Source organism: Bos mutus, chromosome 21 (genome assembly GCF_027580195.1).
Source record: "Bos mutus isolate GX-2022 chromosome 21, NWIPB_WYAK_1.1, whole genome shotgun sequence".
Lineage (NCBI taxonomy): Eukaryota > Metazoa > Chordata > Mammalia > Artiodactyla > Bovidae > Bos > Bos mutus.
Genome location: NC_091637.1, coordinates 33,350,193 through 33,420,069, shown reverse-complemented (window position 1 = coordinate 33,420,069; position 69,877 = coordinate 33,350,193). Strand labels below are relative to the sequence as shown.

The window sequence follows — 69,877 nt, the reverse complement described above, 5'->3', positions numbered from 1 at the left end:
AAGGGTGGCAGCCTTGTGGCAGATGCCATGCCCCCGTGAGGGAGGCACCCAGGAGCAGGACAGGCGGCAGGACAGGTGCGAGATCCCTGAGGCCGGACCTGTCACACGGCATCAGGGAAGGAGCTGCCAGGCCCGATGAAGATTAGGAGCCTCAGGGAAGCAGTGGCTTTTCAGCTGAGTGAGCAAGAAACATTGGCTAAAGTAGAGTCAGTGTCCCACTTTCCCAGCACAAGCTAGGGAGGGCTGCCCACTGCCTGCAGGGCCTAGCACCGGGAGTGCAGAGAACCAGAGTAGGCAGGGGAAGGTCAGGGTCCTGGAGAGGTGGGGGCAGCCAGTGGCAGACCCTCTTCCCCCTCTCCCCGCTGCATTTTCCCCACCACTGCAAGAAGAAATTGGGGTGTGTGGGGTAGGAAGGGAGGGGCTGGTGCTGGACAGGAGCCCTGGTGTCTGGGGCACAGGGAGGGCCAGCTCCCCGCATCTCCTCACTCCACTAGGGCTCTGTGTGTGTGTGTTAGTCACTCAATCGTGTCCAACTCTTAGCGACCCCAGGGACTGTAGCCTGCCAGGCTCCTCTGTCCATGGAATTCTCCAGGCAAGAACACTGGAGTGGGTTGCCATTCCTTTCTCCAAGGGATCTTCCTGACCCAGGGATTGAATCTGGGTCTCCTGCATTGCAGACAGATTCTTTAACAACTGAACCACTGGGACTGTAGGATGCTTCACGTCCTGGGATGTAAGCAGGGTGGAGGCATTCTCTCTGGAGCCAGGTCCTGGGAGTACCCCAGGGGCAGCATCAAACTTAGGCCTGGGCAAGAAGGGCCCCTGCCTTGGAGCCTGCATTCCAGAAGAATACACTCTGGCCCTCCTCTGGCCTCACTCCCCAAGAGAAGCGAAGAAAGTCCATGAGCCAAGGGGACTCAACCGATGGCAGGGTCTTGCTCCTCCTCCCAGTGCAGGACCCCGAGTTCCCTGCCCCACAGTCTGCGTGGACATTTCCTCAAGGACAGCTGTTGCCAGGTGTGTGGATGGACCATGGACCAATGGCCCGGGGACGTGACCTGTGAGGCCCAGGTAGGGTGTGGGGCTGGGGCTGGCTCTCCCAGGGCCGCCACATTCCAGCACTGGACTCCACAAGTCCAAGAATTCTGAATGCACCTGGCCTTCCAGGTGATGAGGAAGATGTGTTCACCAGTGTAGGAGGCTGGAGGATATTCCGTTTAGCAGTGTGTCTACTTCATGATGGCTTCTCTGCTGGCTCACTGGTAAAGAATCTGCCTGCAATGCAGAAGTCACAGGAGATGCGTGTTCGATCCCTGGGTTGAGAAGATTCCCTGGAAGAGGTCATGACAACCCACTCCAGTACTCTTGCCTGGAAAATTCCATGGACAGAGGAGCCTGGCGGGCTACATCCATGGGGTCACAGAGCATCAGACCTGACTTAGTGACTCAACAATGAACAACAAAGCTTGATTATAACTTAAATATCTAGACATCTGTTCTCTAGACCTCCATCTGTACTTCTGCCCTGAGCTTCACATATGTCAGGGGTGAGCCTGTCAGGGCGCTTCAGGCAACACATCCTCATTCTCACTCTGAAGCTTGTGGCCTCCTTTCTAAGGGAGGCCCCGAAAGGGAAATGAATTCTAAAACCCAGGGTGAACCCTCAGCTCCCACGAGCAGGGCCAAGTCCTAAAGCTCCACTCCCCATTTCCTGGCACTTAGCAGCCAACAGTGGGGGGTCATCCCAGGAAATTGGGGCCCTGGGGGAAAGGCAACAGGATTTTCTGAGCACCTCCTATGAACCAGGCTCTGGAACTATCTCCCCTAATCCTCACCAACCCTTTGGGGACAGTGTCGTCGTGAGCACCCCTCTATAGCAGGTGAGGAAACGAAGGTCCAGACCAGTCACAGTTCTGGCCCAGGGTCACATGGGTGGCCTCAAGACTTCATCCCTGAGCCCAGAGCCTGCACTCTCTACTCAAGCAGGCCAAGAGAAGTGGGGAGCATTTCTGACTGGGGCATTTGTGGGGCGCTAGGGCTAAGCAGAGAGCAGCTTGCTGTGAGTCACAACTGGGAGTCTGGTCCAGCCTCCATGTGTGGATCCCAAGCTCTGGCCATCAGGGGTCAATGCTGAGTCCCCAGTGGGGTGCCGTGGGAACTGAGGAGTGTCCACAAAGCTGGCCGTGTGCCAAGTACCCCCTCGGAGCCTTTCTCAGGCCCCGAGCACCTTTCACCAGGGTAGAAGGAACTCTCTCATGTCCGTGAGAGCCACAGGAACCCAAGGCATCCGGGAAAACAGCACCCTAGATAGGAGGGGGAGATTAAGAATGTCCGCTGTCACAAGAGAGCGTGTGGCCAGCCACATGCAGACAACGCAGGACAGATAACCCCCTGGCCAGGCCTCTCCACATCACATCAGTGACCTCACCTCTCCCTATGATGCCTGCTTAGCTTAGTCACTGTGTCTCCCCCTCAGCCTCCCCACCTGTTGAGTGGGGAGGACAGTGTCCTCTCTGTGGGGTCTTCACGAATCATCTCCGAGTCTGGCACCTATTCACACAAGGGTGGGAAGTGTGTATGTGTGTGTGTATGGGGAGCCCCGGGTAGGGACTCATTTAAAGGTGGGTTAATACCAACAGAATGCCAAATTCTTCCCTGGTGGCTCAGGTGGTAAAACGTCTGCCTGCAATGCAGGAGACACGGGTTCGATCCCTGGGTGGGGAAGATCTCCTGGAGAAGGAAATGGCAACCCACTCCAGTACTCTTGCTTGGAAAATCCCATGGACAGAGGAGCTTTGTAGGCTACAGTCCATGGGGTCGCAAAGAGTCGGACACGACTGAGTGACTTCACGTCACTTCACTAATACCAACAGTGTTAGTTAATACCAACAGGGTTAGTTCCTATTCCCTGAAGTTAAAGGTAGTTTCAATTTTCAGAAAAGAAGAAGTAGGTGGATTCCTAAGAAACCTTGGGCCAGAGGGGAAATATCCACCCCCGAGCCAATGGGTAGCTCTGAAGATTAAAAGTAGGTGAGGTCCAGGTATGCCCAGAAAGAGAAGAGATGACAAAGCAGCTCTTCCCCTCCCCTCAACCCTCGTCAGCCCCCACCACACCCCCAGACAGCCATTGCCTCCCTGCACTTTTGGCCTGGGCCCTAGAGAGGGCCCCAGTGGCTCAGTTGGTAAAGAATCCGCCTGCAATACAGGAGACCTGAGTTCAATCCCTGCGTCAGGAAGATCTGCTGGAGAAGGAAATGGCAACCCATTCCAGGCAGTATTCGTGCATGGAAAATTCCATGGACAGAGGAGCCTGGTATGGACAGAGGAGCCTGGCGGGCTATAGTCCATGGGGTCGCAAGGGTTGGACATGACTGAGTGGCTAAACCACCACTGGAGAGGGCAGTGAGCCCCTGGAGGCTGCCCCAGGCCGGGGGATACCAGGTAGACCCAGGGCCAGTGGGCATTTCTGGTTGGGTCACACTCAGCAGAGACTCCTGGGCACCACAGGGTCTCGATGCTCTCTCCTGGTCGGCTGGTCTCTGCAGTCAGGCCTCAGCCTCTCTCCCCGGCAGTGCCTCTGGCCCTGCTTCCCAGATGTCACAAGCTCCCCTGCCTCCAGCTCTTGGTTAAGGCTGCCCTCCCACCCCATCCACCCCGCTTCCATCACTGGTTCTGTAGGCTTGCTCCCATTGGAAGCTCTTCTGTTGGGGGAGCCCTCCGAGGTTCACCAGCTTTAGGTGTGAGGTCAGGACAGGCTGGGAGCAGGGCTTGAACCTGCATGTTCAGGAAATCTTCTCAAAAGGCACCCCCACGCCTGCTTCCATGAGGTTTCCTTTATGTTCTTGCTGCTGCTGCTGCTAAGTCGCTTCAGTCGTGTCCGACTCTGTGCGACCCCATAGATGGCAGCCCCTGAGATTCTCTAGGCAAGAACACTGGAGTGGGTTGCCATTTCCTTCTCCAATGCATGAAAGTGAAAAGTGAAAGTGAAGTTGCTCAGTTGTGCCCAACTCTTAGCGACCCCATGGACTGCAGCCCACCAGGCTCCTCCGTCCATGGGATTTTCCAGGCAAGAGTACTGGAGTGGGGTGCCATTGCCTTCTCCACTTTATGTTCTTACCATGGTGGAAACAGCCATCACGTTTTCTGTAAAGGATGTCAACACTTCCCTCTGCTCCTGCCTTTGTTCCTCGCTAGGCTCTGTCCATGTTCCCCTCCCATAACCCCCTCAGATCATGTTCCTCTCCTCCCTCCTCGGGATGGGAACCAGAAGGAAGCAGGAGTGTGGCACGTCAGACCTGTCCCAGACAGGCTCCGGGAACTTGTCGGCCTCCGCCCTGTCTTGCCTGCATCTCAGCCTCCCCCACCTCCTGCTGCTGCCTCTTGGCATCAAACCCACTGCTCGAGTCTTTCCCATCCTACCGGAACCCTCTCTCAATAGCTCCCTCACCCCAACCTCCAGTCTCTGCCTGGCAGCTCTTGAAAGCAAACCACCATCACCAACCACCTCCCACCTCTTAACCTGAGACCTCACTCCCACTCAACACTCCACCAAGGTCACTGGCAACGTCCCGGTTGTTATTTTGTGCCCCATCTCTGCCCACATCTCTCTGTGCTCCTCAGCATTGTTCCATGCTTCTGATCACTCCTCTCTCTCTTGAAACATGGGCCGTCTTGACTCCTGAGACACACACCCAGACCTCCTCCTGCCTCTTTGATCGCTGCCCCTACCGGCCCCTTCTTGGTACTCCCCCCGCTCCTCCCAATGCCACCTTTAAATGGGTCCCCACCCAGGGCTCTGTCCTGGGCCTTTTCCTCTCTCTGCCCCCCTGCCCACCTTGAGGAGACAGGCCTCTTTCACCCTCAGCTTTCCCTCCTGCATCCTTAACACACTGCCCCTCCAGCCCCTCTCAGGAGCTCCAGACCAGATAATGTAAGTGCTGGCGGGACCCTGCCTCCCAGATGCCCCTCAGGCACTCACAGCTGGTCTTCTTCCCCAGACCTTCCCTTTCCTCTTTCACCAGATGCTGAAACCAACAACCACCTTTTACTTTCTCCCTCCTGATCTCCTCCTAACTCAAGACATCAAATGCCAGGTATGCTGTTGACATCCAGACACCCAGAGGCACATCCCACCATCCCCCGTCCATATCTCTGCCCAGTTGCCCACTCCACGCCCCGCTGGAGTCTAACAAACCTTCCAGGTGTTCCCACTCCTGCTCCTCTGCCAGAACGCCCCTCCCCCACGTCTCTGCAAGGCTCACTCCCTCACCCTCTTTCTGTCTTCATTCAAATGTCACCTTCCTGATAAGGCTCACCCTGACCACCCCATTTAAACCTTCAGAAGTCTTCTTGACCAGGACTACCAATCACTCTTAGCATTATTTAATTTTTTCCACAGTTCTACCAGACTCTGTAATTAACATAGCTGTTATATGTACTGTGTATTGTCTGTTTCCACCTAAAGCTAAAAAGAAAGCACTTTAAGAGATCTTTATCTGTATTGGTGGAGGCAAGCCCAGTTCTTGGAACAGTGCCTGGCACCCACAGGGCACTTGATCTTGCTAAGGTGAGTGAATGAATGAATGGGTCTTGGACTCTTCCCCCTCCACAGTAGCCACACCCCACTCACCATCAGATCTTGTTTCCACCCCCTTGAAAGCTTTCAAATCTACACCTGAGTCCCCATCCTCAAAGCTACTACTTTCCCCCCAGGCCCTCTCTGCCCCTTGTCTGGGTTGTTATAACAGCCTCCTGACTCTTCAGGGTACCCCGTTCCAGGCCCCCGTTCTGAGAGTCAGGATAGCAGAGCAATTCAGGTGTGGGTTCAGGAGCCAGACTGCCTGGGTTATTTCTCTGGTTCTGCTGCTGTGCATTTGGGCTAGTTCCCTAAACTCTATGAGTTCCATCCCCTCATTTGTAAAATAAGGATGACGACAGCACTTCCTTCATGGGGCTTGGAGTTGTTGAGAGGTTGAAAGGAGACGATGTGTATAAAGCCCATTATCAGTGGGAATTACTGCTTTACAGTTGCCAGATCTTATTACCAGAAAAAGTCGATCAGCACCTGTTGAAAACTGTCCCTTGGCTCCTGGTGGTTTTCTGTTTCTTCTTTGAGCCTAGGGGCCCTCCCACGCTGGTCTCCATCTCACTCGCCAGAAACTGCCCCTTCATTCCAGGCACACTGAACTCTCATCACGAGCATGAACACATCGTACTGCTTTGGGCCCTTTGGCCTGGGCATGATTTTTCTCTGCACTCCAGTGACTTGTAATTTGCTTTCTGACTTGACAAAAATCCCAGAACTTTTTTGCACATTCATACATTGAAAGCATCCACATTCTTTTTCACGCCTGCGTAGTATTCTGTCATGGGGACATACCGTCGTCTGAGCAAGTCTCACGTTGACGGGTAGAGAGGGTGTTTCCGATCTTTAGCTCTCACAACCGTTGTGGATGATCTTGTGCATACGCTGTGTGTCTACAGGTGTCTCTGGGGGACAAAGTTCCAGAGGTGGGATGGCAGGGTTAAAGGTCACTAGCTAGGCTACCTTTATGTCACTGCTGCGTTCTCACTATCTCACCACCTGGTGTTCACAGCCTGGACATGGACCCAGGACTGGGTGATTCCAAATTCATGCCCTCCCCTCTGTTGCAACCTGCCTGCCCTCAGAAGTAGGACCTGAGCTCATGAAGGGATCGGAGGAGCCAGCCCAGAGGAGCCAGCCTTGGGCCACTCCACAGCTCAGGTGGCTCATGTGGGCAAGCAGTCTCCCACTGGCCCTCAGAGAGGCAGAGCTGAGTCAGCTGCCATCTGCCACTCCAGCTTCGTGCAGGGCCCTCCATGCACAGCTGTGCAAGGAGTCCAGGAGGGTCCCAGCTCTTCCCTGACACTGCTGGCTTCAGGGAAGTTTCCAGTTCCTCGCCTGAGCCCTTGGGGTCCTTTCTGAGCTGTTCTGCTCACCCTCTGCCCTCCAGAGTCCACACACCCGCTCCACTCCCGACAGTCATGTGGAAACGCTTGCAGTTCCCCCAATAGGTCATTCTGCTCGCTACCTCTGTGCCTTTGACCACACAGTTTCCCTGTGCTCCTTCTTTTTTTAGCTGACTCCACTTGTCCACAAAGGCAGGATTCAAGAACCACTTTGACCAGCCTAAGGTAGTACCTCACTAGTTTCCATTCTTTTTTATTAATTTTTACTGGAGTACAGCTGCCTTACGATGTTGCTTTAGTTCCTACCGCACAGCAAAATGAATCAGCTCTACACCTCATTGGTTTTAAATCCTCCACCTGGGTTCACTGCTGTCAGGGCTCTGGCCCCACTGGAGGGCTCACCCCCAAGGCACGATGCCATCCTGCTCTCTGTCCTCACAGGGCCTCAGGCCTGGCTGTGGCAGCCCCAAGGACTAATGCTTCGGCAGCTAAGCTGGCCCAGAGGGAGTTTCAGCCACACTGAGTCCCTGGCGACGCCAAAATCCCCATCCCACATTGCCACAGTAGCAGGGCAGCTCTGAGGAAAAGCCAATCCCTCAGAAGCCCTTTGCTCAAGAGCTGAAAATCGTCCCCGAAGCCCCACGAAAGCTCCGTGATAAGGAAGTGAGGCCTTGAGCAGGCAGGGCGGCAGGAGGCACTTCGAGGATAGTATCTTCTGGACTTCCCCCCACCACTCACATTTCTTCACAGCAGCCACTGGGACAGGCCTGGGGGCTGCCGGGGGACAAGGTCAAGAGATAGTGTCAGCCAGAGTGAGCTGAGCCCCCAGAGAGGAGAAATGAGGTAGGGGAGGGGAACGAGAGGGCAGGTGGGGGGCTTGAGAGACATGTGGTCCCTCCCATCCTTCAGAGCCCCGGCAGGTTGAGGAGCATGAGGGAAAGTCAAGGCAGGTCTGAGGTCTCTCTGCCAGTGCCCAGAGCCCCTGAAGGATGTACCCCAGCCCCGGAGAAACCCGAGAGAACCAAAGACATGGGAACAGATACCTCTCCCACAGAGCCACAAAGTTCCCTGACCAAGCCAAGGCCCCACATGGGGACTGTCTTTAATAAATCTGGGGCGTGAATTTCCCTCATGCTCCTCGACCTGCCGGTTCTGAGGGATGGGAGGGACCACGTGTCTCTCAAGCCCCCCACCTGCCCTCTCGTTCCCCTCCCCTCTCGCTCCCCTCCCCTCCACTCTGAGCTCAGGTCACCATGTGTGCTGTTCTTAGTTGTTCAGTCGTATCTGACTCTTTGCCATCCCAAGGACTGTAGCCCACTAGGCTCCTCTGTCTATGGGGATTCTCCAGGCAAGAATACTAGAGTCGGTTGCCATGCCCTCCTCCAGGTCAGGTCACCATGGGGAGATGCAAAATGTTGTTCCGGGCTCAGGCTGGGCCTGGGACTGCCAGCCCACCCCCTGGGCACCCCAGTCAGGCTGGTCCCAGCTGTCTGCTCCCCATCAGCACCACCGCCACTGGCTTTCCAGTGCCCTGAGTGTGCTGGTGGGGGAACCAGGGCCTCTCCTACTGTCTGAGAGGACAGGGACTGCATTCCACCCTATCCCCGCTCACCCTCAACACCTGGTCCGGCCAGGGACTTACCATGGGGACCGGTGAGTCACTGAGTTTGGAGTAAGGCAGTGAGCGCATTTTGACTTAACCCTGTAAAGTATGAGTTCATTGAGCAAACATCCCCCCAGCATTGTTTTGGGGACAGTCACTAGTTCCTGGAGGCTCCAAATGTGAAAGCGGGAGAGGCCATCAACATGGTCACATTCTCGGTCAGCCAGGCCCCGCCCTAGCTGACCGGCACCCACTGGGGTTGGGCCCAGCCAGGCCTCCTCCCTCAGGCCGTGGGATCTGGCGGGGATAGGAAGGCAGGCTGACGTTCCCTACCCCCACCCCCAAGAAGAAGATGGGCTTGACTAAGAGTTACCCCAATATCATCCAACCCCCCGCCAACCCCAGGGTCTCAGGGGGCAAGTGAAACAACCGAAACTGGGGAGAGGAGAAACTGGTCAGAGCGGGCCCCAGGGACCTCCCCTCTTCACCCCTCACTCACACAAATCTGGTCAGCGTCTTCTCCCCCTAGCCTGGGAAAAATCTTCGAAGCTTGGCTTCCTGCTCCCTGGGCCCCCCTTTCAGGCTTCTGCCAGCTCCTCTTCCCTCCCCCCAGCCTCATGCTATGCCAAGCCTCATCCCAGAAGAGCGAAGAACACGTCAGACTGCGGGTTTGGCAATCTGGGCTCTGGTCTTCCCTCTGCTACTGTCTTCTAGGTGAATCATTTCCCCCAGGCCTCAGTTTCCTCATCTGGCTCGGGCTGCTGACATGGGGCGGCTAAAGATGAGAGCTCAACACAAAGGGACAGGCTCTAGCGGGTGACGCTCGGGCAAGGAGGGGAATCTTCAGATAAGCAGCACCAAGGCACTTGGCACCCGACCATCACGCCTCCCAGGGGCAGGAGGGCTGGGAAGGGGGCCAGGGCAGGGACTGGGGGCCACGGCATAAACGTCACATCTGAAGCCTGCCCTGCTCGTCCCTCGCAGGTCGGGCCCCTGTTACTCCTTCACTCACCACCAGCTGCCACTGTTCCATGTCTGTGTCCCCCTGGCTCTGCCAGAACAGCCCTGGCAGAGGGCCCAGTCCCCCTGCACCCCTTAGCCCAAGCACAGGTCTCGCACCAGCTAGGTGCTCAACAATATATGTGCCGAAAGAATAAAGGCAAAGAAAATAACAAGTGTTGGTGAGGAGGTGGAGAAATTGGAACCACACATAGCTGGTGGGAATGTAAAATGGTATAACTTCTGTGGAAAACAGTTTGGGCAGCTTCTCAGAAGTTAAATATAGAATCACCATATGACTCCACAGTTCCACTCCCAGGTAGGTAGATCCCCAAAAGAATCAAAAACATATGTTCATACAAAAACGTGCACACCAGTATTCATACAGCATTATTCATAACAGCCAAAAAGTGGAGACAACCCAAGCGTCCATGAGCTAATGAGTGGATAAATAAAAGATGGCGTATCCACACCATGGACTCGTATTCGACAATAAAGAAATGTGAAGAGCTGATACACACTACAACATGGATTAATCTTGAAAACATTCCGCCAAGTGAGAGAAAACCAGCCACACAGCCCACACGCACGGCTCCGTTTGTGTGAAATGCTCAGAATGGGTAAATCCGTAAAGACAGAGAGGCGATTAGTGGGGGCAGGAGGAAGGGGAAGTGACTGCTCATAGATATGGAACTTCTTTTGGGGTGACAGCATGTTCTGTAATTAGATAATGATGGTGGTCACAGCGATGTAGATATAGTGGTAAAGAATCCGCCTACCAATGCAGGAGACTCTGGTTCCATCCCTGGGCCAGGAAGATCCCCGGGAGAAGGAAATGGTGACCCACTTCAGTATTCTTGCCTGGAGAATCCCACGGACAGAGGAAGCTGGCGTGTTACAGTACAAAGGGTCACAAAGAGTTGGACATGACAGAAGCAACTTAGCACACACTAGATTGTGTACTTCAAAAGGGTTATTTTATCTCAATAAACAAATAAAGGCAAACAACCTCCCTAGGGACAAGTTGAAAGGCCAAACCCATCTGGTTGGCTTGTTTGCTCATCTCTTTGTGTCTCTCTGAAAACACCATTCCACAGGAGCCATTCTTTGTCCCAGGGCAGACCACACCCTCACACCCTAGCCCTGCCCCCAGACTCAGCCTGCAAGGAGTAGTCAGGAGGAGAAGAGACCCAGAGGGCCTTGTCGGAGGATGAAGCCCTCTCCTTGCATCCCAGCTTCAGGGCAGGTGCCCTCATGACAGAGGGACTAGGGAACTGGCTGCAGTCTGGGCTCTGACACAGGTCCATCTCCTCCTTCAGTTTCCCCATGAGGAGTCTGCCTCCCAGGGTAGGATGGGGTACGACAGAGCCTGAGGCTGGGGCGCTATCCGGAAGTCTTTCCCTTGGCTTGCACTCCCACATTGTATGGACCAGCAGTTGGGAGGCTCTTCCTTTGGTCTGGCTGCAGTATCCGGCTTGGAGACATTAGTAGGCAGAGGTTTCCACTGAGTCAGCCTGATTCAACCTTACTCACCTTTGGGCCTCCATGGAGGTCCTTGCGCTCAAATGCTCTCGGTATGGTGATGAAGCAGGATGTGGGCTCCCTCCAGCCCCCAAAGCAGCTGTTCCCTGAAATGGTCCTGGTGGGAAACAGCAAAAGGAGAAGGCCAATCCCCTCCCCACCTTCCTGTGACAGCCTTCCAGCCAGAGCAGGGAAGCTGGGCCCCCACGCAGCCTGTCTCTGTCCCTCAGAGGATGCACTGGCAGCTGGCCCTCCCCATACTGAGCCTTTTAGAATGAGTGGTCACGTTAGCTTCTTCTGATGTCCAAGCATCGGGTCTGAGCAGATGGCGCGTGAGGAGCCCTGGTCCCTGGGGACTGACCCAGGCCTGACCTCTTTCATTTTGCCAGAGTGATCCCCCACCTACATATACGCTCACCTCTGCTATATATATCCTATGTCACCACAAGCCCAGCAGAGGAGCCTAATACATAACTACACAATGAGTGAATGAGATCAGATAAAACAGCCTGAAACTCTGGTTATTGTAGGGACAGGATTAATCCTTTTTTTTTTTTCCGCTTTGAAGTTTTGGTAAACCACTTACCCTCTCTGTGCTTGAGATCCTTTAACTAATAAAACGGATAATATCAACTTCATAGGGCTGGTTAGGACACTAAAATGATTCATGTAAAACTTCTAGAATAGTCCCAAGCAAATGATGTACAGTCACTCTTATCCAGTCTGTACATTGCCCTCATAATCTTGCCCTTTGAAGACCAGCCAGGGGGTTGGCTGACCAATGCCTTTTGCTGACAAAGAGTGGAGATCAGTGACACCTTTCAGGAGATCTCTGGGCCCCTGCTGGGTCAGCCCCCTGGAGGACCATTAGCTCCTGCCCCAGTGGTGACAGGTACCCCCTCCCAGGTGCCCAGCCCTGGCTCCTCCTGCCCTTCACAAGTCTACTGCATGAAGAGCCTGGACTTAGGTGCTCAGTAAGTGGGCAGCTCTGAACACACAGCCAGTCATGTGCTGAGGTAGGGTAGGCAAAAACAGCTCTGGGGACCACCCTGAGCTCGCACGCAAGGGCAGAGCAGGCCTTCAGTGTGTCCCGGGGCTTCCTGCCTACACAATCCCTCTTTTCCCATGTCATTGCTTCAACCCTGGGAGACCAGGAAGTCTGGGTATTTCAGGAAAGCCCTGGCCCGCCCAGGAAACCAAAGTACCTGGTCTTATCTGGCCCATTGTCCTGAAAGCATGGGAACAGAGGCCTTCTGCACCCATGACCCCACCATGTACTTGCCAGGGACATCCAGCCCTAGCTCTCCATGGGTAGGGTACACATTCAGTTAGCCTTCCTGCCTGCAGTCACCTCATCCTGGGCCTCCTGTGGTGCAGTTCTCCTCTGTTCCCAGTTCCCAGACGGGTCATAGAACATCTCAGCAGGCCGACAGGGAAGGAGCACCAAGAGGGGAGGGTCAGAACACCCTCTGGGCCAAGCATCAGCTCCACATGGCATCTTCCTGTTCCATCTCCTCTGCTCACCTCTCTCTCTTTCTCTCTGTAGGTCTTGTTGGCCCAGTGATCCCCACTAAATTCCCCAAATATCAGTGGGGGGTTCCCAGCCTAGATCTTCAAGCTCCCAGTTGCCAGAGCCAGAGAGGCAGGAACAGCTGAGAAATTAGATGTGGGTCTACCCTGAGGCTGTAGTCACACAAAAAGAGAGCCTCATGACCGCCCCCCCTTATCTGAGTAGGTGGACAGGACCCCAAGGGGGAGGGCTCTATGAATGGGTGTGCATGTGCACAGATGCACATGTCTGCAAGTGTGTACACGTGAGCAGGTAATGTGTGTGGCCCCATGGGCTTGTTATGTGTATACACAAGAGATAAAGAAGCCCGCAGTTCCATCTTGCCAGGTTGCCAGGGCACCTGACTCTTCTCTCATTACATGGACACTCTGCCTGTGTTTCTACCCATGACCTGGGGTAGGAGTGAGGGTGTCTCAGGGGAGGTGAGTAAGCAGCAGGTAGAGTTCAGGAAAAGATGTATCAGGGCTAAGATGTCAGCAATCCCACACCTTCTCACTCACAGAGCCAGTCTGGGTCTTCCCCCAGGTCTGTGGTTTCTTCACATGGGAAATGGGTCTAAGGTCCCCAGGATGCTATCCAGGGCACAGGAGAGTTGCAGCTCTGGATTCCTCAGGTCACTGGGGGAGGAGAGCACCTCTGACAGGCCCCAGAACCAGGAGCAAAAGTCTTAAAACAGTCTTTATACTTTTTGGTGGCCTCTGTGAACGCTGAGTGGGGCTCCCACCTGTTAGGAAATGAGGGCCGTAGGGGGTGAGAAAACCTCAAACATCTTAAATATTTTTTTCAACAACTTCGCCTTGGCCAAGAGAAGCCTCTAGATCACACCCACCTCTGCTTCCTTGGGGGAGGGTGCTGCGAGAGGTACGAGGGGCTGGGGGGACGGCAAGAATCCTGGGTTCTAGGCCAGCTTCTGATGGGCCAGGTAGCTCTGGCTCCCTTCCTCTGGCCTCATCCGTTCGTCTCACTGCTAGGGGAAGGCTATGCCCACACTGGCTAGCTGCCTCTGAGGACTAACGGAAGACGTCAGGCAAGAAAAGTCTTCAGAAATAAGACTCTGGGCACTACATGGAAAGAACTGCTCCGTGACCTGAGCATTTCCCCCAAAATCACTCCCGCAGAAACGGAAAGTGGCTGTGGCATGCGCTGCCCCCACTTCCTGCACCTGGCACCTCGCTTAGCCCAAGTGGGGAAACCGTCATGGACCAGCAGCATCACCTGCGCTCTCACTCTTGCCGCCGGAAAGGCCCTCCCCTTTGTGGGGGCCCACAAACCCCATCCTTTACATGCAGACCAGGATGTGCCCCAGCCTCAGAGTGAGGGCTAGGTCCCAGCTGGGCATCAGGACTCAGAGGTTCCGGTCCCAACTCTGCCAAGTGCTCCAGATGGCCTTGAGTCCCTCCTTCCTCTGGGCCTCAGTGGGGAGCTCCACCTGCCTACTTCCAGCCCTGAGGAGCAGGCAGGGACCCCAGAAGCTCAGATCTGGAAGGCACCAGAGCTTCCCATAGGCCATCAGTATAGAAGGCCCGTACAGGGGAGCAGGTGCCTGGCACTGAACACTCCTCCTGGCAGGGACAGAGGGCAACAGCCCACACAGATGGGCTGCCACATCTAAGAGGTGCAGCTCCCTCCCTGTGGGGCAGGACAGAGATACCTGAAGTACCATGCCTGCGAGGGAGGTAGCTGCCAGAACTGCCCTACCACCTTCCAGCCCCATCTCATTCAACCAGCCCTTCCAAACGGCTCACCCCTTCCCACATGCCATGGTCTCTCACACCACTGGGTTTTACAGGTGCTGGTTGCACTGCCTGGAACACCCTCCCCTCCTCTGTGTCTGGCCAACATCCCCTCAAGAACAGGAGAGTGAACAGAGCACAGAGTTGGGAGGTCCAAGGGTCCAGGGGTCCGGGGTCCCGTCTGCTTAGGAGGGCAGAGCAGTAAGCAAACCCTCATCAGGCCTGACAGTGGGCACGCTGAGCTCAGGGTCCCTAGGGGCCAGGATAGTCCTCGGCCAGGGAGACGGGGGCTGGCGGCTAGGGCAGACAGTCTGGGTTGTGGAGGAGCTGGCGGGCACAGGGCCCAGCTTTGCTCGATTGGCTGTGGAGGAGGCTGGAACTGCAGACTATTTTTAGGCTCCTGATGGATTGGAGAGCTGAGGATGCTACAGCCTTTGCTCGTTGGGAAAATACTAAAGTGGCCCCGGCTCAACCTGGGACTCAAGATCTCCCGAGCTTTCTCTTTTGTCCCTAGAGACCAGAAGCTGGGGCCAGGAAGTGGGCCGGAAGTATGCCCAGTACACCCAGACATGCAAACACCCAGGAAGGATTTCCATATCATTTGCACACTGCTCTGTTTCCTTATCAGAAGGAACAGGAAGTTCCCTTTCAGAGGACCCTTGGTGGAACAGGACATTCACCCAAGTTCATCTCCAGCTGCCCCTCCTGGGTATCAAGAGAGGCTGGAGAGGATGATGAAGCTCTAAAATCAGAAAACACACACAGGAGATTCTAACAGGTTAACAAATACATTCCATCTGATCACTCAGTGGTGGCTCCCTGAAGAGCAATGTTGACAAGGCTTCATTCATTCAATCCACAGATAACCATTTGCATGTCTATTATGTGCCAGACACCATTCTAGAGGATGGAGGGTTAGCTGTGAGCAAAAATGATGAAATGCCCTCACAAAGCAGGTATGCTACCGCAGTGTGGCCCAATAGAAATGTATTTGAGCCACACAGATAATTTCAAATATTCTAATAGCCAAATTAAATAGGAGTTAAAAGGAACAGGGAAGAAAGACTTTTATAATATATTTTATATAACCCAATATATCCAAAACATTTTCACTGCCGCATGTAATCAACATAATAATTTATTAACAAGATAAATTATTTTTTTCATATTACATCTTCAAAATCCAGTATGTCTTTTTATCCTTCCAGCGCATTTCAATTCAGTCGAGTTACATTTCAAGGGCTTGTTCTAGAAGGCAGTTCTAGAGAAAATTGCTCATCTGAGCTCAGGAGAAAGGAAAGCCATGACTGATAGGTGTCTGCTGTGGACCTGGGCAGGACTTCTGAGCTGGATGAAGTTGCAGGCCACGTGTTTGCCTTTGTGTTATCAACCCAACCCCGAGCACGTATGTGTTCATCTCGACCTAGTCCTTCTGAGCCCATTCATCTTCCCCAGCCTGAGAAAACTGCCAGCCTGACCCTGACTTCTGGGATTTTAATCAGGTGTGGGTCTAGCACTTCTGGCATGGGCTGCTGTTGCTGCTGCTAAGTCGCTTCAGTCGTGTCCGACTCTGTGCAACCCCATAGACGGCAGCCCACCAGGCTCCCCTGTCCCTGGGATTCTCCAGGCAAGAACACTGGAGTGGGTTGCCATTTCCTTCTCCAATGCGTGAAAGTGAAAAGTGAAAGTGAAGTGGTGTCTGACTCTTAGTGACCCCATGGCATGGGCATCATCCTACAAAAAGATATCAGAACATCAACAAGAATCTCCTGGGTGTGAGCCTGTGCTTTTTCCTCTCATGTGGGCTGGCTCATGGCCACTGGTGACCCTGAGAATGTGGGTTTTGCTTTTGTTTTATTCCCCAAGGCCTCTTCCTCCCAGAGTTAAATAATATCAACAGAAGAGTGTTTCCTGAGCCTGAATTAGCCATTTCAGGCGCACTCCACCAGCCCACACCCACAGACCTCCTGGCCAGACCCTAGCTGGGAAAACCCATCCCAGACTCTCCACTTGCTTTTCCAGATAGTGAGAAGCTAAAATTGGGCTGTGGAGGCAGCTGGAAATGCCTGAGGATTGGGTGTGTGTTGGGAGGGAGGGGGGTCAGGGGGTGTGTGTCGGGCAGTGGTGAGCTTGGAGTGAGGGAGGCAGGGATACAGTGTGTGAAAAACTGGATCTCAGATCCCCATCATCCTTATCATCATTACCGTCATCACCCACCCACCCCTGCTCAAAACCCTTCAGAGACTCCCTAGAACCGACTGGATAAAGATCTAGGGTCTTGGCCCCAGGAACTGATGGAGTAATTTAACCTCACTTCCAGAACCTTGCCCCTCTTTCATCTTATTCATTCAACTAACAAGAATGTATCACAGGAACTCTTCTAGGTGCTAGAGATGCAGCTGTGACCACAACTGACAATGTCCCTCTGTCTTCCTGGAGCTCACATTACTGCAACGAAGCCTATAACACCCCAAGTTCTTGCACTCCCCCAGGTCTTCGCAGATGCTCTTCCCTCTTCCATTCATCAGTGACCTCTCCACCATCTACTCACCATTAAAGGTGCTCTCTGCACTTTCCCTGACATCTCCCCCAAAATGGGTTGGTTCTCCTCCCACCTTCAGTTCAGTCAGTTCAGCCGCTCAGTCGTGTCCGACTCTGCGACCCCATGAATCGCAGCACGCCAGGCCTCCCTGTCCATCACCAACTCCCGGAGTTCACTCAGACTCACGTCCATCGAGTCAGTGATGCCATCCAGCCATCTCATCCTCTGTCGTCCCCTTCTCCTCCTGCCCCCAATCCCTCCCAGCATCAGAGTCTTTTCCAATGAGTCAACTCTTTGCGTGAGGTGGCCAAAGTACTGGAGTTTCAGCTTTAGCATCATTCCTTTCAGAGAAATCCCAGGGCTGATCTCCTTCAGAATGGATTGGTTGGATCTCCTTGCAGTCCAAGGGACTCTCAAGAGTCTTCTCCAGCACCGCAGTTCAAAAGCATCAATTCTTTGGCGCTCAGCCTTCTTCACAATCCAACTCCCACATCCATACATGACCACAGGAAAAACCATAGCCTTGACTAGATGGACCTTTGTTGGCAAAGTAATGTCTCTGCTTTCGAATATGCTATCTAGGTTGGACATAACTTTCCTTCCAAGGAGTAAGTGTCTTTTAATTTCATGGCTGCAGTCACCATCTGCAGTGATTTAGGAGCCCAAAAAATAAAGTCTGACACTGTTTCCACTGTTTCCCCATCTATTTCCCATGAAGTAATGGGCCCTCGCATGTACAGTCACCACCCAGCTCCGTATCTGCCTCCCCTACCAGGCTGCAAGGGCTTGAGGGCAGGGCCTGCGCCTCCCCTCGCCAGGACCCCGGGGCCTGATTCCAGGTGCCCTCCCCCTAAAGCTCCTTCTTCCCCCCAGCTCAGGACTGAGCAGTAGAGATATGGAGGCCGAGTGGGGTCTAGGACTCCTGTGAGGTCATTCTGCAACCTCTGCCTGGCCCCTCCTCCTCCTGACATTCTAGGGGAGGCACAGAGAGAAGAAAAGGCACAGACTGTCTCCAGCAGAGGAAGGTGGAGGACCAAGGGGAGATGGGGCTGGAGAAGATCAGGTCGCTTGGGGCTCTGAATGCTGAGAATCGTTAAAGGGTTTCAAGCAGCAGAGAGATGAGAAGGCAGTAGCCTTGACCCATGAGATGGCAGGATACTGGTCACCCAGGGAAAACTTTAGTGGCCCTTAGAATTATGAAGCGGAGGGAGGCATAAGGAGTCCCCCATCCCCTGCCGACTTCTCCGGGAAAGCTGAGCTTTGGTTTTTCGGTCTTGCTGTCTCTTTTGTGCCCCTGGGGCAGGATGCACAAGACAGAAGGCAGAAGGATAGGCCTGGCTCCTGTCCCTGACCTGGCCCCCAAGAGGCTGGTGCTGCTGCCGTGATACTGTGTGGATCTCCATGCTCCCAGGGCCCAACCTTACAGTCCTTCCACCCACCACCCCCAAGGCCCACCGTGTGGCTGGCCAGTCAGGGGAAAACAGGGCAGCAGCCCAGGGCCCGGCCAGCCCCTCCCCACTGTCTCATTTACATGGGATTTACATGCGCTCCTTCCATGCCTTGATGCACATGGCTTCCTGCCCACCTGGTCTCTCCTGGGGTGCCTCCATAGAGACAAAAGAATGTGTTCTGTTCTTCAGGTCCCTTGATGTAGGCCCACAGGGGAGCCAAGAGACTCACCACAGGAAAGAGGGCACTTCCTGGGGTCCAGAGAGAGGGCAGGGACCTCCTAGAGGTTGCCTGGCAATCCAGGTGTGGTCAGGGCTTGAGACCCACTTTCCCCACTAGCCACTCCCAGAACCCACTCCTTCTGCCCTCTCCACCACCATCCAGGGATTGAGGAAAGGTCAGTCTATGCTGCTGCAGCCCAGCTATGACCTGGAAGAACTGACTGACCTAGTCTTGACCCTGAGCTCCTTCCAAAGGCCAAATTAGTCTTAGATCCCCTTATGGTGTGCAAGAAGAAGCCTCTCAGAGGCCCTGTCCAGCCCCATCCTCTTCCATAGGAGGAGAATGAGGCTCGGGAAAGGCCAGGTCTGCCCAGGATCACCAAGGCTGGTGGAGATCCCAGGTCTCTGCCCCCAGCCCAGAGCTCACTGGGGTCGCCCAAACTCCTGGCCTCAGCACCCGGTGCCACCTAGGTCACCCTGGGAAGGCACGTGTGGGAGAGGGAAGAACCAGATTCAGAGAGGGGAACTGTCCCTAGTCTGCCACAGTCCCCTCTCCAGGAGTTACTGCTCAGGAAAATCTCCCAGCAAATCCCAAAAGGCCTGGATCGGACCTCCCTGGCAGTCTAGTGGCTAAGACTCTGCGCTCCCAATGCAGGGAACACGGGTGCGATCCCTGGTGGGGGAAGATCCCACATGCTGCATGGCACAGCCAAAAAGAAATCTCCAAAAGCCTGCACGAGGGGTGGGAGGCGGGAAACCAAGGAGGGGGAGGGAAGAAGGCTCCCACAGGGTCTTATCTGATCAGCTTTATCTCCCAGAATGGGCCCTTTGAAGGCAGAGAGGCCAGAGGCTGTTTCTAGCATGGCCAGGCCTCCCCAGGGAAGTGGTCAGGGGGTGGAGGCTGGGAAGGGGAAACGCTGGCTCCTGAGGTGAGGAAAGGTCAGGTGCAGGAGTGTCTGGGCTCCAGGTCTTTGCCTGACAGGCAGAGCAGTGCTGGAAAGCTGTGGATTTAGATCTCACTCCTGCCTCGCCCTAACCAGGAGCCCTTCAGCTCCAAGGCTCTTGGGAGAAGGGGTGAGGCTTACAGGGGCAGAAGGTGCTGAGTCATGAACAGGAACCCCCATCCTTACCCCCTGACCAGAATGGCGTGGAAGGCAAGGAGCAGGCACAGGTAAATAAATAGCTTGTTTATTAGTAATATGTTACATTATTAAAGTGCATTGAGAAGAGATGCAGGGGCCGAAGCTGGAAGGCCACCAGCCCCAGGCCCTGCCCCAGGCTGGCCAGACACAGCCAGAGAAGGGCCCAGCTCTCTGCTGAAATCCATGGACAGGGCTGGGGGCAGAGCCACCCACCTGGAGAGCTTGGCCCAGGCCGTCCCTACAGGAATTCACAGTTTAGCCTAAGTTATAACATGTCCTGAGCTGAAGGTGGGAGGCTAGGAGCATGGAAGCACAGCCCTTGGGGAAGGGGGCTGAGGGGAGGGGAGGGGACCCCCCCGCCCCCCAACCCCCAATGCCAAGGGCAGAGTCCTAGAAACCTCCCCCTGAGGACCTGGCTCCTCCTTTGAAATGAACACGGTGAACCTAGGGCTCAGTTTTCTCCTTCATTCTCCCCCATCTCCCTCATCCCACCCCCTCCCGCAACCACCCCGACCGGGGGCATGGACAAATGTCCCCTTCAGACTGGGCTCCCAGGGCAGAGCCAGCTCATGCTTCTCTCTTCAAACCCATGCCCATCCCTGGACTCTCATCCCATTCCCAGGAGCTGTAGACCGAGGCCCCCCCCCCCCCATGACCCATCCCTCCCCCAGCCCCTCCCTCCCCACCCTACCCCGCATGTAGTTTTGGTATTTCATACGGATGCAGTCAGAAGTAGCTATACATGAAAGAAGCCTAACATAAAAATAGAGCTTTTTCCGTCCTTCCGTCCGGAAAGCAAACATCCTTCAATAAACATGCAACGCAGCTGCCTAGAGAGACCCAGGTCTGGCGAGGAGGTCACAGAGGGCAGCCCTGGGCCTGCAGGAACACTAGCCTCCCGAGTCCTTGCAGGAGGGAGAACGAGGGGGCGATCTGGGTCTAGCGAGTCCAGAAGGACTCGGGCCTCAGCCCTAAGGTCCAGAGATGGGGTCCCCCATTCATCTTTTTAAACCCCACTCTCTGGTCCACAGGTTCTCAGGCCAAGAGCATCACTGCATTTCATCAGTTTGAGGAGGAGTTTTTGAAAAATAATCTCCAAAAGATAGTCTTGGGTCATCAAGGCCCCAGCTTTAGAGTCACAGCCTGCGTTCTGTGGCCCTCAACACCCTCGCCCCACGGGGGCCCAACAGCCGCCTGCGGCTGGCCATCTGCAGGCCCGGTGTCCCCCGTCAGGTTTACGCAGTCCCCCTGGGAAGAAGTGGTGGACAAGGAGCTCCTGGGCCCAGCCAGTTCTGGGTGTGAGACTTTTCTAGTGCCTCAGGGCTGCAGAAGCCTGCAGCACACCCGGCCCCGTGAGACTCTAATGGACCAGCAGGCCAAGAATGAGCATGGGCAGGACACCCAGCCAGAGGCTGGTGGCCAGGGTGCAGGCGTGGCCCAGCAGTTGTGAGGTCATGGCGCTGTCCTCGCGCAGCAGCTCCCAGTGCTGAGCTTCGCGGAGGTAGGAGTCCTCCTGGGCCTCGCAGTAGTAGTGGCCATAATGGAGGTCCGTGAGGTTCTCGATGAACAGGATGCAGTTGGGGCTCTGGTGGCCGGGCTCACAGCTCTGCTCCACACTGTTCTCGTGGCGCCAGGAGTAGGTGGCATGGCGAGACTCCATGGGGCAGCTCAGGTAGTAGCGGGAGTTCTGGGCCAGGGAAACCTTCTGCAGCGGGGCCTGCTCTGGGGAGCGAGGGGGAGGGAGCCGTGAGGAGCGGCTGAGGGCTCCCAGGGCAGGCTGTGTCCTCCCACACTGATAGGGCTACAAGGCCAAGGCTTCTAAATGAACACGGGGAAACTAGCCCCCCTTCTCCTCCTTACTCTCCCCTGCCTCCCTCACCCGACTCCTTGTAGAACCCCCACACCAAGGGGGCTCCTTCCACAGGACTGTCCTGCCCCATCTGTCTGGAGCCCCCAGGACCAGACTTGGCCTCCCTCGGACAGGGCAATTGGGGCATGAATGTACCACCCGCACTGGACTGCAGCCTCTGAGCTGGGCCAGATAGGTACCTGGCTTCGGGTTGGGGCACCCCTTGTGGGGGTCGACTGGGCTGATGGACTGCAGCACTGGCCTGGAGTTGGAAGGAAGAGAGAGGCTAAGAAAACAGGAGGCCACAGCTCAGCCCCTTCCCTCTTCTCACCCCCGACCAGTAACAGCAGTGTTGCCCACCCGGAGGAGGGTCTGGCCAGAAGGGACGCCGCCCATCAAGCACCACTGCTGTGTCCACTTTCTCCTAGGAGCAGGGGGCCCAGCCAACATACTCTTGGGAGCTGTAGATGGAGACACAGCGGTCCTGGTACCAGCCGCAGTAGGGGTCGCGGGCCATGAGGCAGCCATGACAGCCCCCGGTGTAGAGTTCACACAGGTCCAGGGGTACCTGGCTCACCTCCCACTGGGAGTTCACATACAGTTTCCGCTGGAAGGAAAAAAATGACCACTCAGGTCAGGGACCCCAACTGAGTTCTAAGCCCCCAGGCTGAGGTCCAGCTGCCTGGCAAGCCCAGGGGCCCAGAGACCCTGAAAAGGACATGCGAGTCACACACAGAAGGGCTCTGTCCTCAGGTCACATTGGCCCCACAGGGCGGGTTGAGGGTGGGGAGGCTCACCCGGTCAGCGTCCAGTGACATGGCCTGGATAGCAGCCGCGCGGCGGAAGGGCTGGATCTCCAGGATGTTGAAGACAAGGCCGTGCTCCCGCTCCCCCGGCTCCAGCACCTTGTGGATGGTGCCCTTGTCTGTGGGTGAAGACCAGAGGGTCAGCAGGCGGGAGCCCCACCGCAGAGCCAGGCAGCCTCCCCCTGGGCTGAGCTGACCAGGAAAGACACAGGTGGGCAGAGCTATTTAAGTCAAGGTGAGAGTCAGAGGACTGGGGTGGGGTGGGGAGAGGACAGCATGACTGGGGAGGGTCTTAAGGGCCCAAAGATATCACAGGAAGTTTCCAAGACTGGGCCAGGGAGGCCATCCCAGGAGGCTCTGGGCTCCCCAAGGCTGCAAGGGGAAGCCGGAGCACGAAGAAGGGAAACAGCAGCCCCACGTGCCCAAGCACTGCCAAGCCTCCAGCTATACGCATCAGTTACAGTACTTCACTTAACCCCCCACTCCCCTGGGAGGCAGGTATCACCATCCCCACTTCAAAGGAAGGGAAATGAGGTCACAAAGACCAAGCAACTTGCTCAAGGTCACGCAACTGGTGACTGGAACCCAGAGCAGGCAGAACCAGACCCTTCCAACCTCTTCTGTTTCCTGGACTTTTTCATACGTGCTTTCTTTAAAATAAACCTTTTATTTTGGAATAATTTCAGATGTACTGAAAAGTCACAAAGACAGTCCAGAGTTCCCATATACCCTTCGCCCAGTCTCCCCGAAGGTTAGCATCTTGTATGACTGTGGGGTTTGTCACAGCCGAGCAGTTGACACTGGTTTGTTATGATTAAGTCGACTACAGACTTTATTGGGATTTCACGGGTTTTTCCGCTAATGTCCTTTGTCTGTTTCAGGATCCATTCCAGGATTCCATACTGCATATGCAGTCTTAGGGGATTTTTTTATTTTTCTAAAATCTTAGACTTGAAAAGGACCTTAGGTTCCACATAGGGGATCCCAAGGTCATCTACTAGGCTGCCTGCCTCAGAGCCCAGAGCTCTCTCCATTCATTCCTGTCGGGGACTAACGGGCATCCTGACCCCTGAGTCCTCCCAATCCTACCTCCCCGGCTGTCCCAGTTTCTATAATAGCCTACCTCCCTTTCCCTCCCTCCCAATTTCCCAGGGCATCACTTGCCCCAAAAAAGCAGTCAGATGATCAGATGACTGCCTGCCGGGGACATTACCTCTAAGTGTCCACGATCCCCCCTCTGCGGGTTCTGGGATGTGGTCCCTGGCTCCCTTGGCCTGACAGACTTCCAGCCCACGCACTACCTTCACACCCACACTGCCCTTCACCTCCTCCACAGCCCGGTGACAACCTCCCATAGCTTCTTCCAGCTGTAAGAGCCTCCCATTCTCTGCAGAAGGCTCAGAAAGTCCTATCTCCCATCCAGCCCCAAGCCTTCATGCTGCAAACTCCAAAACGGTATCTCTCTGATGGCCCTAAGGGAGAACCGAGACAAATGCCCTCATCACTCAAGTGCATCGGCTTCCAGGTCTGCAGAAAGGGAGCCTACAGCTGCCTCAGCCCAGGACCAGCCTGCCTTGTCCTGGCTCCTGCTCCCAGTCTTACAATGTCACCCCGCCTACACCCCAGTGCTCTATCCTGCTGGCGGGTCACAATAGTTGGGCCATCCGCTGCTAGAGCAGAGCAAGGACAGGGCTCAGTGGGTGGAGCTAGGATGAATGGAGGAGTCAAGGGGTGGTGGATCTCACAACTCAGAAGCCAAGCCTGTGAACGGGAAATTACTCTCCCCAAGACTCCTAAGAGTCAAAACACCAATGAGAACACCATGACCCTGAGAAAACCCCAAGGTGAAGCAACAGCTGGAAGTCACATGGGGCGGTATGTGCAATTGAGGGGGCTGCCTGAGGCCTAGACTACATGACCCCAGAGGTGTTAGGCACTGCGGGAGACACTGCTTTTCTGATGGCACCACTACCCAGTCCCAAGGAAGGCCTATTGCTCCCAGGGCATCTTTGCCCACAGTCTGGGACCAGGAAGTTGCTCTAAAGCCACCTCAGGGCTGTTTTCTTTACGGCCAATGATCTTCTGGGATGCAGGCTCATCTTTCAGAACGTTCTATTCTGCTTCTGGGGCCAACCAGACCCCACTCCCAGAGGGAGCCCCTCTAGGGAAGAGGAGGTGGCCCAGCAGTCCTCCGCAAGACCCTGCAAAGGCGCTGCCGTCAGGAGGCCCTTCCTCACATCTCACGAAACGCTTTGCATCCCACAGCAGATGGTTCCTCTTACTTGCATAATCTCAAAGACAGCAAGAGGAGCCAATTTCCTCACTCTGCCTAGCAGAGGCCCATAGGACACCTGGGACCAGGCCCTCCCACCTGACTTTCCACATCTCTTCCTACCATCCTCAGGAGTCAGGGTGCTGGACCAAGCTACACCCAGCTTTGCTCACACTCACCACATTTCTGCCTCTGAATCCGAGTACCTTCCAGCCTTCGATGCCCTCCTCCCTCTGCCCCACCTCCTCCAGGAAGCCCTCACTGATTGACTCTTTCACAGCTACACATATTAACTCCTGACAGCTCTTAGCCACTCAGTTCTCCCTTCCAGGTATAACTATCCAACCAGATGTTAATGACATTACTCTTTATACTCATTTTAACCAAGCAGACTGGAGAGGGGGTCCCGGGTAGCCCCTTACCTGTGGTTAGGTAAAGCACGTGGAAGGTCTCCCCATTGCTGGCGTGCATGCGGTGGACAACCACTTTCTGGTAGTGGTACTTAGAGTGGAACAGTGGTGCCTTCAGAGGCCCCATGGGCTCCACCCTCTGCACCACCTCAGGGTGACTGTCGGCCACCTGGAAGGTCTCTGTGGGTATCGGCTGCCGGTCTGGGAGGCACTGGGCAAGGAGAACAGGTCCAGATCAGTGGGGTGGCTGGGAGATGGGGTCGCGGCCTGGGCCATGGCGGGTGCCACTGCTCACCTTGCCAGGCCGTGGGTTGGGGAGGCTCGAGTGGTAGCCCTTGAGTGAGGAAGTGCAGAAGACCTTGTCAATGTCACCAAGGGAGTACACGCAGACAGCCGAGTAGTTCCTGGGGGGACATAGAGACCACCTCAGTGGGAGGCCCAGGACCGCCCACCTCCACTCACTCAGGCCAGCCCCGCACCAGATGGAGTATAACTATAGCCTTGCGACCAAGCCACCTGGCCTTCGAGCTCTGTGACAGCAGGGACTTTCCTGGAGGCCAAGGCCAGTGCCTGAGTGTTAGCAAATACCACTGAAGGAAGGAGAGAGGCAGGACAGAAAGAGGGAGGGACGGAAGTTCAGCCTAATTTCTCTCTTTTGCAATATAAAACCACAACCTGTATTCTGTCACGGAATCACTGAGTTCAGAGGTCAAGCCCAGGGCAGGAGAAATCCCAACACGCGCATCCTTGGGATGCTAATGGCCACAGAGGCCAGAACCCCGTCCTCCTCCCAGCCCGCTGGGTCCATGCACACGGGAGCCCCAGAACAGGGTCTTGGTTTCCCTACCCTGCCCCCATCCTCCCAACACACACCCTGCACTTAGGCCTGTCTTGTTTTCAATCAATGAGAGTGATTAAGAGGTGTGAATTATCAGGCACAGGCAATGCCTGAGCAGGTGTGATAGCACCCAGCACCCTGAGAGGCCTCAGGAGCCTTTTCCCAGGGCCCAGCAGCCACTCTGCGTACACAGCTGGAGGACACACAAGCCCAGTAGCCATGAGCATGCATACGGCACGTGTGCACACAGCCATCTATACAGACTCACAAACGCACCAGCATACACATCCCCCTGAGCGCTGCGTCCGCCCAACCCAGGCCCAGCAACAGCCTCGTCCCTTGAGCCTGGAATCCCTGCGCTTGCCACATCAGCCATCCCCTTGGCAGGCCCCAAGTGCTGTGACCCCCACTGGACACTCACCAGCCTAGCCCCAGGACAAGGCCACTCACCAGGGGTTGGAGAAGACGCCGTAGACCCTAGTGTCCTTCCACTGGCCGTTAGGGTCGGGGAGCAGGAAGACGTCCTGGAGCCGGTTGAAGTTCTTATTGGTGGTGGCGTCACTGCACACCAGCATGGCTTTCAGGAAGGTGTTCCACTTGGAGACTGACAGTGAACTCTCACCACCCTGGTCCCCCTGGAAGGGAGGAGAGGAGGGGGAGGTCCCTCAGCACCTGCCTGGGCTACCCCATACACCCGGGGCACCTGATGCCAGGAAGACCAGCACCCAGGCTTCTGAGGAGGAAAAGAGGCCCTGCAAGGGGCCAGGACCTGCCAAGGGGCAAGGCTGGGCCGCCCCACAACTCAGGCCAGGCTCCAGGTGGCGGGCCTGGCTGACCCAGGGCACAGGGCCCACAGTGGGGACCTGCAGGGTGCGGGGGTCAGGTCCCCACCGAGCACACTAGCTCAGACACACGTCTGCCCACTCTTACACATTCACACTCACACACATGGCACAGTCCTACACAACTCAGCATCTTCACACAGGTGACACACACAACGTCAACACACTCTTGTTCCCATGCATATGCCCGTACACACTCTCCATGAATACACACCTGTGCACACCCTCACACATGCACATGATCCCAACCATCACTACCCATTCACAGATGCACCGACCCGCCTGTGCACACCCTCTTCCTCCCACAGTCCCACAGACTCCCTCGCACACTTGCACACACACAGGGACTCACACACTCACTCACTCCTGTTCAGGCACAGACACACTCGCTTGCCCACCCTGCTCTGGCTCACCCTGCACAGCTGGGCCACTCGGGACACGTTGAGCGGGCCTCGGGATTCTTGTCAGGGTTGTCCTCTCGGAAGAAGTAGTAGATCTTGTCATCATAGGCCTGGTCTTGGTGCACGATGGTGGCCTTGATGAACTGTGGGTCTGCCGGGGACAGACATGAACGGGTTTGAGGCCGGGAGCCTCTCAGAGGACCCAGCCTCCGAGTCTGCATAAACAAACCCACATCCAATCACAGCAGGAATAAACTTCAGAATGCCAGGTCCAACACCCCAAGGGGGCCGAGACTCTGCACCCCCACCCCTCACCTGTTTTGCCCTCTCCTACAAAGATGTCATTGGCCCAGGAGCAATGACTTCATGCCTAGGGACTGGGAGGAGTCCCTGAGGCCCTTTATGTCACCTCTGCCTAATTGGCAGAAGAGGGAGTGGGTGTGGCTCCACATGAGCTCAGCAGAAGGACACGCTGTGGCTCCCGGGGACCCCGCACTGGGTCTGGGGCTTCCTCTGATTTGTCTCCAGAGGGTGTCAGGCCCATTCTGCCCCCACATCTTCACCTCTGCTATCCCCTGCTCCTGGCCAGGCCCACCTCCTTGGCTCTCTTGTCTCAGGGCTGCACCCCAGCTCCCACTTTCCTGATGGCCTGTGGCCCCAGTGGCCCTCAGGGAGCCTCCCGAGAAGCATGAGGACCCCTGAGCGTTCACACACCCTCGTCGGCCCGCCCAGCCAGCCCAGTGGGATCTGACTCACTCTGCATGACGGTGTCACTGGTGTACAGCTCGATCTCACCCTTGATGCGGCGGAACCTAGGGATCTTCCCATTATACTCCTGCTTCCGGATGGTAGAGTACACCTCGTCCCCTGGGCACAGTGGAGGGCCACAGATAAGTGCACGCAGCTCTTGGAAGCCCCTCCACGGGGCCTGGACCAGGCACAGAGCTGACCACCCTCCCCCAGCCCAGCACAGCTGCCCTCAGGGCACCCGCATGCTCCAGCCTCGGCCCTACCGTCAAATGGCCCTACCATCAAACAGAACCAGGGAGTTCTCATCCGGGCTGAAGGGTGCATAACCTTTCCTCTCCCCAAGAAACTCCACAGAGTCATTCACCTGAGGGAGACCAAGAGGGTCAGAATGCCACGTGGTCCCATGGTCATTGCCTTCCATGGGTGCCAGCTGCTCAGCCAGGGTCCCCATCCTCCCAGGAACTCTGTACAAGACGAGACCAGCCTCAGAGCGCTCCCCCTCCTCCTCCCACCTTGAGGGGCAGAAGCCCACCCAGACAAGGGTGAGCTGACCAGGCACACAGGGAGGGGCCTCCTCACCAGGATCCAGCAGCTGGGGTGCCGAGCATTGGTGCCACAGGCCAGCAGCCCTTCGTTCTGCTTCTCCAGGAGTGTGATGTAGTTCCCACAGTCCTGCCAGGAAAGGCAGAAGGCAAGAAGTTGGTCGGAGGCCCTGGCAGGCCTAGCACTAGGACCCTCAGTCTTGGGAAAGAAGGCTTCAGAAATCTAAGCCCAGGAGGTATCTCTAAGGAGAGCCCGAGTGGGTGCAGTTGACTCCCACCCCTCTAAAAACAGAGGACAGGTTTAGGGAAGGAGTGTCTCCTGCTCAGGCCAGGAACCCTAGGACAGGGCTGCCTCTCTCCTCCCGGACTGCGGCTCCCAAGACAGAGCCAGGCCTCCTTCCTCAGACTCTTAGGGACTTTTCCAAGGGGCCCAGCCTGCTCTCTGCACTCCCTTTTCCACACTCACCTGCTTGTCCCGGCAGGACCCCTTGGTGGAGCCAATGTTCACCTGGGGAAACAGGGAGGGGGGATGTGAGTCCACCTGCCAGGGGCAAGATGCCCCCAACTGCTTTCCATGCATCCTCAGGATGGGCTCGTTTGACAGATGAGCAATTAAGGCTTCAAGAAGGGGAGTGATTTACCCAAGAACACACAGGCTACTCAGCCTGATACCCAGAGCCAAAGCCCAGAGCTCACGGGCCAGCCCAGAAATCTCACAAGACAGGGTCACAGGGTTTGGGAGGCCGGCTTCCTGCTAGGCCTCCCTAGTCAGCGCTCCCCACCTGGCCAGGCCTGTTAGTTCCATGCCTGTCTCTACATCACTCCAGCACCCAGGCCAGTCAGGACCACTTTCACGGAGCCTTTCCCCAGACACCACTTATGGCGGTAAGCACTTATGTGCTTATAGGGGGCTGACCAGTTCTAGAAGACATGCCAGCTCCCCCGGATTCCCTGAGGCCTCTCACCAAGGCCAGAGAGGAGATAAGATGGGGAAAGGGACTTCCTGGTGGTTCAGCGGTTAAGAATCCACAGGCCAATGCAGGGGACACAGGTTCAATCTCTGGTCTGGGAAGACCCCACATGCCACAGAGCAACTAATTTTGTGTGCCCGTGTGTCACAACTACCGAGCCCATGCCCTAGAGCCCGTGCTCCAAAACAAGGGAAGCCGCTGCAAGGAGAAGCCCGCGTTCCGCCACAAAGAGCAGCTCCCACTTGCCTCAACGAGAGAAACCCTGCACGCAGCAAGGAAAACCCAGCTCAGCCAAAACAATCAACCAGTCAGTCAATCAAAAGAAGATGGGGAAGGAAGAAAGAGAAGCGGGCAGGAGAGGGTCTAGGCTCACCGTGCGCACGGAGGCGTTCCTGCCCTTGGAGAAGTCAAAGACATAGACTCTGTTGCGTCCGCCCACCCACACGGAGGAGCTGCCTGGCTCGTGGAAAAGCACCGTGTGTGGCTCAGTTGAGCCGAAGTCCACATGGTCCTGCCCTGCATGGCCTAAGGAAAAGACAATAGGCAGAAAATGTTGAGGCTGGAAGATCCCGGCCCGCCCTCCACGCACACCGCATCCACCGAGCTGCGAGGGCTTGGAGCTGGCTATGGAGACACTGGACTCAGAGCTGTGAGCAAGAAATGAGAGGAGCCCTCTGGTAGGGGCTGGCAACCAGCTGACCTCACCCCAAAGCCAAGGCCCCTACCCTACAATATGTGTGACCTCAGAGTCAGAACAGAATTTAAGGACCCCTGGGGAGAACCACCCCCCCCACCCCCCCCCCACACACACACTCTGCTGCTCCCAAGAGGGCTGGGCTTGGAAAGGAGGTCCCCAACTCTGCTCTGAGGCTCTCTGCTGCCTAGGACAGAGCAAGCAGTCACCTCCACCTCCCTCAGGTAGTAAGGCCTCTAAGAACCCCATGGACAGTTCAGGCTCGCAGGAATCACTTTGCTCAGAACCCTCTCCCCTCCTTCAGGAGGCCCTCTCTGACCCTTTCCAACCTACCCTATCCCCTGAGTGAGCAGGTCAGTAAGGATCAAGAGCCAGAAAGGAATCTTAATGTCCAGTTCCTCCCATTTTAGAGATGGAAATACAAAGGTCCAGAGAGGGGCAGCCCAAACTCACATGGGCAGTAGCAGGCCAGGGACCAGAGCTTCTGCCCCAAAGCTGGACTCTGCCCTGGACTGCCCTGGCCTGGTTTCACAAGGATGCCAGCTCACTCCCGGGGGGATGACCAGCCCCTACTTCCCCGCAACTCTGGGATGGGGGCCCTTCACGGAGCATAGCCTGGGCCTTTAAGTAGAAGGGCTGATTGGGACAGTTTTGCCCAAAAAAGAAACCTTCTGCAGCCACTGCCTCCGGGGAGAAGATGTCTCATCTCCGGTGACATCGCTGAGGTCGTCCTGGTTGCAGGGCTAAATTACAGGAATGGGACAGCCTGTGGCGGCGCCCCCAGCAATCAGCCATAACTAGCATCATCCCACCTCCGACCAGCCCGTGCCCTCAGCCTGATCACTGTTTATTCAGCTGCAGCAAACTCAAGGGCAGCAGGCAGTGACACCCAAGCAGGACACCCTCAGCCCAGACAGAAAAGAACTGCCCTGTCCTTGACTTTGCCCCCAGTCCCTCTTGAGCCATTCCTCCTGATTCTGCATTCAGCAGGGACAGAGCGCCCTATCCACCCTGCAACGCCCACCCTCTCCATTCTCACTCCCTTTCCTTAAGATACATTCTTGCATGGCCAGGTCACAGGGGCAAGAGGGCTATTCTCAGACTCCACCTCAGCTGTGGCCCAGCTCACTGTATAGAGGCCAGAACCAAGGGCCTTCAGGGACACTCTAGCTCAAGGTCGCATTGGAGGCAGGAGATTCTGGCTCATTCAGACTGAGTGTCGGTAGACAGGAACGTTCACGAAGACGCCAGCACTGCGGGCCACAGAGAAACGCTGAGCTCACGGCCCTTGGGTTCACCTGGTGAGGGCTCACCCAGGGCTGGCAGGCTCCCCTTCCCCAGCAGCTGGGATAAAATTAGAGTGTTAGAGGGCTGGGGAGAGACACAAGGTTTTCCTGACTCAGCACCCTGGCTCCGGCTCCCCTTTCTCCCGCAGCCTGAGCAGCCACCACCAGCCCTGCAGCCTAACCCGGAATCGAGACAGTCTGTAGCCCCGGCTCCCCACCTACTCCCCGAGACGGCCAGGCGGCCAGAAAAAGCTACCTGTCTGGGCCTGAAGGCACAGGACTGGAACCTGAGATCTGAGGCCTTCCAGAGGCCAAAAGGGAGGAGCCCCAGGCTCAGGTCACACTGGCCACCTCCAAACAGTCACCTCAGCTCACGGCCTCAGAGGAGGGGTCTGCACAGCCAATGCTCAGCCCTAGTCGTGGAGGAAGGGGCACAGGAGGGGCCCCGAGGGAGCCTGTGTCTGGGGTCACAGGGCCATGCAAGTGAGGAAGAGACTAGTCTGATGGGAAACAGCCTGGGCGGTCTAGTCTGATGGGAGAGCCGTGGCCTGGCCCTGGAGAGCAAGCTCTGCAGGGAGGCCCCGCCCTACCCTGGAACCCAGGTGGAGGGGTGAAACAGCCACACCAAAGCAAGTCTCCATGGCGCTCAAGCAAAACTGGTACAGACCCCGGGCTGCTCACAAGGTATCGCTGAGAACACACAGGGAGGGTGAGGGCTGCATGGAGGCTGAGGGGCTGCTGGATGTGTATGGGGGTGCTGCTGGGTATAGCATGACAGGACAGCCCTGCACAGATCTGCAAGCGTGAGCCCCGCTGCGCTCAAATCCTGGCTGTGGCTGTCGGGGTCGGGAGTGAGAGGGAGGCAGGAACTGCTTACCTCATCTTAGGGAAGAAACAGGAGCCCAGGAGCATTGCCTCCCTTGACCCCGAGGCCCCTGCCCCTCCCAGCTCTGCGCCTGGTGATGTGTATGGGGGAGATGGCACCAGCTCGGCCCCAGGACGAGGCCTTGGCTCTTTCCCTACCCAGCCCGGCTCCCGCACTGCCTGAGGCCCTCAAAGGGCCTGATTGTGCAGGGGAAGTGTCTGAGCGGCAGCAGCTCGATGAATACATGAAAGGAAGCTTTGTTCAGGTCACAGGAGCGGGGGCTGGGGGGCTCAGGGGCAGGAGGGCTGCCTGGAAGTGAAGGCAGCACCAAGTCTTGGAGGCCAGGATCTGTGGCCCCTTGGCACCAAGAGGGGAGGGGGTGGCATTCAAGGCTCCACTCCAGCAGGGGTTGAGCAAGGCCGGGGCCTGCTCCTAAAGAGATTCAGTTTTGCATCCCTAAATATGTCTTCTTGCTTCCTTAGGAATCCAAAAGGATGGAGAAGGCAGACAGACCTATGCTAGATGGGTCAGAAACAGGCAGCAAGAGAATTCTAGGCAGTGGAAACAGCCTGAGCAAAGGTGGGGAAGCTGTGTGGTGGGTAGAGAGACTAAAGAGAGGAGAATGGGAAGGGGGGCTGAGGCCCCCAGGTGGTGATGGGGAAGGGCAAGGCAGGGGACCAAGGCTACACCAACCCGCGCCCTTCAGTCTCCGGAGCTGCCTTCTCTTTCCAATGAGCAGGGCCAGGATCCAAAGAGCCTCCTCTCCTCCAGCGTCCCCCCCACCCCAGGTCGCCCTGTCTGACCAGCACCACGCCCCCCCTCCCCACTTCCTATCCTGGAAGTCTAAAAGGAGCACCGTCTGGCACCGTGTCTCCCCCCTCACTCCCCAGCCTGACGCATTAGTGGCTGACTAAGTGGTAGCTAAAAGCTCCCAGAATAACCAGGGGTTCAGGCAGGGGAGAGGGCTAGGGACACACGGGATAGGCATGGCCCCAGAGGCAAGCCAGGCACAAGCCCCCTACCCCCATGTGATTCTTTGCCAATCCTGGCTCCTTCTGGACCAAGAAAGGGCACACTCAGGCTGCCCTGTACCCAGCTAGACTCCGTGGCCCCCTGAGCCCCCACCTTCCTCACTAGGCCCAGCACCAGATAGAAATGAGGGTCAAGAAGATGGCCGGGTGTCAGGGGGGCAGCCCTCCCCCATCAGGCCCCCAGCCAGGCCATCCCTGGGGCTCAGATCCTGTGGGAACCAATCAGACCTGACCCCTCTGGTGGCCCCCACCCTCCCAGCACAATACCAGCAACCGACTGTCTGGGACAAGTGTGACCTTCTGTGGAGGGGGTTTTCCTAAAGCGGGGCTGCCTGCTGGAGCATCATTCTTCCTCATCAGCCCTGGGTGCTGTCACCCTCTGGTCCTCACCGTCCCCGCATCCTCACTGCCCGTGAAAGAGGGCTGCTCAGGGGAGGGGGAGTGGTCGCTAGGACGGGGGGCAGTGGCATTATCTGCGAAGGGAGGAGCAACAGGGGAAGGGCCCACAGTCGGTCTGGACAAGGACAGCCTTCCAAGCTGACCTACTGACCCGACAGGCCTTGAATGCTAACCTCAAGGAGCCCTTTGAGAGAAGGCATGGGGCGGGCTCCGAGAATGGCAGGAATGCAGTATCCAGCAGGGAGTGCCTTCAGCAGGCAGCCAGGGAGGCCCGGGCACAGGGCAGGAGCCAGTCCACCCTCCGACTGGAGGCCCAACCACAGCTGTCAGGAGCCTCCTCCCATAGTCGGGCCCCACCCTGGATCACCAGACCCACCTCATACCCTCGCCAGAGGAAGAAGAGGGAAGGCCCACACAGGGCCCAGGAATTAGCCCTCAGGCTTGCCATCCTGTGGAAGCCCACAGGTCAAGGAGAAGGGAAGGGAACAGTGGCTGAGCTGAGGGGCCCGGGGGCCAGAGAGACGGTGCCACTGGCCCAGGACACAGAACAAGGGGGACAGAGCAGGGCCAGGCAGCCGCTCAGGTTTCCGGAGCTCATCGCCCTGCTCCAGCCCAGGACCACAGCCTGGACTTCGTGAGAGCATCCTGATCTTCAAAAGCCGTCCATCCCCTTCTCTCGGCTGCCCTGTGTCATCTCCTGCTCTCTACCCAACATTCCCTTGCTGGCCAAGGGAAAAGTCACTGACCTGGTAACTAGAGGGATCGCCCACCCACCATCCTTTCAGGTAGGACTCTGAATGACAGAAACCTTTCCACTGAAAGAGGTGAGGGGCAAAGGAACAAATGTCTCATCATCGTTGCCTCTCGCAGAGTGGCAGGGAAGAGGGCCCGGGAAGCCACTCCTTGTATCCAGAAGCCCAGTTTATGGGATGGCATGGGCCTGTGCTAAGGAAGGGTTGTGCTGTTGGGGTGCTGCCGACACTCAGCAAGGCAGGGCTCCAGACAGCTGCCACAGAGTTGGTGTGCTGGGGCAGGTGGCACCCCTGAGGCGGTACTCAGGGTCATGGGAGGGGTGCCTCACTTTATCAACCATGGGAACAGTGAGTTGTGTGCTGAGCCACAGGGGAGGGTCTTCCCACCCACCAAGGTCAGCCGTGGGTGGCAGGGAAGCATACCTCACGTACGGACTCAGCCCAGGTTCTCTCTGTGCTCCCTGTGGCAGCCAGGTGGCTGGGTGGCCGTGACCTGACCAGGGACTGGGCCTTCCTGAGTGTGGCTTCCTCCTCAGTGGATTGGAGGGGCTGGTACTCGCTAAGGTCTAGGCTTTATGACCCACCGTGACTTAGCAGCAGCAGCAGCAGCAGTGACTCTTGGAACAAAACACTCGGGGTTAAGCTTGGGGGCATTTAGGGGAAAGCGTGGGGTTGTGAGTACTGGATAAGTCAGAGACGGCTTTCTGAAGGCGCAGGCAGCAATGAAACCACATCCTCATCTACCTCCACCAACTAGCTCACCAAATCCCCCCAATCACCCTGCAAAGAAGGCAGGAGAGCACCTGCATGCCCATTTTACAGACAGGAAAACTAAGGGCCTTCCACGCCACCAAGGGCCGTGTGCTCTCTGCACTGCACCACTGTTCTCGAAGGACCAGAAGGCTTGGCCTGCTGGAGAGACCAGCTTGGGCAAAGACTTGAAGGTAAGGAGCAGTGTGGAGAATACACTGAGTGTGTGCTGGGGGCAGGGCTGAACCAAGATAGATTTGGGGGCTCAGGGAAGGCTAGCACAGAGGCCCAGCCAGACAGGGGAGGAGGCTCCAAGCCCAGGGAAGGCGGGAAGCCACGTCCTGTCCAGATTCTGCCTGGATTCCACCGGTTCTTCAGCTCAACAGGTTCTAAAAGCCCCAGAGTGAAGCTGAAGTCAGGTGGTGGCTCTTTCAAAGGAGAAGATAGGCAGAGGCCCTGGGCCTGCCCTTGGGCCCAGGGCCAGAGTAGGGATCAGGGAGAGGGCAAAGGATGGCTAAACCACCCCAAATGGGAGGAGGCAGGCAGGACAGGGGGCCTTGAGAAACAGAAGGTTCCTTAGCTCAGCCTAAGCCTGGGCCAGAGGGGAAGGAGGGAGGGGTCAGAGAGCAAGGGCAGCCAGCCAGCATGGGCAGTTAGGGAGAGCTGGCAGGGGCCAGGCTGCCAGGGCTGCATTCATCAGCAATCAGAAATGCCAAAGGGGGAGATGACACAGACAACAATGATACCCCCACCTAACTGTTTCACAAAATTTACTAAGTGCCGGGCAGTACTCGAGTGTCAGATGTATTAACTCATTCAATCATCACTGACCTCTTCGAAGGCAGTTTCTTTTATTATGCCCTGTACGTTCTACAGATGAGGGCAGCCAGACACAGAGAAGTTGAGTAACTTGTCCAAGATCACCCAGCTCACTGGTGGTGTGGAGGCTGACACTCAGGCAGACTGAGTCTGAAATCTGTGTTTATAACACTGGGCTCCATAGGTGAGCCCTTGGAAGCTTCTAGGTCAGCCTCTCTCATACAAATGAGGAGACTGAGGACCAGAGAGGGTGGAACCGGGTCAGAGGCTACTTGCCCGATGAATGCCTGACCTCTCTCCACGATGCCCTAAAGAGAGTGTGTGTAAGCGAGCGTGGGTGTGCAGGCCTGAGGGAGGCAGGGACTAGGGACCTGGGCGTGTGTGCCGCACTGCATGCTGACCAGTACACAAGCATCCCATGATCTCTGCCCAGAATAGCACAGTGCAGTGTGGGCAGGCTATAGCGAAGGGAGGGTGTGCTCAGAGACCCTTCTTTACCATCCAACCAGCCAGGCTCCCGCCCAAACTGCACTGGTTAAAAAAACAAAACAAAACAAAACACTGCTTCTACCTCCCAACTCAAGAACCCACCACGGGTCCCAACTGCCTGTTGCGGCAGGGCCCAACTCCTCTGCTGGGCAGTCAAGGCCCACCCGTCTCTGCTCCTCTCCGCCTCCCACTTCTATCCCTTCGCTTGTGCTCTCCCTTCCCGACCGCCTTTCCCCTTCTCCCTGTGCTCACGGTCTTACCTGGGCTTGAAGATCTAGCCTCAATCCCCGTCTCCCACCCGCTGGCTTCAGGAAGTGTCCCAGACTGCTCCAGGCCTCACAGTTCCGTCCTGCCTCTGACCTTGTGCTATACACCATCTGGCACACACCATCTTCTCTCAGATCACACTGTTTGGTGGAATTTCACCTGGACTGTGGGGTCCTGAAGGTGAAGCCCAGTCCCCGGGGCCAATCCAAGGTCAGGACGGGCAAGTGTGGGCAGCTGAGGACGTTAAAAAGCAGCAGGACTAGGGTAGGCCAAACCCCAAGGTCAGACTCGGAGACACCTTAGGACAGGCTCCTGGGCCATCGACAGGGTACCTTACTCCCTCACTAGGCTGGCAAAGAGCCCCGGGCCCAGAAGACAAGGATACAAGCAGCAATCTATGCCACATTCTGCTCCACTCCACGTCCCTGCTTCTCTGTCTAGCCTGGCTCTTCCTCCTCCACCAGGCAGTCGTCCCTGGTTGCACCACCCCACACTGACCCTTCCTGCTCTCACTTCCTGTCCCCAGTCCTTGGCTGCACCAGGCTCCTGACCTCCCCAGGTGCCCTCTCTAGTCACAGGCTGCAGGCCCACCTCTCCAGGTACCAGCAGGCCCTCCAAGGACAAACCCAGAACCTCTCCTCTGCCCTCACCGGAAAAGAGACGGAACACAGACCTAGGCACAGAGCGGGGACTAGCTGCCCCCCTTCGTGCAGGCCGCCCCCAGGGGTGCTGGGTTAGAGCCCCACCCCTGACTGACAGAAGGGGTGCGGACATGCGGCAGCCTCAGCCTAATCCCCGGCTGCCGTGACGGTTAAACCCCGATTAGTCCATACCGTGACACAGATCAACCTGCTCCCAGGACCTGAGGCCCAGCTGCCCCGAGGAAAAGACCAGAAGAGTGCGTGGAGCTGGCCCAAATCCAAGGTCCTGAAGGGAGGAGGTCAAGCTGCTAAGGCTCCCAGGAGCAGATAGCCCTGGGGCAGGGAGAGTCTGGGTCCAGCTGAACTGGAAATGGGGTTGGGGAGCCATAGCATGAAGACAGACAGACAAGTGGAAGGAGGCCAAGAGCTGAGGCCAAGGACAGTCTTGGGAGGAAGACACTGCCCTGGTCCCGGCTCTGCCCATCTCACTGGGTGATGCTGGGCCAGTCCTGGCTTCTCTGGCCTCAGTTTCCCCATCTGTGGAATGAGTGGTTAGCCCAGTTGACCTCTGACGTTTGTTTTCTGACATCAGGCTGCATGAGTTAGTCATCCAAGAAGGCTCCTTGGAGGAAGTGAGATCGAACCAACAGAAAGAAGGAGGGGGTTGAGTTGGGAGCTTGGAGGAATGACCAGCAGGGCAACAAGCAGCAGGGCAATGGCCTTGAGGCAGGAGAGCATGGGGAGTGGGGAATGCTGAGGGAAGATCTGTGGCCAAGGTGGGGTTGGGGTGCAATAAAGGGCTTGGAGGCTGACTGACCATCGGGAACAAGAAAGGGATGGATGAAACAGTCCCTCACAGCCTGGGCTGGCTAGGAAAGGGAGAAGCCCAAGTCCTCTGACATCTGGGGACCACAGTCCCTGCTCCAGGAGGACCCCCTTCCTCCCCCACCCTTGGAGAGAGGTGGCTTCCGGGGCAGCCAGGACTGGCCAAAAAAGGAAACCAAGAAAGGAGGAACCAGAGCTGTCAACTAGAGCAGAGGAAGTGCTGTCAGCCCCTTGTGACAGCTAGACTGCCCGGCAGTGGCACCGGGGGTGGAGGATAGGACGTCAGCTGGGGTCTGCTCTGAAAACTCGGGGGCCACCCACTCTACCACTGCCCCTTGAGGGCCACTGGGTCCCACCCCGGAGGCTGAGCCTCGGCTTCCCACCTGCACATCAGGGGTCCTGACCCAGCCTTCCTCAAAGAAGGGCGTCCTGCTCTCCCTGCTTCTCCCACGCGCCCAGCCTGGGTAGTGATCCACCCCCGAGAAGGAGGTGAAGGTTCCTGGAAGTGGAAGCTGGGCAGAGGAAGGCCATCTGCACCTCCCACACCAGCAGGGCCTGGCTGACGCTGGGCGAGCCCCTCAGCCCGTGAAGCATCTCTGCTGAGGACTGGGCCTCCTCACCCGGAAAGCACCTGTGGTCAGGAGCCAGCAGGAAAGCTCTGGGGTCCCTGGACCCTGCCCCAGCTTCCCATCAGGGAGCTACGACACAGGGAGGTCTTCTCTGCCCACCATGGTCCTTTCTTCCTACTGCTGGGCTAGCTGTGGAAGGCCAAATGGCCTAGCTCAGACATCCCCCTCCTACAAGAAACCCTCCTGGAGCCCCTAGGCCAGGCTGACTCAATGTTCCTCCACACAGCTCCTTGCCTCTCCTTCATCCTAGTTGCAAGTTCTGGGGTCTGAAATCCTGTCATACCTGGGTACTTCCTCCTGTCCCTCCCCTCTCAAGCTGGCTCCTATTCCACGTACCATCCTGAGCTATCACCTCTTCCAGGAAGCCTTCTCTGATTGTGCAGACTGGATTAGGTACCTCCTTGACCCCCACAGCTGTCCTCTGTGACAGGCCCTGACACGCTGCATTGTAACTGCAGCTTGACTTGCCTATTTGTCTCCTCATCTACACAGAGAAGCCTATGCACTCATCTAGTTTCTCATCCCTGGTTCCCTAGGCCCAGGACCTGCACAAGGTTGGCCCCAGCAAATGATAAATGCCAAAAATACTGAATTACTATGCTCACCCCAGGAGTTACAAACCAAATGAGCCATTTCCTCCAGCTGATCAGCCATCAACTTATGAGAGAAAATGATAGGAAAGAACAGAAAACTAAAGGAGTTCCCCTGACTTCCCAGGTTTTGGTTTCTCCTCACTGCTTGGGTTTGAAGAAACCACTACAGCCTCCACCTGCCCCAGAAAGGCAAGGGATTAGTGTTCTGACAAGGATGTGCTCAGTCGCTTCAGTCATATCCAACTCTTTGCAACTCTATGGACTGTAGCCCGCCAGGCTCTCTGCCATGGGATTTTCCAGCCAAGAGTATTGGGTGGGTTGCCATGCCCTCCCCCAGGAGATCTTCCATGACCCAGGGATTGAACCTTCATCTCCTGCATTGCAGGTGGATTCTTTTATCACTGAACCACCAGCTCCTTCCTACATCTGCTTTGGGCTTCCCTGATGGCTCAGCGGTAAAGAATCCACCTGCAATGCAGGAGATGCAGGTTCAATCCCTGAGTCATGGAAGATCCCCTGGAGGAGGGTACGGCAACCCACTCCAGTATTCTTGCTTGGGAAATCCCACGGACAGAGCAGCCTGGCGGGTTACAGATCACAGGGTCGCTAAAGAGTCAGACACGATTTAGCGACTAAACAATACCTGCTTTGGAAATTTGAGGAAACTGAAGCTCAGAAAAAGTCAAGCACTTGCCCAGAGACACACAGAAAATCATCAGAGCTGGGTCCAAAACCAGGCTTCCAACTTCCCATCTCTTTCTCCCTCATCATGGTCATCTTGGGCCAGTGCCAGATCTCTTACATCCCAGCCTACTCTTAGAATCTTCATTATTCAAGAAAGGGGGACCACAGAGCTAGCAGGAAACTCCCGGTGACATCACCAAGCATTTCTCCCAGCTTAGAAACTCCCCTTCCTCCTGGGACTTGTCCACCCTACCCCAGCCCTGTTCTGCAAGGGGAGTTCACCTTGAAGGTGATGAATACATCTGAGTCCCCAAGGGGGCAAGGATTTCCACTGGAAATGGTGATGCTTGGGGAGCCCCAGCTGTGACCTCATCCCCTAAAGGAGGTGACAAACAACCCCCCACCCTGGGGAGTGGCCCCATAATGGCTCCCCCAGCAGCTGCCAAGTCAACAATAACATCCTGTTTTTTAACTGGACAAGGGAGATGGCAGAACCAGCTGGATAAGTGGAGACTGCGCTCTGTTTCTTGCTGTGGACGAGCTGGCTCACCTCTGACCTTGGAGATCAGGGTCTTCTGGGTCTTCTCCATCTCCTTCAACCAGGGATGGAATAGGAGAGGGGTACACAAGCATGCCCACCTCCTGCCTTCACCTGCAAACCACTCCCCACCAGCTCCTGCTGCAGGGAGGTCAGGTCCACAAAGTCACACCCTTGACTGGCCCCTGTCTCAGTGACAGCTCTAGGGGGAAAAACTCCAGAGCCCTGACAAGCTCTGAGGGTCAGAGACAAGTACAGAGCTCAAGGGCAACTGGCAGGTCAGTACTAGCACATCCCTTGCTCTGTCCAGAGCTGCTCTGGGCCAACCTTTATCAGACTGGAGAGGCATCAACCCCCCTGACAAGAGCTGGCCGGGACCTTCCCAGAACTCCCGTATCTAATCATCCCCTAGGACTGGGAGGTTCAAGTGGCAGAAAATAAATGACAGAGAAAGATCCCTCTATATTCATTCCAGTCCTCACACTTGTCCTGGCTTATAATTAAAACCCCAGTTTAGGCCTCACGGAAAAGCAGCTCCAGAACCACCATTATCCTTGGTCTAGTCATTCCTGGAGGCCGCCGTCCCCATTCCTTCACCCCACTGGTATACAGGGACCTAGGCCTCCAGCAAGGCTGGGAGGGTCCTCCTCTCACCCTACTCCTGGGTTCGCCCTGCCCAAGCCCATTCCTGTCCGACTGCCATGTGTCACTCCATGGGAAATAGGAGGCAGCTGTCAGCCAGGCATACCATTACCAGCTGGTGGTCCTGGGGGACAGGTGGATGGCAGGGTTTGTCTGGCCTGTGGGGTGCCTGGCACCAGCGAAGAAGACCACAGATTGCCCTTGGCCATGAAAGGTGAGGGGCTGGCAGACCCAAGTTGGGGGTCAACAGTGCATTACCCAAAAGAGGGCATGGCCATTGTGGCTACAATAGTGAACTGCATGCAGCGGAGAGAGCACTTTGGAAAGTGGGTAAGAGGACAGAAATCAGTTTTAAATAGCCTCAGGGTGGGAACTAAGTGCCCGACGAGAAGGGAAGGCAGCATTAAGTGCTAAAAGGTGGGTGTGCATTAAGTATGTGTGTGAAAGGGTATCTTGGGAAGACTGGGGGATGGGGAAAAGCGAACCAAAGGCAAGGGGTTTGGCACAAGGGGAGATTTCAGAACACTCTGGCAGGGGGAGATTTTAGAACACTCACACGTGGCCATCATCCCCTTCAAAGCGCACAAATGCCGTGCTGTCCAAGACAGCTAAGCAGACTGAGGAAAGACAAGGATGCTGAGAAGGAAGAGAGAGCCCAGGATGGAGCTGGTATGACTGAGGGGCATGTTGGTGTCCACCTTAAGTGGACAGTCAGGGGTCCAGATGCCCCACTCCACTTGCACCAGGAATATCTTTGTCTGGGTAGCAGAGCTGGCCCCCAGAGTACCCACTTCATGGCCAAGAAACAGCCTAAATCTTTCTCCACTTCCTAACTCAGAACAGGCTCTGGTCCCTGCCAGATCAGAGCCCCCTTTCTGCAATGTGAGCTCACACAATGCACAGTGACCTTGGGCGAGTCACATTCCATCCACTGCAGCAGCAGTTCAGGCCACTTGCTTTTGGAGTGGGTTTTTCTTTTTTCTCTCTCTCTCTGCTAAGAATACCTGCCCCAGATAATGCTCAGGCTCTGGCAATCCCTGCAAACCGCCTCAGGCATCAAAGAGCTCCCGGAGGGGCCAAATCTACCAGCCCCCCAACCCCCACTGCCGGTCCACCACCACCGCAGGGGGGCCGCGCCGACGCCGAACATGGGGACAGAGCCCAGTGGTAGGGGGGTGGGGAAGCATTTTTGTGCATTGCAGAGGAGGGGAGCTCAGCCCCTCGAGGCAGAAAACCCCTCAAACCACCCAGCTGGTTTTCCGACCCACGTACAGTGGTCTAAACTGAGGCGCCACTGGGGGAGACTCCGGTCCCCCAAGTTCACATAATCAGGAGGGCCTAAAAGCTGCACTCCTCCTCCAGATCCTCTACCTGGGGGTCCCAATGGCCGCGCCCCACCCATCGGGCACTGCCCCCACGCTGGCGCCGAGCCCTGTGACAACTGCCACGTGCGGACAAGGGGGGAGCGGCTGGTCCCAGCACTGCAGAGGCAGCGCCCGGGTGCCCAAAGCCTCCGCACCGCACCTCGTCCGGGCTCTCCACAGGGTGCCCACCCCTTTACCCGGCCCGCGCTTGGGGCCGGGGCGGGGGGCGGGGGCAGGCAGCGGGGTCTTTGTTCCCGCAGCCCGAGCGCAGCGGCGGCGGCAAAGGGTCCGCGCCCCCTTGCCGGCCCCACTGGCTCCCCCGCACGCAGCTAGAGCCCGCAGCTCTGGAAGATAGAGCCGGGTGGGGGCCCGGCGGGAGAAAGGATCCCCCGCACAGAGGCCCGGGCGCTGGAGGACTGGAAGTGCCTAGGGCCGAGAAGAGGGCCCTCTCGTCCCCCTGCACCCGGCCGCTGCAGCTCCCGGCTGCGGGCGGACTTGGAGCGACTTAGCTGGGCTCCGGCCCCCGCCGCTCGCTCGCCGCAGCGTTACAGCCAGCTCCGGTGTGGCCGCGCGCACATTCACACACTCACCCGGACCCACACGCTACCGGCGGGGACAGCCCGGGACCCACAGAGCCGCGCGCACGCACTCCCTCCGGTGCCGCACACTCCGCACCCGCCCCGCGCGGCACTGGATCCTGCGCCCGCAGCTCAAGCGGCGCCACCTACCTTTCCAGACAGCGGAGATGCGGGGTCCGCTCTTCGAGTGGCCTTGGGAGGCAGCGGCCGTCCAGACCAGCTGCAGCAGCAGCCACAGCGGGAACCTGGACCGAGCCAGAGAGCTGGAAACGCGGGCTCGCGGGGCGCCGAGGGCGGTGCATCTGGACGGAGGCGGTGTCATCCCCGGAGCGGAGCGACGGCGGAGAGCAGCCAGACTGAGCCAGCGCCCGAGCGAGAGCTGAAGCCAGTGCGAGGAGGCGGAGTCAAACGCCTGACCCCACCCCGCCCCTCCCCCGCCCCTCGTCTCTAGGCTAGCCAAGGGGGGGATGCAAGTGCCCCCCTCCCCACCACGCCCCAGGGAAACCTACACCACCTCTTTCTGGGCAACTCCACCTGCAGGCAGAACCCGGGTGGGCAGCGAGCAAGACAGACTTATGGTCTTCTGTGATGAGCTCCAGGTTCTGTCCCCTCTCTGGGCCTTAGAGTCGCTCCCCCAACACCATAAAGGGATTGGCCTAGCCTAGAAGTCAGGAGGACCTCTCCTGAGGGCTCAGACAACCTCACTAATGGTCAGCTAAGTGTTTGGACCTTGAAAGCTGTGGTTCTTAGAGGACGGGCTGGCCAGTGTGGACACAGCTCCTCTGAGCCTATGAACAGAAGCAAGAAGCTTTTCCTTAAGCAAGGGTTTTGTGCAGAGGGTCAATAATCTGTGGGGAGCACTCAGAGCCCCATCCTTGCTCTGCTGTGAGAACACGGAATTTTCATCTTGGCCTGGCTCCCTCCCCTCCCCTCTCCTCCCTTCCCCAGCCAGCAGCCTTCTGGGCTGCCTCCCCCCCAGCCAGCTGGTGTATGCTCAGAAAATCCAAACTCATTTCCATGTGAGTGGAGGGGTATATAATTAAGAAGGCCCCTTCCCCAAGTAGAAAGAGAGGGAAGCATCTTGCATGCCCAGGACTCACTGCTGGGGAAACAAAGTCAGGTCAGCTTTAAGGGATCTCTGTCCACAGGATGCACAGGGCTCAGCTGAGCAGGCTGTCTGATAACCCAGTGGTGACCCCCTGCAGGTCTGACCACATCCCTCTGCAGTCATCTGAACTGCCCAGGCAGCTCTGCCATCAGCTCATCTTTTCCGAGCCACACGTCTGCCCTTTGTAAAGGAGTCTCCTCTCCCTCAAGCCAGTCAGGACCCTGACCCTCCACCTCTACTTCAGCCCAATCTACCCATGGATGGGAAATCCACTTACCCAGTGCTTGTGCTGTGCTCCACTGTGCTACGTCGCTTCAGTCGTGTCCGACTCTTTGCAACCCTATGGACTGTAGCCCACCAGGCCCCTCTGTCCATGGAGATTCTCCAGGCCAGAATACTGGAGTGGGTTGCCATGCTGTCCTCCAGGGGATCTTCCTGACTTAAGGATCAAACCTGAGTCTCTTATGTCTCCTGCATTGACAGGCGGGTTCTTTTACCACTAGCGCCACCTGGGAAGCCCCACCTACTGCTTACTGACCGGCTGTCCTCAGGTGGACTGCCTGCAGAGAAGACAGGTTGAGGAGGAAGTAGCAGAGGTGCCCTGGGGCCCCCAAGACCCACACACCTAGCTGGACTTGTTTCACACACTACAGGCACCACCAAAGACAGGGAACAGGCTGCCCTGGCCCAGCCCCAGCTCCAACCCTCTGCCCAGCCTACAGCCCCAGGAAAAGGTTATCACCAGGAAGTTCCACCTTACCGTTCCATATTTTGTTTCCAGTTATCCTCTCCTTCTTCCCTAAGTGCCCCTAAGACACCCCAACAGGCCAAAAGATGAAATCAAGATGCCTCCAGGGATAGTGCAGAACTAGGCTCCTGGCCCACTGGGAAGGGCCAACAGATTCATGATGCCCAGAGGTACACAGCCCCAAAGAGAGGGAGGCCATGGACAGCTGAACAGCCCACCCATCCCAGTCCTATACTCAAGCCTGTGGCCCTGAAGCCAGCAGCATGTCCTGGCCCAGGCTGACCTCCAACACTGACACTCTGTTTCCAGCCCAGGGCCCCATCAGCTGAGCTGCATGGCCCCAGTGTCTGCCCTTTCTGCAAAGATAAGCAAATTAAGAAATTGCCTACCCTGCCTTTAAGAACTGAGAATTCAGAATTGATGATAACACTGCCCACATGCACAGCAACTCACAACACAACCCACTTCCACCTACATTCTCCCAGCCAGTCCTACATTCTCTGCTCTCTCCCTTAGTGAGAGAGAGAACACAACCCTATATTAGAGAAGGAAACTGAGGCACAGGGGGGGAGAGGGATCTGCCCAAACTCAGCTGATGGAGCCAAGCTAGTGACCGAGGTAGTCTGACTCCAATGGCAATAGCTCATGCTGAGGTTACCATGTTCCGTGCGTGTTTCATAGCCTCATTTGAATTCAGGCCTGGCATCCTGCGATTCATGGGGTCGCAAAGAGTCGGACACGACTGAGCGACTGATCTGATCTGATCTGATTATTATCGGGCTCCTTTTGCAAACATGGAAACCAGGGTACAGAGAGCAGAAGAGGTGTGCCCAAGGTCACACAGCTCATTAGAGGAGGGCTGGGATGGCAGCTCAGGCAGTCTCTCTGGGACCCATACCCCTACCTTCTCTATCATAATGCTCTCAGTGCAGTCCACCCTTCTGCAGCTGCCTCTGGTGTGTGGCTGGACCCAAACAGTCCTCAGAAGGACCCGGACAGGGCCCAGGTTACCGGGTGCTCAAGAGGAGGGCAGGTCAGGGGCTGGGCTCAGCCTCCCAAGCAATACGGCAGCAGATGGAAACTGGGGCAGGTGCCAGGGAATTTCTTTCCAGGCTGGGGTGGGGGTGATGGGGTAGTGCTGAAGACTGTCCCACCTCCTGTCAAAGGGGGAGCCCTCTGGCTAGGCTCCTCCGTGCTCATCTCAGCACCTGCTTCACCACCAATGGACACCCAGGGCCAACCAACCTAGGGGCAAAGGGCCAGCACCAGATGGCAGCCCACAACTGGTTGGCAACAGGCAGCCAGGGGAGGTGAGAACTGAGCCCATACAAGTGATTTGGGGCAGTAACTCTAGCGGGAGAGTGCAGCTAGACTCTGGGCATGAAGGGGAAGAGGTACCCAGGGTGGGGAAAGCAGAGCGCCAGGGTCTGGCATGGTAATGAAGGGAAGTCAAATCAGAATGGTCCAGGTGACAGGAGCCTGCCTTCCTCACTGGGGCCCAAGGCTGGCTTTTGGGCCTGGACCAAGGAAGGTCACAGCCATGGGATGTGATGATGGGAAATGGACCAGCAGAGGAAGCAACAGATGTGGATGCTGACATGTCTGAGGCAGAGGCACATTCCTCCTGCCTTCCATCTCCCTGCAGCTCCTCCTGGGGGGAGTCAGGGGAGGAGGCTGGGAGAAAGAAATGAGGAAGGCTTCTGTCTAGGAGGAAACTACCTTGAAGCAGTTCTCCCTGTGGAGCCAGTGCCAAATCCAAGAAGACCCCGTGCAGAATCAGAGAAATGGACACACACAGACGTGAGGTTCAGAGCTCCAAAGCCGCAAGAGGCCCTGGAAGCCTTCCGAGCAAGACCTTTCAGGGCCTTACTCAGAGCATTCCTCACACTCCAAGCTTCCTCTGACCCCTCCCCAACCCTGAGTCCATGACTATACCTGGTCTTCAAAGAAATGACCCACCCCTAACAAGAGGTCGGTGGGAGGTATGAGGATGGCGGGATAAGGAGCCCAAGCCCACAACAGCCCCTTCAAGAGGCTCAGAGCTTGGTGCCCAGCCAGGACCTACAGCTACTAGTAATAGCAACCCTTCCCGTCCCCCCATCACCACCAGCACCCGTTGCAGGGGCTGAGAGACCAGGGTGATCTGTCTACAGGGCAGCTGCTACTCAGCTTGAGCCCTGAGGCCACAGGAAAGTACACTCAGTGAAACGGGCAGCTAGTTTTCAAGAGAAACTAAAAATGAGTTTTTGTTGAAACTCCCGGTTTTAAAATAATTCACAAGTCAGATATTTATAGTCATGTAAGCCACGGTTGGGAATTCCAACTTACTGTGTGCTCATGATGTATAGACCCATGACTGTAGGCATGGTCACAACAGCCTCAGCCATCACTTGACTTGGCCTAGCTCTTGGGAGCCCATGTCAGGGCTCAGGGCTGGACAAGGCAAGGCAGAGGAAGCCCTCCTCGGCTCATGTAGACTCTGATGCCACACCTCATGCTTCCCTCAGTGGTCTGCCCACCCCTACCCCTCTGATTGGATGTTCCCCTCAAATGCCTAGCCCTCTCCTCCTATCCAGGGCTGCCTCTTCCTTCTAGGCCAGCTCAGAATCACCCTAAATGTAGAAGTTCTCAGAATTTCCACCACCTTTCTTAGTCCTGAGAGTCAACCCTTCCCAGCAGCATTCCATTCTTGCATCTCTGTTCCCTGTTCCTAATCATTCTTGATGCATTTTTATATGACTGGTCCTACCTTAAACTGCTCAAATCAGAGTCTGGCCAGCCAAGTTGAGAGACAAAAATTAAAAAACCACAGGCGGGACATTCAGCAATAAATAAGAGTGGCAGAGAAGATGACAACTTTTCTCCTTCTATCACGGCACTTGTGCTAAGTCATGTCCAACTCTTTGTGACCCTATGGACTGTAGCCTGCTAGGCTCCTCTGTCCTTGGGATTTCCCAGGCAAGAACACTAGAGTGGCTTGACATTTCCTTCTCCAAGGGATCTTCCCAACCCAGGGATCAAACCCACGTCTCCTGCATTGCAGGAAGGTTCTTTACCACTGAGCCACCAGGGAAGCCCCGTCAGGGCACTCAGGTCACCTCAAAACATGATAGGTGCCCCCCATGGCTTCCAGGGGCAGCCCAGCATTCCTAGCCCCCAAACTCTGCCCATATGGCATTGGGCTTGTGGTGAGAGTGCCACCTGGTGGCCATTTCAGAACAGAGCGGACTGTTGCAGCTGCTGCTGCTAAGTTGCTTCAGTCGCCTCCGACTCTGTGCGACCCCATAGACGGCAGCCCACCAAGCTCCCCCGTCCCTGGGATTCTCCAGGCAAGAACACTGGAGTGGGTTGCCATTTCCTTGTCCAATGCATGAAAGTGAAAAGTGAAAGTGAAGTCGCTCAGTCCTGTCTGACTCTTAGCGACCCCATGGACTACAGGCTACCAGGCTCCTCCATCCACGGGATTTTCCAGGCAAAAGTACTGGAGTGGGGTGCCATTGCCTTCTCCAAGGGGACTGTTAGCAGAGACTAAATGTTGACCCTTGAACAACATGGGTTGGAACTGCATGGGTCCATTCACACGTGGATTTTTTGAATAGAAAATGCTAAAGTGCTACACAGTCCAATCCCCAGTTGGTTAAATCCTCACATGCAGAAGAGCAGAGTCAGAGGGCGGACCTTAAGTCATACATGGATTTTCAGCTGCACAGTGGGTCAACACCACTAACCCCATTTGTTTAAGGGGCAACTCTACATGTTCCCAAGCCTTCCTGGAGACAAACTCCTCCCTCTGCTCCACCCTACTTCTCCCCTCCCCTCCCTTCCCCTCAGATCCATCTCCGAGACTTCATTCTCCGTGTCCAAGGCCTGAGGCAGAGCAGGATCTTGTGGGAGTCATGTGGAACCCGTGAAGACTAACATAGTCTCCTGACCCGATATGGCTGGGAGGCCAATGATCAAGTCCCAGCTTGGCCACTGACTCACATTAAGTAAGACCCTATCCCAGGCCAGGCCTCTATTTCTTTGTTTACAAAATGAGAAAGAGAGGTTAAACCAGCAGCTCTTCTGGTCTATCTGATCTAGACCAGAGTAGACAAAGCCTCCTCATTCTATCTTCTGCATTTGCTTCTTGTTTGTAGGCTGAAATAAACCTGCTTTTAAATCTCTGGAGGATAGGAGGCGTTCCAGGACCCTTCCAGTTCTGATGTGATCCTTGGGCCTGCTAGGGCCACCTGAGTGAGGAAACGAAATTTTTGCAAACATGTAATTTCCCACATTCACTTTCTTTCCTGGATACCCCAATTCTTGGGGTCAGAAGTAACCCTCAGAGGCCGTTCAGTCCCACCTGGAGCCCCTACAACTGCCCTTATGGATGTCATGTGGCATCTGCTCACATCCAGTGAGGATGCGCTTACCCCCAAGGCAGCCTCGCCCATCTCCTTAGCTCTGACAAACAAAGGCTTCTTCCCCAGTGGAAGACTCCTACCCAGTGGTCTCAAATCTGTCCTCTAAGGCCTCTGTCCTCACAGACCACATCTAATCACTCTTCTTGGAATAGAGCCCTGCAGAGATTTCAACACAGAGGTCATGTCCCCTGAAATCTTTTATTTTTTCAGGGTAAATAACTCCATTTCCAACTCGGTCCCACGTGGGGCTTTGCTTGGTCTCTTTAATCCTGGTTGGTCCCTAGGATATCATCAACCAGTCATTTAACAAACATCTACTGAGATCACCCTAGGCAGTCTGGTTTGTGACCATCTCCTTCCAAGACTGGGGTGTAGATCAGATACAGCACCTAGAAGAGAGAGGAGTCAAGGACTGGAAAGACTTCTCCGCTCCTATTACAGCCCCTCCAGAGGTACTGCCTTGTTGGGCTGAGACACTGGGTTGCTAAATCTTGTTGATTTTAGCTTAGGGTGGTCCTTGAACCAATTCCCATCCATCAGCAATGGCTTTCTGAGAGACTGTTTGAGAAAGATTGAGTCTGGATCTGGGCCCACGAAGGGAAGACAGGAGACCCCATCATGCAGAAGAGCAAGTGGTTTTCTGGTTTCCTCCCACAGGACCTCAGAGTGTCCCTGTTTCTGTCCCTCCTGTCAGGGGTGCCTCATTGTCAGGATCTTGACTCCATCGGTCATCTAGAACATTCACCAGTCCAGCTCTGAGTGCCTTGGCATCTCTGGTATACATGTTGTCAATGTCCACTTACATGTGTTGAGGGAAAATGTCAAACAGGACACAACTGAGACTCCAAGAGGTTAGGCTCTCCATGGAAAAGAGACCTACACTTCAGTCAGTCTGACTTAGAAGCCTGATTTCCCTCCAGGACTCAGGCTTCCACTTCCAGGAAGGATAAGTAGTGAGCAGACCCTTCAGGCCCTTTGAGTGGCTTCCGGCCTGCCAGGGAGGCCCCAGGTGCGTGCACTGATGGAATCGCGTGGACACAATCCTGCCCAAGTTCTAGCTCGGCCCGTTTCCTGGCACAGTCACGTCCGGTTAACGGGAAGCACTCGTCTGTAAATGGGGATAATAAGGTCTACTTTTCAGGGTTGTTGTGAGGATCAACTGAGATGGCATATGTGAGTGCCTAGCTCAGTGACTGGCACAGAGAGTGTGCTTGATAAATGAATACTGTTGCCCTGCATTGCTGTGAGCTGCTTTTGCCAAGGTGGGTAGGGCAGTGTCCGGGCCTCCGCAAAAGGCATTTCAGGCATACAGGAGGCAGAATTCTGTTACCAGCAACTGCAGTCTATAAGAGCCAAAATATGGCCGGCCCCAGGGGAGCCAGGGGCACAGCCAAGCTGATCCAACCTCAACCCAGGGCCAGAGCGGGTTTGGAGAGGCTGGATAAGCAGATAGAGGGAGGCCTAAATACCACCCCCCAACCCCCCCTTCCTCAACACACGTTCACTGCCAAAGGCTGTTGCAGAGGCTACGAGAGGCTACCTCAGGGTAGGACTCAGAGCTTGGTCGGGGGCCCAGGCCATATGGGGCTGAGGCAAGGAGCAGAACTGGGGCCCATGTGCCCAGCAAGCTGTGCCAGCCCAGCCCCATGCCAGCCCAGCCAAATTTGAGTTATATCAGGAGAAGGGATCTGTTCAGAAAACTCACCCATCTCTGCATATTTGCATATTCTATTTTGGGGTCGCTTCCTTTTTTTTCCCCTTCGCTTCCTAGAAAAGTTCTTGTGATCAATTCCAACTTCACCTCTGCTGAACTGCAAACACTCACTCTCTATCCTATCTTCCCTCCAACCACCCTCTCCTGGTCAGGTACTCCAGGGTTCTCTGTCCTCCCTGCCTCCGCTGCCCCCACCTAGTCAGGCCTCAACCCCTGCAACTGGGCTCTGTGCCAAGGTCACCATAGCTCAAGCAGTCAAGTCCAATATCAGCCCCTGGGTCACCAAACTTCTCAGTGGTACTTCATACCACCTGACCATGCCCCTTTTGTCCAGTTCTTTCCAGCTTCTTTCTGTCCAGCTCTGATGACTCCTGCTCTAGCCTTCCCAGAAGCAGCCCATCATCTCCTTCCGGGTCCCATGTCCAACAGTCACTATTTGTTATAAAGTCTAACTCCTTAGTGGATGTCCCTTTTCCTGCCTTTCCTTGAAAAGCTGAATGCCCTTCTCTCTTGACACAGGCCTATTCAATTTAAAACTTCCTGATCATTATCTCCAGCCTAGAAACCTCCAGCTGTCTCCCAGACACCCCCAACTGGTGTCTCATGGCCCCTCCAGCTCAGTATATCCCAACTGGTCTTGTACGCCAAATCCCAAGCCCAATACCTCACTCCTGCCGCACCACCCTCTACCCACTCACATCCTGCCTGCCCCCCAGATCTGGTCTTTCACATCTCACATCCCTCTCCTCCTGCCAGCCCCCTGCTGCACTCTAGTCGAGGCCCCCACCGTGTCCCATCTGCAGGCAGTGAGCCTCCTAGCTGGCTTCCCACTCCCAGTCTCACTTCCCACAAATCCAGCCTCCACGCAGCTGTCAGATTCTCTCACACGAGTCTGGTCCTCCACTGCCCTGCCTAGAGTCATCCACGGGCTGCTCTCTGCCTTCAGGATGAAGCCTTAGCTCCTCAGCCTGATGAGACCCCCCCACCCCACCTCCCACTTCTCTCAGAAGCCATGGGCAGCAGTGGGAAGGTTGCCAGCTTTGGAGTAAGTGGACCTGAGCTTCCAAGGCTGATCTGCCCACTGCACCACCATGGCACTGGGGACAGGTAACCTCTCAACCTTGGTGCCCCCATCTGATAAATGGAGTTAATCATAATACTCACCTTTGCCAAGATGAGCCGTCAATGCTGACTCAAGTCTCCCGCCCCACCCACGCTTCTCCACACCTGCCATACTGCCCATCACATTGTCGGTTCTAAGTGGATCACAGCTTCCTCACTGGTCTCCCCTGCCCAAGCTCGCCCCACTCCCCATCTCTTCAAACACAGCAACCAGCGGCCTTTCTAAAATGTAAACCCAGCTCTCCCCTCGATGCAGATTCTCCTGTGACTTCCACTGCCCCTAGGATAAGTCCTAACTCCTTACAAGGCTGAGAGCGCTCCAGCCTCTGCCTACCTTGAAGTCCACCCTCACACCCAGGGCTCCAAGAGCCGTGTCCTGTCCGCTCCCGGCCCACTCTGAATGTACACCTTCTGGCCCAATTCCTCCTCACCTGCGGCAGGCCTCACGTCAGATGCCACCTTCTCCAGGCAGCTGTCCCTCACACACACACACACCCTACCCTAACCCAACCAACTGAGCTCCATTTCCTATGAGCCCAAGCCCACAGGACCGGCCTGGCCTATTCTCATCAGGCTTAGTGTAAACACGCTTGTCTGTTTTACCAACGGCACGGCTCTGTGAGAGCAAGGCCCTCGTCATGTTTAACTGGCACAGAGTAGAGACTGAATGAATGTTTGTTGAAAGGATAAAGGGGACAATAGTGAGGAAGGAGTCCTTAGCCCTTGGAAAGCCCCAGGCTCAGTGGGGGCACTTATCAGACCCAAAATTTACTATTTAAAACATGGTTACAGGAAGCAAAGCCAACATACCCAGACCCTGGAGGAAAGAGCTGACAAAGAAGGGAAAGGGAAACTGTGGGGACAGTTCAATTCTGGGAAGCAGTATACTGGTATTTGGGAGTCAGTTCCAGGGACAGGGCAAGGCGACCCACGTGTTCCACAGCATAATGGGCCGGGGGTGTCAAGGAGACCTAGCACAGTCCCTGGGGGCCGGGGGCAAGTTGCCACAGGACGGAAACCAGCTCAAGGCGGGCTGTATCATGGAGACGGGAAGGGCTGTGTCAGCCCCATTTGACCAGACAAGTCTGTGAGGATGGAACTGGCCTTTGTTTCCATCACAAACAAGCCAGACACATCAGGTTCGGAGACAGAGCTTCCTGGTCTTTGCTCCCGACCACAAAGAGGCAGTTGGGTTCCAGGCAGACCAGTGAGGCACAAAGAGGCCTGGCGAGCTCTGCGTCCTTTCAGCCAATGCAAACACCCCTCAACATTAGCTCTCGGGAAATGTGGAGACTTCCCATTTTCTGGAAGGAACAAACAATGTTCAGACCACATGTGGAACAGTGGAGCCTCCCAAGGACTTCTCTGTAAAGTGTCACCGAGACTGGAGGCCATCTGGAAAGAGGAACAGGACTTGCGAGGGGCCAAATCCAGGAGGACATGTCCAAGGGCAAGTGAATTCCTTGTGTGTGCTCATTCTCTCAATTGTGTCCGACTCTTTGTGACCTCATGAACTGTAGGCCACCAGGCTCCTCTCTGCTCATGAAATTCTCCAGGCAAGAATACTTGAATGGGTTGCCATTTCCTACTCCAGGAGATCTTCCCAACCCAGGGATCAAACCCGCTTCTCGTGCACTGACGGGCAGATTCTTTACCACCGCACCAGCTGGGAAGCCCATCTCTCCTGAACTGAAGCCCAGCTCACAGAACAGAGGGAGCAGGCTTGCTCTGTATGGTCCCTTAAGACAGAAAGGGAGCTAAGAGGTAAATGTTCTGAGGAAGCAAGGACAGAGCAGGCAGTCCTAATCAGGGGTAAATCTTCTGTCCCACGAGGTGACAAGCAGAAGATGAATGACATAAGCATGGAGGCTGCAGATGAAATCTCTGCCAAAGGCACATGGCAGGAGCAGCCCTCTGAGCAACTTCCCACCGAAACAGCAGCTGAAGGGAAGGGTTCTTTCCTGACAGAGTATTCAAAGCACATGAAACCCACTCGCTCAACTTGGACATGTCTGCGACGCACCAGGGAATGCTGTGCCAAGGGGAACGAGAGCTCAGGCAGATGGAGCAGCAGCTTGGGAGTTGGTGCCCTCTCTGCAACACGAAAGCTGGGCCCTGTTGGTGTTGGTGTTGTTGTTTAGTATTGTTATTTAACTGCTCTTGTATTTATGCCTTCAGGACAGAGACATGGGCCCTGCCTCCTGGCACGGCTCTGAGGCCTGGATCCTGGCATTATTACAGAGCGGGCATCAGAGTGCATGGTGAGACTGGCCAGGGGAGGGACAAGGAATCTTTCACAAGCCTTTGGGAGAGGGAGCAATGGCGGGGGATGAGGGGGTGAGCTTCCACTCGGCCATTCCTCAGACTGGTCATCCCAGGAGCACAAGGCTCTTCTGGCCACAGCCGTAACACAGCAGCCACCCTGGAGACTGGGCAGCAGTCCCTGGGCACATTCAGAGGAGGCCACACCCAGAGCACCAAAGGGCCTGGAGGCTATCACTGGAAACTTCTGCCAAAACACCAGTGTGGGCATTACGCGGCATCTCGGGACACAGATCTCAGCTTCTCCACCCGGGGCCCAGCTGATGCCATGGCACCAGAACCCACACACATGCTTGCCCCACCACCACCTCTACCCACTCACATCAGTCAGAAAGGCCACACAATGAACAAAACAGAAGGTCGACCATCAGGTGTATTGGGGCGAGTAGAGACGGGGCACCTTCAAGAGTGCTTCCCATGGGCAGCCGCCTTAGCAGTTTGCTGGGGGTTCAGGAGGAGCAGGGAGTTCACGGGGCTCCTCCGGCAAAGATGAGCTCCAGGGCCGCCTGGATGTCCCCCCCGGTGGCCTGCAGGGCCCGCAGGCTCAGCTCATCGTCCTGGATGCCCATGTCCCTTAGCTGCTGCAGCTGGGGCTGCCACTGGCTCTGCAGAAAGACAGGACAGGGAGGAGAGGTCAGTAAGGATCCAACAGAGACTTGTTCACCGCTAGCAGAAGGTGTGTTCCTCCAGGAAAGCTGCTGACATGAGGTTCCATACAACACAGCACATCAAGGTCTGTGGACTGTGGAAGAGGTCTATGGAAAGGCCTGAGGGTTTAGGGAACAAATTAAAAGTTTTTCCAAAAAAAAAGGGGAAAATGTATCATAAAGATCAAAAAGAAAAAGCATAAAGTATACAATGTCTAAATTTCAAAAGATTACTTTCTTTCTCTGCTGTATCTATACACACACACACACACACACACACTTCTAAATTACTTTGTTGTTTTAGTATGATACACAGTGCCTGGTGGCTCAGTTGGTAAAGAATCCACCTGCACTACAGGAGGCTGCCTGCAATGCAGGAGACCCGGGTTCGATTCCTGGGTCAGGAAGATCCTCTGGAGAAGGAAATGGCAACTCATTCCAGTATTCTTGCCTGGGATATCCCATGGACAGAGGAGCCTGGTGGGCTACACCCCGTAGGGTTGCAAGAGTCGGACACAAGTGAGCGACTAAACCACCAACACCACACTGTGAAAAGTCTCACACTCATCTACTCGTCTCCCCCATTCCTGATAACCTACTTTATTTTCTTTGAGGAAATATAAATACACATTCCTATACTTACCCTTTTCTTATATCGCTCCTTTTTTCCTATCATATTAAGGTATCATAGAAAACGCTTGTGGATGTCCTGAAATGTACCACAGGAGGGCAGCTTCTAGTCTTTGCCGTTATAGAAACGCTGCGGTGACTGGTTCTGTACAAATGTCACCCTCTGCATGCACATACATCTCCGGGATAAATTCCGAGCAATGGGACTGCAAAGAATTACAGGCCATCTGTACTTCCTTTTTGGTGAACAGTCTGTTACTATCCTTTGCCTGCTTTTCTACAGAGCTGTTGGTCCTAAATCACTAGAACTTCAATTCAGGGAGGTTTTGCCCTTTGTCTGGTCTGCGTTACAGATTTCTTTCTGGTTTGTGATCAGCTTTCAGACTTCGCTTGTTCTTTTTGTATGTTGGTTTGCTTTGCTTTGCAGAAATTTTCATATTTATGAACTCAAAATATATGTTGCTCTTTATACAATGGTTCCTTGATTTTTTGACTTTCAGCTATGAATGACCTTCTATATGGATTTAAAGAAATTTAGTATTTTCAATATCTCTGACTCATGAAAGAGGAAGTACGCACCTTAGGGAAAAGGATGTGTTCACACTGTGGGAAGGAGAAGGCAGTGATGATGAAATGCAAATTCAAAGAAGCAGGCAAGCAAGGGTGAGGATGTGGAGGAGTTTTAGAAAACCACAGAAACCGCCTCAAGTTTCGTTTACAGGCCAGGTGGAGACATAAAGATTTCTGAGCTGAAGAGCAGAGTGAACAAGCATCAGGCTGCAGATGATGAAGGAACCAAAAAGACCAACTGTCTCCAGGTCCTGCTCCTGCTCCCCTCACTGTCCACCGAGCCACGTGGGGCAGTGAGAACCACATGGGCCAGACCCTGTCCCTGTCATTTAATGACCTGGACCAGTTCATGACCGTGGACCAGTTCCAGAAATGACGTTCATGCCCCATGCTTAGGAGCAAACAAAAGAGAGTAAAGCAAACAGCTTGTGCACAGAGGCGTGCAATAAAATGTGAACCCCTGGGTCACACACGTAGCTGCTAGCTAAGCTTCTGTGTTCCACGAGGCAGGGGGGATGGTATCGCTCCCTGGTGACCGCCGTACAGGCCTCATCTCCTTACGCAGGCACTCAAGGCCCTCACACTCAGGCTTCTGCTCTGCTTTACTCTGGCCCCATCTCAGGATCTTTCATCGTGGATATTGCCTCTGCTCTTGCCAATTTGTCATGTGTACCTCCACATTCGCTCACACAGGTAGCTGCCTCTGCCGGGACACCACATCCCCTCAACCAAACATCCCCTTCTCTGCCTGGCTAACCTTAAATAATTCTTTGACAGTAGGTACAAAACCACTTTCTCAGAAAAGTTTTACCTGACCTCAAGCCTGGGCCAGCTTCTCACCCTGTTGTTCCTCAGTTCAGTGACTGTCTGGCGCCCCTCCATGGCGGGAATGAGGACTGGCTCATCACTATCCCAGGAGCTGGACCAAGCTTGGACCAGACAGGCTCAAGGCTCAGTCAATGCTCACAGGATGGACGAGTGACTCCTCAACTGAAACAGCCACTGAAATACCCAAGCCAGGCGGTCAGTGGAGCCAGGCCATGGGCACTGGGTGCAGGAGTGGAAGCTGCGGGGACACCCGCCCTTGCTGGGAGCACCCTCTCCTGTCACGCTGCCACGCCCCAGCTGTTCCTGCAGCAAAACAGGCCAAGTGGAACGGGCCTCCGGAGGGCAGAGAAAAGCTCAGCGTCCAAAATACCAAAGAAGCCGTGTGAACATCAGAAGGGGGAAGACTGACCTGAAGGCTGGGCTGCCCCGAGGCCTGCAGGGCATGCTGCAGGGCTTGGCTGAAGAGATCGTTGGTGATGGGCGTCCCTGACTGGACGCTGGAGGACATTGGGGAGGTCCCTGAGGAGTGGCCCTAGAGACAGACCATGGTCAGTGCCACCCTCAGAGCCACCCCAGTCTCCCAGCACACACCCACTGCCGTCACATCACCCCACGGTGCCCTGCGTGCCTCACCACTGCCTCCCAGCAGGGGCCAGCAGGAGACAGCCACAGAGCCACCTTAAAGCTCTCTATGTGCGCAGGAAGGGTTCTGTACTCTCTTGCTCCAGGGAGATGGAATGGGACCCCTGACCGAGCCTAGGACCCATACTGGCAGAGGAAAGACGGCTTTGCCGGCTGAAGTGACTATCACCAGGAATGCTTAAGCCTGTGATGTATGCCTGGCCACTTTCAGGAATAAGTAAGGAACCATTATGCGACATGAGGTTCTTCCAGCTGTTGAGAAGAGTCAGTCAGGCCTAGGATGAGCCCCAGACTTCTGAGCCTAAAGGCAGGTGAGGGGAGGTCACCTGAGCTGCAGTGGGAAACCCACTGGGGCTCCAGGTAGAGCTCAGATCAAAGCAGATGGAGCACAAGGATCAGCAAAGGTAAACCCACTCTACCACTGGGCCCTTCTCCCTGGGGGCCCAGCCTGGACCTTCCCACCCCCTCTCTCCATACCTGGGGGCTCGGCCTGGACTTCCCACCCCCTCTCTCCATACCTGGGGGCTCGGCCTGGACTTCCCACCCCCTCTCTCCATACCTGGGGGCTTGGCCTGGACCTTCCCACCCTCTCTCTCCATACCTGGGTACCAGGAGTCGGCGTGTGAGAGCTGCTCTCCGGAGTGCTGGCCAGGGCCAGGGCAGTGGCCAGCTCGCTCTGGGTGATGGGCCGGGGCCCAGCAGCTCCACTGTACCCCAGGGAAGCTGGGCGGGAGCTGGGGGTGCTGCTTGAGGGCGTGGACCTGGCACTCTGGACAAGGGAGGTGCCCAGATCAGGGCGGAAGCCCTGAGTGGTTTTCAGAACCCCACCCCTGCTCCAAGAACAGTTCTTGGGGAGACTCCCCAGGCTGCCAGGGTCACAGCAATAGTGTGGCACACCTGGGCCCCCACAGGGCCTCTGACCACCCCCTGCTGGGCGTGCCAGGTCCTGAGGAGGGCGCCTCCCCAGCACCATCTCCCCCAAATGGCGGGCAGCCCGTCACTTACTGGGTGAAAGTCATCCTCATCATCAGAGAGCCCTTCAAACAGGAAGCCACCTGGAGAAGGAAGGACAGATTTCAGGAGGAGGAACAGGAAGGCACAGGCGCTGCTCCAGCGTCTCGGCACTAGTTACTCCAAATTCATGTTCTCATCTCTCCCCTGGAAAATTACAGGACAGATGCTCTCCCTGACTCAAACCCAGAGTTCCCAAGGAGCACCCTCTGCCAGCACTATACATAGCTGCGAGTAAAGCAAAGCCCTGGGCCACCGCCCATTCCCCAGGGGCCTGCGTCCCGCAGTCCAGAGGCTCACCTGGCATGTCCCGGTAGGCGCTGGAGGGCATGCCCCGGGAAGAGGAGTCGGCCCCTGGCATTGGGGTGCTGCCTGCCACCGAGTGCAGGACCAGGACAATGGCATTGACCAGGGCAGGGTGAGCAGGCACCAACCTGAGATGGAGCAGGAAGAAACTCAAGGGTGACTAAGAAGGAAAGAGCATCCTTGGGCTTGACAGGCATTCTGGGAGCCCCTCCTAACAGTCAAGTCACCCCTGCTTGTCCTTAAATTTCCCAGTCTTCAGCACCTCCCTCCAGGCGGCATGTCTTCCTGCTGCTCTGCCTTACCCTGGGGCCCCCGCAGATGCTTCACTCTCCTCTCTGGCAATGCATGATGGGACACACACAGCCCAGAGGCTCAGGGGTAGTCTCCTGTCTTGACTCCAACACCACTTCACTGGGAAGTCTTTGAGTGGTCCCTCCTCTCCCGAGGGTTTGGCTGTTTTCTTCACTTGAAGATAAAGGGACATAACCTCGACTTTCCCTTCCAACTCTAAAATTTTGGGACGTATGCACCTGTTTCTTTCCCAGCTTAAAATCCTTCACAGGCTCCCTAATATCTACTGAATGAGATCTAAACTGAGCCTGGCCTGCAAAGCCACCTCCCTTAGGATGCTGCTTCACCCCCACCTCTGTCTGCCCCTGCCCTTGGGCTTTGTCCTCACCTCCCCCCACCCCCACCCCCTCCTCCAGCCCTGGCTCCTCCCTACCTCCTGACACATTCAGAAGACAGATTTGGGGGATGGGCTCCAAGAGCAGAATCCAGGGCGACCATTAGGCTTCTGGCCCGACCATGAGGAGAGAAAAAGTGCCCTTAGTAAGATGGGTATACTTACGTATCAAGCATGTTGGGGTCAGCAAAGACAGAGAAGAGGTCCTTGTCCTGGAGAACCCCTGAAGGAAAACAGGACATCTAGCCAGATCCAGTGGGGAGGCCTTGAGGCAACCAGCTTAACAGGGGTACGCATGGAAAGGGGGCAACAACGTGCCAGCAGCACAACCCACGTGCTCTCCATGTTGCTCCCCAGGCCCCTGCACGGAGGCTACATGCTGTGCACAGCACCCCAGCCTCTTTCCCCATGTCTCTAGGCTCTCCCCTTGTCCATCAAGGTGCGCAGGAAGGCTTCCCTGACTGCTGTGGTTTGGGCTAACTGCTGCCCTCACATGTCTTCCTCACAGTCTCACTTCTGGTGTTACTTAGGCCACGATTTCTCTGTGGGGCTGCAGTTCTTGGAGGGTTGGGTATATGGAACACATCTGGATTACTCCGCCTCCTGCCACAAGACCAGCGAATCTTCACATGAAGTGTCAAAGCTTCTTTAAGGTAACTGCCTCCTCCTGGCTTCTCCTTCTTCAACAGTTCCTATTTCCTTCAGTTCAGCCTTGCACTTACCAAGAGCAATGGGGTCACTGCTGAGGCCTGGGGTGGCCACAATGATCTGATCCAGAGATTCCTTATTGCTGAGCATCTTAAAGACCTGCAGGAGAAATGGGGAGGGGGGGCGCTGAGCACTCCCACTAGCTCGGTGCACTCAGAAATACCCACACACAGCTGAAGTACTTCCTTCCTCTAAGTGCTTCCACACACACCACCATACTGGAACAATAGCCCCAGGGAAGAGATGAACCTCTTTTTTTCTCTGAGATCATGGCTTACTGGAGGGGAAACAGCATAAAAGCAAGATCACAATAAGCCTTCAATCTATGGTCCTTACCCCCATTTCTAGTTCTATTGCTTTCACAACAAAAGCTCTTATTATAAGCCCAATAACAAAGGTTTCTCTAGATTTCAAAAGTCCTTTTCAATCTCCAAACAACTATCATTTTTCATTTATATATATTGGGAGTTTGCAGCTGTCTTCATCTTGCTTATCAACTCTCCTATGGAAAGTCAACAGTGCATTTTCCCAGCGAGGGGATCCTGGGAAGGAGCGGTGGGCAAGCAGTTCAGTCCAAGCCAAAGAATGAGGCCCAGCAGAAACAGCATACGGATCCTTTGACTGTAACTATATTCATTCCATGAGGCCAATATCAGGAGAGGCTGTATCATTATCATCAGAGGGAATAAACAATGCCTAGCTGAGAGCCTCTTTGGGGGAAGACAGGGTTCGACTGGGACCCACAGACATGGCGAAACCTCCCCAATAACTCTGAGGAGACATGGCAACCAGCTTCCGGCTCCCTCTCTGCATCACCCCTCTCCAGCAGGCCTGCCAGGAGTCTCACAGAGGGTCAGCACACACTCACCGCCTCCCTGTAGGAGGAGCTGCTGTGCAGGGCAGTGTGCAGCACTCGGAACTCCCTCAGGGCAGCCACTTTGTCCACAGGTTCTGGGGATGAGACACTCAGTTACCCTATGACCAGGGCCTCACCCCTGCCACAGACACAGAGCATGGCTTCAGCCAGAGTCCAGGCACAGGTTCTCTTCCCTCCTCACCCCACTAAGAATGGGCATCCGATCAAAAAAAGCTACACCACACACATGAAAACTGCACTCTCTTTTTAAGCCTCTTTGGTAGATAAACAAATTCAAGTTCTAGCAGAGGAGACCCTTACCTTAGGAAAAAGACTGTTCTGATCAACATCCCACTGCAGGAATTCTAGACTTTTCACACTTGGAAAGGAGGAGGGTATAATGAACTCAGTAGACTTTTGTGCAGTGATTTAAAATAAGTGCTGCAAGCCATCTGAACAATATGGAGCCATGTTGACACAATATGTTAAGAGAAAGAAATAGAACATAAAGTTGTATGGGTGTTCTCTAGTAAAACTTTATGAGATGTCAGTGTGCGTGTGGGCCAAGGCTGGACGGGAACAAGCCAAGGTGACAGGATCGGGAGGGTAACTGGTTTCTCCTGGGTATTTTCTTTCAGGCCTCTGTAATATTATTTTGATTAAAAAAAAAAAAAAAAAAAAATAACAAGAAGGACCAAGACAACATTGTACCTCTAGGCTTCTGAACAAACTTTCATCACACGTCCAAAAACAAGCATGTCACTAGAACTCAAAGTTCCTTTTTGATCTTTGGACGTTATGACTCATACAAATGGGAAAGTCTAGCAGTTTTCTTAGTTTTAGTTGGTCACTTTACTATTTAGGACATCCGCCCATTTCATAGATAATTTAGGACATCCGCCCATTTCATAGAAATTCCGGTAAAACAAGGGGGAGTAGGCAGGAAGTCCACCCTGGATCACACTTTTAAAAGTGTGGTGACCCTCACCCAAGAAGGCTACTTGTGATTATGTGGCCTTGCACTGCTCAACTCCAAAGGCATGATTTCCAAAGCAAAAAGAGAATGGCACCCCTGGGGTTCTGTGTGGCAACCACACCCTTACCTATTGTTCTAATCATGAGGGTTGTCTCTTGAAAAATATTCACCTGAAGTAAGTTACCTGGCTTATTCGTTAAACAAATTTGTGCTAAGCATTTACTCCACGCTTTTGGAGTGAATCTTGTTTTGTGCAAGGCACAGGAATGTAAAAAGTAAGAGTCCCTGCCATCAGGGAACTCTTAAAAACAGTAGGAGAAATGAGACAGACTCAAAGACACATACACACAATTACCAAATACCATGCTGAGGGCTTCCACAACAGAGACATGGACCACAGTGAGGGCATTAGGCACATGGAGGCCCACAGCCCCCGGAGAGAACGTTTGAGAGGAGTATTGAAGGTAGAACAGACAGTGACCGGGGGAAGAGGTGCTGTAGGCCTAAACGAGAACAAGTGCAAAGGCTTGGGAGAATACAAGCATGAGGTGCTTCAAAGAACACTAAGCTGTTTCTATGCTGGAGCCCAGGGTACACACCCCTGCTCAAACAGCAGGCCTACGTGAGATCCTAAAGGGATGTGCAACCTTCTGCAGAGAACCACCAAAGGGATCCAGGTGGGAAGGAAGCAACTGACACTTTTCTCCTCCTACAGGATCTAATCTGGTGGAAGATAAAGAAATGTGCTTCCTTTTGAAAGGACACTCAAGGATAAAATATCTAAAATGCCACCACAAAAATTTCTTTGCAAATCTAAAAGTTTATTTTCACCTCCAAGTAAAAAGTCCGTTTGTTTCAAAAATAAATTTCCAGGGGATAAAAAGGACTTGAAATCTTAAGCTCATAATCAGCTAAGAGTTACAGGTTGTCTCTTAATGTCTCTGAGCTAATCTCATCCTTTGGAAGTGGGAGGCAGCCAGCCCAGTGGAAAGAATACTCTTGAGCCAGGAAAATCTGGATTCACATCCCAGCTTTTGCATTCATTTTTCTAAGCAGATGACCTTGAATGAATATCTTTCTAACTCTCTTTTTCTTCATGTATAAAATGCTAATACTGTTACCTGACCTGCTGAGCCACTTGATTAAATGAGATATCAAACAGCAACAATCTGGCTGGAAGAAGCAACAAATGCTCCTTTCCGTCTGTCAATCCCCTCCAGCCAAAGACCAGAGGGGCACACCTGCAGCTGTGCAAGGTGTGTTACTGCTCTTACAGAGGGGACGCGCACCACCAGAACCACGGGGCATCTCAACAAGAGCACGCTAGAAGGGACTCAGAGGATGTGGGCTTTAGTTAGGGGACTCGGTGGGGGAAGTTTAAGGAAGCAGGGTTTTGTTGTGGATTGGAGGCTGTCAAGAAGTGGGGGTGATTTTATGATTAGGTATCTTAATAATTCTTATCTAGAAGGAAGGAAAACTAGAGCAAGATGAAAGCTGAAATTGGTGAAGAAACAGCAGTCACTCCTAATAGGCAGGATAGAGGGTTATTTGGTCATTTCTGTGGTTGGTCAATGTGCAGGTTTATGGCTCTGTTCAGAAATGAAAAGAAATCTTGTTTTTATCTGGATCCGTTACAGCCCCAGAGCAGCCTTGTAGATGCTAGTGACCTGTGAAATTGTTCACGATTCAAGGCCTAGCTGAAGCCCAGGCCAGCCCCTGGATACCAGAGACTGCCTTTCTCTTTCTCACTTCCCATCAGGGTACAAAAGAAGATCTTTTTGTCCTTTATGTTTAGAATTGAAAAGAGGGAGAATTTCAAGCTGATAACCAGTCACAGCAATTGTGAAGATTATTAAAATATGCCAAACTGCCCGCTTTTAACAAAGCTAATCTCCTACACAGCTTAGCTTTATCCTCAGGGAGGCTTTTAAAACACAGATGTGAAATTTAAATTATGAATTCCAAGCAGCACCTTTTATCAGTAAGTCAGAAAGGCCTGAGAGGCTTTGTATGTTTCCTCCAAGAGCTACTTTCATACTATTTGAATATTCTCAAACTCCGGGAAGATAAATTAGCAGGAGTGAGGTGACTGAACAAACCACCCGCCTGAGGCAGTTTGTGGGAAGATTTGCGCACATGAGAACACACCATAACATTTAAAGGGCAAGGAGTTTTCAGCTTCTTTCTAATGACAACAAAAATAACCAAAAAATACAAGGTTCGCTGAGAAACAAACTGTTGCCCTAAAGGAATTTAAATAGATACATACTCTCCATCCCACTAACAGAAGGCACTGTTAGTGGCCACTGCCAGCAAGAAAATCAAAATTACACTGTTCATCAATGTGTCTAATCCAACAAATGATAAAGATATCCTTTATTATCATCTCAGTAGATCTCCCCTATATTCCCCCCAGGCCCTTGCCTCAAGGACACACAGACCCTCCTTCCCTTGCAGATATTTCAGAAGCTCTGCCTGTCTAAGAGCCAACACTCACCTGGTTTCTGGTCAGGCTCAGGCCAGGACTTGCGCAAGACATGGACTGTGGATCCAGGTTGAATGCCATAAAAGTCAAGGGTCTGATCATCTTTTAGCTTCCGGCCACAGTATATCAGATCTGGGCGGGGGGAAGAACCATTCATTTATATTTTACTCTTCATAACAATTTAAATGACTTTTGTCCCCTAAGAACCTTATCTTGATTGGACGGATAGCTAGAGAATGATAATATGCTTTAAACGGTACTCTTACTTAATAAATACATTTTGCCAGCCTGGATGGGAGTGGGCCCTGGGGAAAATGGATACATGTATGACTCCCTTCACTGTTCACCTGAAACTACCACAACAATGTTAATGGACTAGACCCCAATACAAAATAAATAAAGTTTGAAAATAAATAAATACATTTTAATAACAATTGTTACAAGCGCAAATTGATAAAATACAGAATCTATGCACAGGAAAACTCTAGAGCTTAACATCATGGAGACTGCACCATTTAAATGAATGGGAAGATGTAACAATAAAAAAGAATGAACCCCATGTTTTTAGGACTAAAAACACTTTTTTGCCAGCTTATACCATTTTGCCCGTTCATATGCCATTGCATTAATAATATACGGCTTCCCAGGTAGCACTAGTGGTAAAGAACCCGCCTGCCAGTGCGGAAGACTTAAGAGACGTGAGTTCGGTCCCTGGATTAGGAAGATCCTCTGGAGGAAGACACTGAAACCCGCTCCAGCTGGGTTGGAGAGTCCCATGGAGAGAGGAGCCTGGTGGGCTACAGTCCATGGGGTCGCAAAGAGTTGGACACAACTGAAAAGACTTAGCATGCATGACTGAAAATAAACTTTTTGCCAGTTTATACCATTTTTCTAGTTTATATGCCATTGCATTAATAATATAATTTAATTATATTCACTTTCTGAAAGTGATGCTGGAGTCCAGGGTTTGATCCCTGGTCAGGCAACAAAGATTCTGCATGCCACACAGCATAGTCAAAAATAAAAAAGAGAAAGAAATTATATTTAAATTCCTTCTTCCTCCACTAGAATGCCCTTGCCATCTCTCCTTTTTCACTGCCTTCCCTCTAACCAACCAACCAACCAAAAATCCTTCTAACCGTCCCTTAAGACCTACCTCAAATGCTATATACTAAGGGCCTTTCCCTCGCCAGCACCTCCTTCCAACCCAAGTTCTTGCTCTTTCAAAGAATGTCATAGTTAAGGAATGTTGTGATGAAGTAGTTCAGTATATTGTACAACTAAAATGGCAGCCAACAGTTTTATTATATGATTTGTTTCTATTCACCTAACAACAATCACTTTCAAGCAGTGTTAACATTTGTTTTCATTTAGTCTCTAAGTCGTTTCCGACTCTTTTGCGACCCCATGGACTGTAGCCCATCAGGCTCCCCCTCCCATGGCATCTCCCAGGCAAGGATACTGGATTGGGTTGTCATTTCGTTCTTCAGGGGATCTTTGCCACCCAGGGATTGAACCCTCATCTCCTGCATAGGTAGGCAGATTCTTTACCACTGATCCACCAGGGCAGCCCGGTGTTTACATTATAAGACAACAAATCCCAAACTCTTAGTTTACCCTTGTGATTCCAGAATGATTCTCCCCCAAAAGAAATCAGAGCAGAAGCCCATCCCCAGTCCACAGAGACTCACCAATCAGCTCAGGGTCTGGAACAGACTCCTGGAGTTTGCCAGCAATAAGCTGCTTCAGAAATGAAATACTATATCCCCCCAGAGAGTATTCTCCGAGCTCTGTCTCTGGCAACCGAAGAATAGATTTGGGGGCAAGTGGCTGGTCAGCCAGCTTCACCGCCAGGTGCCAATCTGAGAGAGACATCCTCTCTCTTTCGCGCTCTCTCTTTCTCCCTGTAAAGCAACAAAGCCTTAGTGGTTAAAGGACAGACCTACACCACCCCCACCCCACCAAGGGGTTGAAGGAAAATTCTCTGTGACTGTTGGAAAAGCTCAGGATGCAGCATCAGGAGGCCTGAACTAGAATCTGAGGTCCTCTTTTCACTCATTCTATGGCAGCAGGAAACTTCAGCTCTCTAAGCCTCTTTGGCTTTACAGTGGACATAAAAATGCCATCCCACCTAACAGGAGCGTTGTGAGGTTCAAATGAGATCATTCAACCCTCTCCTTTATATACACTCCGTGTTTCTTCATCAACTTTTGCTTTAACCAAAACAACTTTACCAGAAGCTCCCTGCCTCCTGCTTCTCCCTGTTAAATATCCATGCTGCCACTCATCATTTTAAAATGCAGATATGATCAATACACTCCTCTGTTTAGAAATCAAATTACTTCTGTGAATAAGTCTAAACACCACAGCCTGTCAAAAACATTCACATCTGTTCTCTCTACCAGCCTTCCCCTCTCAAGAGTTCTGGGCTGCCCCACCCTTCCCAACACTTAAGTCCACCCCCACCCAGCCTGGATTCAAAACAAAGCTCTCCCCCACTCTGCTCAACTGCTAACTCTGCATGTAACTCCTCTTCCCTCTTCCCTCTCTAAGCAAACTCCGATCAAGAGCAACTCAGACACAACCTCCTCTGTTCTCTCTCTCTCTCTCCCCCCTCTGTTGTTGTCACATTCCCTCATGACAAAGGGTTACAAATATCTATACTATTTACTTCTCAATCGTCTCTGCATCTCATTCTTAGAGGCTTGAAAGCAAAGACTAGAATTTTTTGTCTTTATTGACTCAATGCCCGGTATTTATGGGTACCAAGAAAATGAATCAGAAACCCGGCAGTTGGGAGAAATAAGACAAGACAAGCCCTTGTTAGAATCATTATTGCTTCCAAAGTGGCTTCTTCGGAAGAGGAAAGAAAAGGCTTTGAGGCTGTGCAGCAGATCCTAAGGCACCCTCAAACCTTCCATCTCCAGGTTGATGGCAGGGAAGGAAATGGATCTTTTAATATACTATATATCATTTAATCCTCACAACTGTTCTGAGACAGGCATTATCATCTACATATTACAGCCGAAGAAACCGAGATCTAGAAAGGTGAAGTCAGCGGCCCAAGGTCACTGATAGTTAATATTGCGACAGGGACACTATCTCTTGGGTGACGACCCCACCACTCCCACAGAACCAGCTAACTAGTCACCACAGGTCGATCCCGCGCGGCCCGGGACCCAGCGCCCTCACCCGTCCCGCGGAAGGAACCCGGCCGCAGGGCCGCCGGTGTAAACACTCACTCAGGTCCTCTCGCCGGAAACCGGAAGCTCCGCGCTGCATTCTGGGAGTTGCAGTTCCTGAGGCGGCTCCCCACCACCCACCCCCCGCCCCTTTATAAATAGCTGGCCGGCAAGGGAAAGCTAGTTGTAAAGCTTCCGGTTTCCGGGGGTGTGGCTACTCCGCAGTTTGAAAATGGGGGCGCGAGGGTGTCTCCGCGCTTTCGCGTGATAGCGTTATGTATCACTCAGTCTTCCAAGGCGCAGGTCACCGGAACGGGGTCTGACGTGAGGTTTGTGTGCGCGCGTGCTAAGTGGCTTCGGTCCTGTCCGACTCTTTGCGACCCCACGCACTGCAGCCCGCCAGACCCCTCTGTCCATGAAATTCTCCAGGCAAGAATACTGGAGTGGGTTGCCACGCCCTCCTCTAGGGGATCTTCCCGATCGAACCGGCGTCTCTTTTGTCTCCTGCATTGACAGGTGGGTTCCAGGTATGATGTTTACAGCCCCGCGATTCCCGCAATGTCCTGGCACCCATGCAGAGTCCGCAGGTTACGCCAGGAGTAAGTCAAGGCTGTATGTTGTCACCCTGCTTATTTAATGTATATGCAGAGTACATCATGTGAAATGCCGGGCTGGATGAAGCACAAGCTGGAATCAAGATTGCTGGGAGAAATATCAATAACCTCAGATAGGTAGATGACACCACCCTGATGGCAGAAAGTGAAGAAGAACTAAAGAGCCTCTTGATGAAAATGAAAGAGGAAAGTGAAAAAACTGGCTTAAAACTCAGCATTCAAAATTCTTAGTGATGGGAATACCAAACCTCCTTCTTCAAAAACTAAGATCATAGCATCCGGTACTATTACTTCATGGCAAATACATGGGGAAATAATAGAAACAGTGGCAGACTTTATTCTCTTGGGCTTCAGAATCACTGCAGATGGTGACTGCAGCCATGAAATTAAAAGACACTTGCTTCTTGGAAGAAAAGCTATGACAAACTTAAACAGCATGTTAAACAGCAGAGACAAAGGTCTGTCTAGTCAAAGCTATGGTTTTTCCAGTAGTCATGAATGGATGTGAGAGTTGGACCATAAAGAAAGCTGAGCACTGACAAAGTGATGCTTTTGAACTGTGATGTTGGAGAGGACTCTTGAGAGTCCCTTGGACTGCATAGAGATCAAACCAGTTAATCCTAAAGGAAATTAGTCCTGAATATTTACTGGAAGGACTGATGCTGAAGCTGAAGCCCCAATACTTTGGCCACCTGATGTGAAGAACTGACTCATTGGAAAAGACCCTGATGCTGGGAAGGATTGAGGGCAGGAGGAGAAGGGGACCACAGAGGATGAGGTGGTTGGATGACATCACCGACTTCGATGGACTTGAGTTTGAGCAAGTTCTGGGAGTTGGTGATGAACAGGGAAGCTTGGCGTGCTGCAGTCCATGGGGTCGCGAAGAGTTGGACACAACTGAATGACTGAACTGAACTCTTTCAATATAGGAGATTTTCACAAATATCACCCCATTTTCCTAAAGCCTAGGTTCCTCATTGTTGCTGTTGTTCAGTTGCTAAGTTGTATCTGACTCTTTGCTACCCTGTGGACTGCAGCACACCAGGCTCCTCTGTCCTCCACTATCTCTCAGAGTTTGCT

General features: G+C 54.4%; 2 protein-coding genes across 3 annotated transcripts; both read right to left on the bottom strand.

The window, feature by feature from the left end:
- Positions 1 to 20,396: 20,396 nt before the first annotated feature.
- On the bottom strand, positions 20,397 to 49,162 carry SEMA7A (semaphorin 7A (JohnMiltonHagen blood group)). Its single transcript, XM_070358622.1, is given in 15 exon segments — positions 20,397 to 21,432; positions 21,760 to 21,821; positions 22,012 to 22,166; positions 22,357 to 22,484; positions 25,060 to 25,258; positions 25,343 to 25,451; positions 26,336 to 26,520; positions 27,141 to 27,178; positions 27,181 to 27,279; positions 27,885 to 27,995; positions 28,158 to 28,242; positions 28,458 to 28,550; positions 28,887 to 28,928; positions 29,765 to 29,916; positions 43,388 to 49,162. Coding segments are annotated over 15 exon segments (1,992 nt in total). The 5' UTR covers positions 43,560 to 49,162; the 3' UTR covers positions 20,397 to 21,070.
- Positions 49,163 to 55,012: 5,850 nt separating this feature from the next.
- UBL7 (ubiquitin like 7) lies at positions 55,013 to 68,304 on the bottom strand. 2 transcript variants are annotated; one of them, XM_005905794.3, is made up of 11 exons: positions 68,244 to 68,304; positions 66,693 to 66,905; positions 65,014 to 65,133; positions 61,553 to 61,635; positions 60,699 to 60,783; positions 60,142 to 60,199; positions 59,286 to 59,419; positions 58,980 to 59,029; positions 58,576 to 58,743; positions 57,742 to 57,864; positions 55,013 to 55,262 (listed from the first exon to the last, which is right to left on the bottom strand). In XM_005905794.3, exons 1-11 carry the CDS (start codon positions 68,281 to 68,283, stop codon positions 55,125 to 55,127), a joined length of 1,212 nt encoding a protein of 403 aa, XP_005905856.2. In that variant the 5' UTR covers positions 68,284 to 68,304; the 3' UTR covers positions 55,013 to 55,124. The 2 variants fall into 2 exon arrangements, with proteins under 2 accessions (XP_005905856.2, XP_005905854.1); XM_005905792.3 differs by having other exon boundaries at positions 68,194 to 68,302.
- Positions 68,305 to 69,877: the final 1,573 nt, after the last annotated feature.

What these genes read in the sequence shown, in the direction of transcription:
- UBL7 (XM_005905794.3), bottom strand. Translation starts at nt 68,283, where the DNA reads ATGCAGCGCGGAGCTTCCGGTTTCCGGCGAGAGGACCTGA. An exon ending in GACCCCAACATGCTTGATAC is followed by an intron (nt 59,420 to 60,141) that starts GTAAGTATACCC and finishes GCTCCATCTCAG; the next exon opens with GTTGGTGCCTGCTCACCCTG. An exon ending in CGCCTACCGGGACATGCCAG is followed by an intron (nt 59,030 to 59,285) that starts GTGAGCCTCTGG and finishes TTCCTTCTCCAG; the next exon opens with GTGGCTTCCTGTTTGAAGGG.